This window comes from Dermacentor variabilis, chromosome 7 (genome assembly GCF_050947875.1).
Source record: "Dermacentor variabilis isolate Ectoservices chromosome 7, ASM5094787v1, whole genome shotgun sequence".
In the NCBI taxonomy this organism is placed as follows: domain Eukaryota; kingdom Metazoa; phylum Arthropoda; class Arachnida; order Ixodida; family Ixodidae; genus Dermacentor; species Dermacentor variabilis.
Genome location: NC_134574.1, coordinates 4,392,290 through 4,464,378, shown reverse-complemented (window position 1 = coordinate 4,464,378; position 72,089 = coordinate 4,392,290).

Below are 72,089 nucleotides of genomic sequence, written 5' to 3'. Positions count from 1 at the left end.
GAGCGCACTCCTCGGTGATTATGCGACCCTTGGCGACTGGTGTTTGTCGAATCCTCGATGACGTCGAAAAGCAGCCTTTGTATCATCGGAGCAGACTTCTGAGCTGCTGTTGCTTAATCACGGGGAGATTTGGATTAATCTCGTAGTCTGGTTCGGGAACCGTGGTCATCGGGGTAGATGCGGCCGAATCCGAGAGGACAAACGCATTACTTGTTTTCAGAATTTCCTCGATGTACGCGATCTTCGTGCCCTTGTTGATGTGCTTGAACTCCTGGCTGAAGTTTGTCAGCAACACTTCCGTTTTCCCCCCATGCAGTCGAGGGATCCCTCTTGCGACGCAAATTTCGCGGTCTAGCAGTAGACGTTGGTCGCCTTCGATGTCGCCTTCTACGGGTATTTCGATGCCGACCGTAATAACAATGCTGGAGCGAGGCGGGATGCTTACTTGATCTTCGAGCACACGCAAGGCGTGGTGACTACGAGGGCTCTCCGGCGGTATCGCTTTATCTTCCGACAGCGTTATTGACTTCGACTTCAGGTCGATGATTGCGCCGTGTTGGTTCAGGAAGTCCATACCGAGAATGACGGCTCGTGAACACTGTTGGAGAATAACGAAGGTGGCAGGGTAAGTCCGGTCATGAATGGTTATTCTTGCCGTGCAGATTCCAGTCGGCGTGATGAGGTGTCCTCCAGCGTTCCGAATTTGAGCGCCTTCCCAAGTGGTCATATCTTTCTTCAACTGGGCGGCGATGTGTCCACTCATTACGGAGTAATCAGCCCCTGTGTCCACTAAGGTGGTAACCGCGTGGCCGTCGAGAAGCACGTCGAGGTCGATGATTCTTTGTCTGGCGTTGCACTTGGGTCTTGGCGTCGGATCACGGCTGCGTCGTGTTGAACTGAAGTTGGAACGTCGCGTCGTCAAGTTGTTCTTCGTCGGTGTAGGCTTGGCTTCATGATTTCGTCGGGACGGCGGCGTGTCGTTATTATGTCGTCGAGATGGTCTCTTCGCCGCCTTCGTCGTCGGCGGAGAATCTTCGTCAGTTCGACAAACAGGAACCGCACCTCCATCGGTTGCTGCTTTTAGTTTTCCGGATATGGGCCCGCAGAGCGGCCCCGTGCTGGGCCAGTGCGTTGATGTGAACCCTCGGAAGACAAGGTCGCGGTATGGACATCGACGGTACACATGGCCGGCTTCCCCGCAGTGGTAGCAGAGCGGGCGGTGGTCAGGAGCGCGTCAAACGTCTGTCTTCCTCGGGTAGCTGTGCTGGGCGACGGGTTAGCATGCTGGCGGCGGCGGCGTTGGACGGCGGAATTGTGGCGTTACAGGGCTCTGGCGCGGTCGTGGAGGGGGACCTTGACGGCGGGCGATGGCGGCGTAGGTCATCGGTTCTGGCTGGGGCTGCGATGATTGTGGTTGTACCTCGGGAACTCCGAGCGATCGCTGGACTTCTTCTTTGACAATTTCGGCGTTTGAGGCCACTTCTGGAAGCGATGAAGGGAAAATTCTTTTAAGCTCCTCTCGTACGACTGCCCGGATGGTCTCGCACAGATCGTCCATGGCCAGTGATTGAACTCCGGCGTAGCTTGTTGGCTTGGTGCGTCGGTCGAATTGCCGGTTCCGCGATTCCAGTGTCTTTTCGATGCTCGTCGCCTCACGAAGAAACTCGTCGACGATCTTCGGTGGGCTTCTTATCATTCCGGCGAAGAGTTCCTCCTTTACACCGCGCATCAGTAGTCGGACTTTCTTCTCCTCGGTCATTCCTGGGTCGGCGTGGCGGAACCGACGGCTCATTTCCTCAGTGAAGATCGCGATCGTCTCATTCGGCAGCTGCGCTCTGGTCTCCAGTAGAGCTTGGGCTCGCTCTTTTCGCACTACACTTGTAAATGTTTGCAGGAAGCCGCTTCGGAAGAGGTCCCACGTCGTCAAGGTGGCTTCTCGATTCTCGAACCACGTCCTGGCGGCGTCCTCCAATGCGAAATACACATGTCGCAGCTTGTCGTCGCTTGCCCAGCTGTTGAACGTAGCGACCCTCTCATACGTTTCCAGCCAGCTTTCCGGGTCCTCAAATGTGGAACCACGGAACGTCGCTGGTTCCCTGGGCTGCTGCAGCACAATGGGGGACGCTGGGGCTGCCATTGGGGTTGCCTTGGTCACAATCTTCTTGGTCTTCTCCGGTAGCAGACCGTGCTCCGGGGGCAGCTGTTGAAAATGGCGGCTTGCTCGCTGGTCCGGGACTACGTTGGTGTTCTCCTTGCGGTCCGGGCTTGGATCACGGCTTGTCGGGGGCGTCCGGTACATGAACATAAAGCACCTCCACCAGATGTCACGTGGTGGTGACGTTGAAGAACACAGTAGCAATACTGTGAACGGCAAAACTAACTTTTATTGGGCGAACCTGTGCCCACAAAAACAGGCTACACTTATAGCACAACGATAGCGGCAAACACGGTCGGCGATCGTCGAAAATCTGATCAGCGGGTCCAGCGCGTCGGCTTTTATACAGTAGTCATCGAATGTTGCAGACTAATCGCTGGGACCCGCGTGCCTCCCACAAAGTTCTACACCATTCGCGTCACACGATGAAATCAGGTAACACAAGGTTCGGCGACAACAGACAGCGGATTGAAGCATCGATAACTTTCCAGAAACTTCGGATACATGCAGGCGCGTCCCGCGCTGTGCGATAAGATTTGTTAGGCGGCGAAACGTAGTCGCCCGATAAATATAAGTACACGTGTCAATATATGCGGGGCTGCAAAGTGAGTACATTCTTGGGCTTAGCTTTAGGGCCCCTTACCAGGTCTTGCCGTTTTGAGCTGACAAACGCAGATAATACATTGCGCGATAACGTTCGTGCCTGCAAAATATTACATCGCTACGCGCCGCAGAATAATATGAACTTTCAAACCGAATGCCGTTTTTTCTTCTCGCAGCTGCCGTGCTCCAAGCCGGAGGATGACGTATTCGTGTACCTGCGCCTATGTACTGGTGTCCGCCGTGTGACGTCAGTCGTGGTGACAGGACTTCGAGAATTATTCAAGACAACAATGGTTATCTGGGTAATGTGGTGCTCAAATTAATGAACTGAAGTTTAGAGATATAATAAAACACAAAAACAAAATGTCTGCGTTTTCTATTACTTCGCATCGATTAATTAAAAAATGGTATTTTACATGCCAAAACCACTTTCTGACTACGAGGCACGCCGTAGTGGGGGGACTCCGGAATTTGGACCACCTGGGATTCTTTAACATGCACGTAGATCTAACTACAAGGGTGTTTTCGCCTTTCGCCCCCATCGAAATGTCGCCGCCGTGCGCGGGATTCGATCCCGCGACCTCGTGCTTAGCAGCCCAACACCATAACCAATAAGCAACCACGGAGGGTGTACTTAGTATTGAAGCAAGGGAGATGTACTTCCGCTTCGTCTGCTTGTTGCCATGGTCGTGTGGTCATGTGTGCAGTTACCGAAACTATGCCATTTGCAACTGTGTTCCAGCGCGTGATCATGCTCTGCGATCCACTTGTTCTGCCTCAGTATTCATGTAGCACTGAATTATACTGCTAATTATGTGTGCTTGTGCACAGCGCACTAAATCGTACGCTGCGCGTAAGGATAACAGTTCGCGCGCAACGCCGCCAGCGGAAGTGCGCATAGCCGAACAAAAAGTGAGGAAAAAAATAGGCGGTGCCCCTGCCATATGCGTCATGCTATCCTCGAAGTCCGGCATGGAAGAACTCAGGGAAGTAATTTCACTTGCGGAGGCCTGACGGGGTGAGTGGAGAGAGAGCCTCGCTATACAGTGCAGCTGCCCTCCTGAAATCATGGGTTCGCGGCATTGGAATATTTATATCTCAGCTATTGAAGGAGCCGATTTGAATTTTTTTGCGGCAGAACGCTCCCTAGAGGACACGTAACAACTTGCAGCCTATAATCAAAAATGTACTATGGGGTCTGGCGAGGGGCCCTTTAGGGGCCTCTGTGTAGTGAAGTTTTCGAACGTTGAGCGGACTACTAACACCAGCTCAGGTCGTGCGGATGCCCAGAAGGGGCAACAAGTCACTCAGCATGACTACTTGAGTGACAGGGCATAGGAACCTGGATTTCTTAGTCTTCCACTCCACCCCTTGGGGTACACGCGGAGGAAACAGCAAGCAGTTACCAGCGTCGCAATTTTAGAGTAGAGAACATGTATTCGCGCTGCCCATTCTCACTGCATATCCCGGAGGCACGGCAGACGGCCCAGACTCTCATTCATTCCTTTAGCGTACGTTCCAAATTTATGGATGACAAAAGTTTCTCTCCGCTCCTGTGCACGGGTGTGTTGGAAACCAGAGTGTAAAAGCGCAACGTTCACGCGTTCAAAAGAGTGATCTCGCAGTCGAACGTGCCTGGAGAAAGGTAAATTCGGGAGATTTCTCACATGCGTGCGGTGATTGTTGAACCGCAAGCGGAAAGGGGCCTCTATTTGTCCGATATATTCCTGCTTCACACATCGCATATATTTTTGTACATGACGTCACTAGAATGGCAGTCAAGATTTCCGGTAATTTTATATACAAAGAATGAGTTCGATGCCTCAGCTGTGTCTGTTGTTGCCATTTGACAACATACCTTGCAACGATGTTTCCCACATGGTCGACAACCTTTGGGCGGATTAGGCTTCTGTCTGCCTTAATTTTAATTTATTTTTATATACCACATTAGGCAGCCGCTTGAATATAGCAGCGAGTCGGACTATCTCTTTCATGATGTTAAAATGGCGGTTGAGAATGGCATTGACCCGTGGAGCAGCGGTAGTCTATGTGAGGACCAAGTTCGGATCGAATTGGATATTGGCAGTGCTCACCCTTTCTCCCATTATATATGCTCGATCTAACCTGCGAGAGCGCTCAATGGCATTGTCTAATACTTGTGGAGGATATTTTTGGCGTTGAAGAGCGGATTTCAGTTCCTCCGCGTGTCTCAAAAAATTGTGCAGATTCGCAATAGATTCTTCTATATCTGTGAACGTGGGGCTGGGAATAGGGGGTGCTTGTTCTGTAGTGAGGGGGGTGGCTACTATAGAAATGAAGATATTGCTGGTGATCTGTCGGCTTTCTGTATAGGTACGTGGAAATGCATCCGCCACTGAGTGACAAGGTGACGTCGAGGAAGTGAACACTCTCTTGGATGAAGTTTTGCATAAAGCAAATTGACGGGTGCAAGGAATTGAAATTGGAAATAAAGTGCAAGAGATTTTATTCACTGTCGGCCCACACAAAGAAAACGTCGTCCAGGAATCACTTGTAAAATATTGGTTTTATGGCTGAGTGTGCGAAGAAGCGGATTTCTAACGATTCCGTAAAGATATTTGCTTAATTTAGCGCCATCTTCGTTCCCATGGCGGTTCTGTTGTTTTGCAGATAATGCTGGTTGTCGAAGTCGAAGTGGTTATATTTCAGTACTAAATTTAGAAGCGACTGAATTGTATCTTTTTTCTAAATGGCTTGGTTGGCTTCAGCCAGCAAAAGCGGAAACTGTGGAGGGTATCCCCTCTGCGAGAGGTCTGTTGGTGTACAAAGATGCGACATCGATAGTGACCAAGTAACTCCCCGCCGGTACCGCCAGGTTTGACACCTCGCGAATGAAGTGATTTGTGTCTTTATTGTACGAGGGGAATTACATTGGAATGTCTCTAATGAGAGTATCAATAAAAGAGGATCTTTTCTCAGTTACTGTTCCACTGCTGGAAACGATAGGCCGGCCAGGATAGCTTATTTTGTGAATTTTTTGTAAGAAGTAGATACGGCCAGGGCCAGCCTTTGTCGGTATCAAGGCTTTGAATGCCGCGTCGGTTATCTTCCCTGCCTTGAGCAGAATGTTGAGCACATCCTTTATTTCCATTTCCAATTTATCTTCAGGAATTCTTGGGAGTTCTGTATAAAAATTAGACTTGCCCAGTTAGCGGAAACGTTCTCCTATGTAGATACTCCGGTAAAGTACCCCCACTGCCCCACCGGTCGAAATTGTTGAAATTCAATAATTGTTCTGTTTACCTTATTTTGTTGTAGCGCAAGCTGAGCAAGGACTACACAAAGGCACATCTTACACACACAGCGCTGCGTTTCTGCTCTCCTTATTCAGATTGCGCTAGAACAAAATAAGATATGCCGTACCAACAAGCCCCTATAGCTATCATCATCGAGTTCTGTTTACCTCGTAGCATCGTGCAATTTCTTTACATTGAAAGTTAGCCTGAAGAATTTCTCTATACCCACACACATAGCTATATATATATAAAGGGGGCTTTGGATTTCTCCGAATACTTTCTCCTTTTTTTTTTAATTTCTCAATTGGATTTCTGACATGTTTATAAATACAAAATATTATATATATATATAAACGAGAAGAAAGGGGGTTAACCGAGGGGCCCGATTTTTATTAGTCATATCATAAGAAACCAACAAACGCTGACACCAAGGGTGGGGTGCCTATTCAGTGGAAGAATTGGTCACACGGACAAAAACGTAATTTTTACTGTCTTCGATAGAGTATGAAAATGCAAGAAGTAGGCCACTTTCAACGGCTATAACATTGACACTATCAAATCGCTAATGGCGAATAAATACACGAAATCGCCTCAAGAAACGACTGGTGAAACACATTTTGAACCGTTTACTTTAACCAGCATGCTAAAGAAAGTATTCGGATTGAGCACACGCGGCCTACACAAAGAATATACAGGTGGTCATGATGAATGGCGTATTACAGCAGAGTGTGTGTGTATGGGTGCATGTCGTGTATACAGAAAAATGCGTCAAAAAGACGCCGGCACCACGCTCTTCTTCCGGTTATCGATTTTCATTGCACTGGCTCGGCCCCATAGAATTGCTCTCCACTTGAGCATGCTCCTCGCCTCTTGTCAGCCAACTAGGTGAGACAAGCCGCTCAGTGTAGGAAATGCTATTCGTTTTAAAGCAAACAAAAGTTACCACCTATAAATGAGGAGAGCCTTTGATCCGTCCCTTCAGACAATCCTGCGGGATCACCGCCCAATGCATGCGTCCGCGGCAACGCAAATTCGACGTCAGGAGATTTGAAAAAGAAACATATTGGAATGATGTTACGCCATAGGGCCCCTGATCAGTTGTGTTTCCTTTGCAGTCGCCTCGTGTTCTCAATTGGATTTCTGACATGTATACAAATACAAAATATTATATATATATATATATATATATATATATATATATATATAAACGAGAAGAAAGGGGGTTAACCGAGGGGCCCGATTTTTATTAGTCGTATCATAAGAAGCCAACAAACACTGCCACCATGGTCGACATAGGGGAAATTACTTGTGCTTAATAAGTGAAATAAACGATAAATTAATGAAATTAAAATGGATGCAAAAACAACTTCCCGCAGGTGGGAACCGAACCCACAACATTCACATTTCCCGTGTCATGCTCTACGAATTGAGCCACCGCGGCACCGTTTCCCCATTCAGTTTCTTGGGTATTTATGTGCCTTAGTAGTACCCTGGGAGTGTTAGCCAGCGCCACCGCTCGCAGACCTTGGCGGCGGACGTGGAACGACCTTTTTGCCGCAGGCGTCACGAGAACGTGATCTTTTTGGGTGAAGGCAGCTAGTCAATAAACCCACACATGCTACCTGAAGGCATCAATGTTGCCAATGTTGCCAATGTCGAATCCGGCAACATTGATGTTGGATTCCGCCGCCAAGGTCTGCGAGTGGTGGCGCTGGCTAACACTCCCAGGGTTCTACTATAGGGCAGATAAATACCCAAGAAAATGGATGGGGAAACGGCGCCGCGGTAGCTGAATTAGTAGAGCATGCATGACACGGGAAATGTGAAGGTTGTGGGTTCCCACCTGCAGCAAGTTTTTTTTTTCATCCATTTTAATTTCCATTAATTTATCGTTTATTTCATTTATTAAGCACACGTAATTTCCCCTATGTTGACCTAGGTGTCAGTGTTTGTTGGCTTCTTATGATATGACTATATTGACACGTGTACTTATCTTTATCGGGCGACCACGTTTCGCCACCTAACAAATGTAATCGCACAGCGCGGGACGCGCCAGCATGTATCCGAAGTTTCTGGAAAGTTATAGATACTTCTACCCGGCTATCTGTTGTCGCCGAACGTTGTGTTATCTGATTTCACCGTGTGACGCGAATGGTGTAGAACTTTGTGGAAGGTACGCGGGTCCGAACGATTAGTCTGGAACATTCGACGACTGCTGTATAAAAGCCGACGCGCTTGACTCGCTGATCAGATTTCCGACGATCGCCGACTCTGTTCGCCGCTTTCGTTGTGCTATAAGTGTAGCCTGTTTTGTGGGCACAGGTTCGCCCAATAAAAGCTAGTTTTTGCCTTTCACAGTTTTGCTACTGTGTTCTTTGACGTCACGACCACGTGACATCTGGTGGAGGTGCTTCGCGTTCATGTACCGGACGCCCCCACAAAGCCGTGACCCAAGCCCGCACTCGGAAGACACCAACGTCGCCAAGAACCAGCGAGGTAGCCGCAGGCTGCAAGGACTGCCCTCGGAGCACGGACTTTTGCCTGAGACGACTAGGAAGATGGCCACCAAGTCCACCCCAATGGCAGCCCCAGCGTCACCCGTCGTGCTGCAGCAGCCCAGGGAGCCTCCGACGTTTCGCGGTTCAACTTTCGAGGACCCGGAAAGCTGGCTTGAGACGTACGAGAGAGTCGCTACCTTTAACAACTGGAACAGCGACGACAAACAGCGATATGTCTTCTTCGCTTTGGAAGACGCGGCCAGGACGTGGTTTGAGAACCGAGAAGCCACCTTAACGACCTGGGAACTTTTCCGAAGCGGCTTCCTGCAGACATTCGCAAGCGTCGTACGCCGAGAACGAGCCCAAGCGCTATTAGAAACCCGGGTGCAGCTACCTAATGAGACGACCGCGATCTACACGGAAGAAATGAGCTGTCTCTTCCGCCACGCCGACCCTGAAATGCCCGAGGAGAAGAAAGTCCGCCTGCTGATGCGTGGTGTGAAGGAGGAACTTTTTGCAGGAATGGTACGAAGCCCACCGAAGACCGTCGACGAGTTTCTTCGCGAGGCCACCAGCATCGAGAAGACACTCGAGATGCGAAACCGGCAATTCGACCGCCGCACAAACTCGACAAACTACGCCGGAGTTCAATCACTGGCCACCGACGACCTGCGCGAGACTATCCGAGCGGTCGTGCGGGAGGAGCTACAAAAGCTGTTCCCACCATCACAGCCTCAAGTGGCTTCGATTGCCGACGCCGTGCGTCCAAAAGCCCGTGGGCATCTCCTGTAGTCTTGGTGAAAAAAAAGGACTCAACCCTGCGTTTCTGCGTCGATTATCGTCGTCTGAACAAGATCACGAAGAAGGACGTCTACCCCCTCCCACGGATAGACGACGCACTGGATCGGCTCTGCAACGCTAAATACTTCTCGTCAATGGACCTCAAGTCTGGCTATTGGCAAATAGAAGTCGACGAAAGAGAACGCGAAAAGACGGCCTTCGTCACCCCAGACGGCCTCTACGAGTTCAAGGTTATGCCATTCGGACTGTGCTCGGCGCCTGCAACGTTCCAGCGCGTGATGGACACAGTTTTAGCAGGATTGAAGTGGCAGACCTGTCTCGTTTACTTGGATGACGTCGTCGTCTTCGCCGGAAATTTCGACGATCACCTGAGGCGGCTTGCGACAGTACTAGAGGCCATGAAGTCATCAGGGCTCACTCTGAAGCCAGAAAAGTGTCGATTCGCTTACAATGAGCTTTTGTTCCTAGGCCACGTCATCAGCAAATCAGGAGTACGCCCGGACCCACAGAAGACAGCTGCCATCGCAAAATTCCCGCAGCCAACCGACAAGAAGGCAGTGCGCAGATTACTTGGCATGTGTGCCTACTATAGGCGCTTTGTCAAGGACTTTTCACGCATCGCGGAGCCGCTAACACGTCTAACCAAAGGTGATGTTGAGTTCAAGTGGGAAACGCCGTAGGCCAAGGCATTTCAAGAACTCAAACGACGGATGCAGTCGCCGCCGGTACTTGAACACTTCGACGAGGACGCCGATACCGAAATCCACACTGACGCCAGTAGCCTAGGCCTCGGTGCCGTCCTAGTCCAGAGGAAAGAAGGACTTGAACGGGTGATATCGTATGCTAGCCGGTCGCTGTCCAAAGCGGAAAGCAATTATTCTACAACTGAAAAGGAATGCCTCGCCATCATTTGGGCTACAGCTAAATTCCGCCCTTACCTCTATGGCAGGCCATTCAAAGTCGTCAGCGACCACCATGCGTAGTGTTGGCTAGCTAACTTAAACGACCCTTCAGGACGGCTGGTGCGGTGGAGCCTCAGACTACAAGAATATGACGTCACGGTAATATACAAGTCCGGAAGAAACCACTCCGACGCCGACTGCTTACCACGCGTCCCCATCGATCCCCCGCCGCAAGACGACGAGGACGACGACGCCTTCCTTGGGATAATAAGCGCGGAAGACTTCACTAAACAGCAACGAGCAGACCCAGAGCTAAAAGGCGTCGTCGAGTATTTGGAAGGAAACACCGACGTTGTCCCTAGGGCATTTAAGCGCGGGTTGTCTTCGTTCACGCTACAAAACAACCTGCTCGTGAAGAAGAACTTCTCACCAGTCCGCGCCAGCTACCTTCTTGTTGTACCGTCAGCGCTGCGTCCAGAAATACTGCACGCCCTACACGACGATCCAACCGCTGGGCACCTCGGATTCTCCCGGACGCTGTCGCGAATACAGGAAAGGTATTACTGGCCGCGTCTGACCGCCGACGTCGCCCGTTACGTCAAGACATGCGGAGACTGTGAACGACGCAAGACACCACCGACAAGGCCAGCAGGATTACTACAGCCGATCGAACCTCCTCGCCGACCATTCCAGCAGATTGGGATGGATTTGTTGGGGCCGTTTCCGATGTCAACATCCGGGAATAAGTGGATCGTCGTGGCGACGGACTATCTCACCCGCTTTGCTGAAACTAAAGCTCTACCAAAAGGCAGCGCAGCCGAAGTGGCGAAATTTTTCGTCGAGAACATCCTGCTGCGACATGGTGCTCCAGAAGTCCTCATCACCGACAGAGGAACGGCTTTTACAGCAGAGCTCACCCAGGCCATTCTGCAGTACAGCCAGACAAGCCACAGGAGGACAACTGCCTACTATCCGCAGACGAATGGTCTCACGGAGCGCCTGAACAAGACCCTCGCCGACATGCTAGCAATGTATGTCGACGTCGAGCACAAGACGTGGGACGCGGTCCTGCCGTATGTAACCTTCGCTTACAACACGGCGGTGCAAGAAACAACACAGATCACGCCGTTTAAGCTGGTTTACGGCAGGAACCCGACGACGACGCTCGACGCCATGCTGCCCCACGTCACTGACGAAGAGAATGTTGACGTCGCTAGCTATCTCCAGCGCGCCGAAGAAACCCGACAGCTTGCCCGCCTGCGGATCAAGAACCAACAGAGGACCGACAGCCGACACTACAACCTCCGACGACGCTTCGTCGAGTACCAGCCCGGCGACCGAGTTTGGGTTTGGACACCGATACGCCGACGAGGACTGAGTGAGAAACTATTGCGCCGCTATTTCGGACCCCACAAGGTCATTCGACGTATTGGCGCACTGGACTATGAGGTCGTGCCAGACGGAATTTCGCATTCACAGCGGCGCCGCGCACGATCTGATGTGGTCCACGTGGTGCGTCTGAAACCCTTTTACGGACGCTGACGAACTTCCTTATTTTATTGTTTTCTTTGCTACGGGTGTTTTTCTTTATTACTTTCGTTTGTATGCAGCATCGGGTCGATGCTTTTTTAAGAGGGGGGGTATTGACACGGGTACTTATCTTTATCGGGCGACCACGTTTCGCCACCTAACAAATGTAATCGCACAGCGCGGGACGCGCCTGCATGTATCCGAAGTTTCTGGAAAGTTATAGATACTTCTACCCGGCTATCTGTTGTCGCCGAACGTTGTGTTATCTGATTTCATCGTGTGACGCCAATGGTGTAGAACTTTGTGGAAGGTACGCGGGTCCGAACGATTAGTCTGGAACATTCGACGACTGCTGTATAAAAGCCGACGCGCTTGACTCGCTGATCAGATTTTACGACGATCGCCGACTGTGTTCGCCGCTCTCGTTGTGCTTTAAGTGTAGCCTGTTTTGTGGGCACAGGTTCGCCCAATAAAAGCTAGTTTTTGCCTTTCACAGTTTTGCTACTGTGTTCTTTGACGTCACGACCACGTGACAATATATATATTACCGCGACAACTTGGTCACGTTCAAGTTGCGCGCCCTTCTATTGGACCCTGTGCACGCCGTACCGTGTTGTTGTTCAGCAACAGGTAGCGATCTTCGTAGCACGGGCAGCCGGTTGAACCCGGCTCGCATGTGCCACGCGCACGAGGTGGCATGCGAGAAGGAAGAGGAAGACAGTTCGAGCCCAGTTGGAGAACGCGACTGCCGCGGCTTTCTTCACGACCGCAGAGACATTTATTTGTGGGCACAAGTTCGCCTTTAAAAAATATCGTTGTTTTATTAACATCGTTACATTTCTGGTGGAGGTGCGTGGTATGAGTCGAAGCCCCACGAACGGAAGTCAACGTAGCGCCGACCACCAGCGAGTTCATCCCATGGAATTAACACCTGTACACCAGCGGACCAGCCGTCGTCTTCGAGGTCCTCTTCTCTTCATGCCAAGGAAAACTCAGACCACGGACGCCGCCACAATGACTACCCGGGTAACACCGGCACAGCTGGTCGTAAGTCGACCTCGCAAGCCGCCAACATTCCACGGCGACTCTTTCGAAGACGTGGAAGACTGGTTGGAACTATTCGAGAGAGTGGTCAGCTTCAATCAATCGAATGAGAGACAGAAGCTCCGTAACGTATACTTCGCTTTGGAGGACTTCGCAAAAACGTGGTATGAAAACCACGAACCCTCCTTGTCCTCTTGGAAGGAATTTCGACGACAACTGTTAGCAACGTACGCCAGCACGGATTGGAAAGAAAAGGCGGAAATTGTTAGGAAGCTAGGAACCAACTCACGAACGAGAACGTGGCGATGTACATCGAGGACATGTCCCGCCTGTTCAAGCGTGCTGATCCAAACATGAGTGAAGATAAGAAGCTGCGCCATCTCATGCGTGGAGTAAAGCAGGAACTCTTCGCAGTTCTCGTCCGCAAGCCACCGCGCACGGTCGCCGAGTTCAGACACGAAGCAACGACCATCGAAAAGAGGCTCGAACAGCGGGCTCGGCAATACAACCGTGAGGCAAGCTGTGCACCTGCCCATGTCTTCTCTGGAGGCGTGCTAAACGACTTTGAAGCCCTGCGGCAGCTCGTCCGGTCAGGGAAGAGCTCAACAAGCTGCAGACACCTCAGGCTCCAACTGCGCTATCATCGACGTTGTCCGGGACGAACTGAGGCAGGTCATACGGGATCCAGATCGTGAGCCACAGCCGATGCGGCGCACCCCAACGTACACCGACGTACTCAGGCAACCCGCGGTACACAGTAGTAGAGCAGTTGCGACAACCGTTCCCTACCCTTCGACAGTACGCCGTGCACCTCGTCTGCTGGAACCACCGGCTGCATATCAGCCTTTAGCACGTAGTGCACCTCGTTTTGTGTAACAAAGGGCCCGAAAAAGTGATGTCTGGCATGACCACGAGCGCAGGCCTCAGTGTTTACACTGCGGAGAAGGGGGTCACCTGTATAGGTTCTGCCCGTACCGTCAAGTTGGGTTAAGGGGTTTTCCCTTAAGCGCACCGTGCCCCCGAAATGGTGAACGGCCAGCGGAGATCGAAGAATACTTGTCGACGCGCCAAAGCCCCGCTACTCCTCGCCAACATCAACCATGGTCACCGTCGCCCATGCGCTACCGATCGCCTAGCGCACGCGCGTCTCCAAGATTGCCCAGGCGTCGTTCACCGAGCCCACACCAGGAAAACTGAAGCAAGCGACCTGTGGAGGTGAGGCCGCTGATAACCAGAGTTACGAAGATCCTCCAACGTGGGTCCAGTGCGGTGACGAGATAATTCCAGTATACAGCTGCACGAACGAAACGATTACGTCAGATTTGCGGTTGATAATAGACGGATGCAAACTGAATGCCTTAGTCGACACGGGTGCTGATTATTCGGTAGTAAGCTTCAAGATGGCGAAGCACCTGAAAAAAGTAGTGACGCAGTGGACTGGTCCGCAGATACGCACGGCAGGTGGTCATCTTATTACGCCCCTTGGCCGGTGCGCCGCAAGACTTACGATAAAAGGCTTCACTTACGTTTCTGACTTTATTGTACTGCCAGAATGTTCACGGGAACTTATATTGGGAATGTATTTTCTACAAGCTAACGGCGCCATAATTAACCTACGTAAGTCCAGTGTGTCTTTCTCGACAAAACAAGCTTTTCCTGTGGAAGAATCGGAGGAGCGACATCTCTCTGCACTGCGCGTCGTTGATGATGACGTAACTGTGCCGCCACGCTGCAATATAATGGTTCTTTTGGAGAATGAAAGATTTTCCAACAGCGAAGGCATAGCAGATGGAAACATAGAGCTCCTTTTCAACAAAGGTATTTGCGTGGCTCGGGGCTTTGTTCAGTTAAGCAATGGCCGTGCAAATGTCGCATTTACGAATTTCGGTAATGAATTCCAACACATCGCACAAGGAACAGCTATTGCCTATTTCCACGAGTTTCGTGTAGCGACCGAATTATGCAGCCTAACTACGTCAACTGCCCTGCCAGGGACCTGCAGTGTCGACAGATCAATTACCGTCAACCCGAGACACCCGGAAGCCCAAAAGAAACAGATATATGCCCTGATAAAGGATTTTTCTGACTGCTTCTTCACGTCCTCGAAGGTACGGCGCACGTCTTTTGCGAAGCACAGAATCATAAGAGAGGACGCCACAAGACCGGTATGCCAGCACCCGTATCGAGTTTCACCAAAAGAAAGGGAGATCATCAAGAAGCAAGTAGAGGAGATGCTTTCAGATGACGTTATTCAGCCTTCCAGTAGTCCATGGGCGTCTCCCGTAGTGCTCGTTAAGAAAAAAGAAAACACACTTCGATTCTGCGTCGACTACCGTAAATTGAACAACGTAACTAAGCGGGATGTATATCCCCTTCCGCGTATCGACGATACGTTACATCGGCTCCGATGTTCAAAGTCTTTCTCCTCCCTGGATCTCAAGAGTGGTTATAGGTAAATACAGGTGGATGAGCGGGACCGTGAAAAGACAGCATTCGTAACACCTTATGGCCTCTACGAATTTAATGCGCTTCCATTCGGCCTCTGTTCCGCGCCTGCAGCGTTCCAGCGAATGATGGACAGTGTGCTCGCAGGATTAAAATGGCAGTCGTGCTTGGTGTATTTGGATGATGTGGTCGTATTTTCCACCACATTTGACCAACATCTAGAGCGCCTGCGACTAGTACTAGGAGCTATCCGCGCAGCAGACTTGACAATTACGCCGGAAAAATGTCAATTCGGCTTCGATGAACTTCGGTTTATCGGACACGTTATCAGTGCTGAAGGCGTTCGGCCAGATCCCGAAAAGACAGCAGCTGTTGCGAGGCTCCCGACACCCACAGACAAAAAGTCATTGCGACGTTTTTTGGGTTTATGCGCATACTACAGAAGATTTGTAGCAAACTTGTCAAAGATTGCTGAGCCCCTTAAATACTAACAAGAGAAGATCAACCTTTCATGTGGGAAAAGGAACAACAAGACGCCTTTGACGAGTTAAGGAAACGCCTGCAAGCTTCTCCAATCCTTGCCCATTTTGATGAGACAGCCGACACTGAAGTTCATACCGATGCGAGTAACGTCGGCCTCGGTGCCATACTAGTACAATGGAAGAACGGCCAGGATAAAGTAATAGCTTATGCCAGCCGTAAGCTCTCGAAAGCAGAGACAAGCTACTCAGCAACCGAGAAAGAGTGTCTTGCAGTCATTTGGGCAATATGTAAATTTCGGCCCTACCTCTATGGTAGACCATTCAGAGCAGTCAGCGATCACCATTCGCTCTGCTGGCTGACGAATCTCAAGGATATATCCGGACGACTAGCAAGATGGAGCCTTAGGCTTCAAGAGTATGACATTACTGTCGTATACCGATCCGGGAGGAAAGACAGCGATGCCGACTGCTTGTCACGCGCACCAGTCGAGACTACTGTGTCAGAAGAAGAGGATTTCCCGTTCCTTGGCATTGTTGGCGCGTCACGAATTGCTCAACAACAACGAGATGACCCAGACTTTCTTCCACTTTTACAGCGCCTGGAGGGACTCGACGTTCAACTCCCGCGTATTTTCTCTAGATGACTATCCTCGTTCTGTATGCGAGCAAATGTCCTCTACAAGAGAAACTTTGAGAACAGCGAGACAAAGTTTTTACTTGTACCCACAGCTATGCGAGAAGAAATTTTGCATGCGTGTCACGATGAACCGACATCTGGACACATGGGCTTGAGCCGTACATTCGCCAGGATTCGTTTGAAATACTACTGGCCTACGTTATTAGCATCAGTGCAGCACTACGTCAAGACTTGTCGCGAGTGTCAAAGGCGCAAGACTCCATCCGTAAAACCGGCAGGCCTCCTCCAGCCAATAGAGCCACGAAAAGCCCCATTCCAACAAGTCAGTATGGATCTCCTTGGACCCTTCCCAACATCATCTTTAGGCAAAAATTGGATAGTTGTGGCCACGGACTATGTGACCCGTTACGCAGAAACTGATTCCCTGTACAATGCAACGGCTGTCGAAGTTGCAAAATTCTTTGTCAACAATATCGTGCTCAGGCATGGCGCTCCCACAGTTGTTACTACCGATCGTGGAACAGCCTTTACTGTGGACCTAATGAAGTGCTTGTTGCAAATGACACATACTGATCCTAGGAGAACTACGGCTTACCACCCTCAGACAAACGGTTTAACTGAACGCCTCAACAGAACACTGACTGACATGCTTTCGATGTATGTCGGCGTTGAACATAGGCTGTGGGACGAAATTTTGCCGTACACCACCTTCGCATATAATACGGCCGCTAAAGAAACAGCACGAGTCGCTCACTTTGAACTTGTATTCGGCCGGGCAGTAACCACAACTTTGGATGCTATGTTGCCGTTAGATGAAAATAATAACGCATTTGACCTCGATGATTTCTTGCAAAGAGCCGAGGTGGCACGACAGATGGCAAGGTACCGAATACGCCGCCAACAACGTATAGACTCCAGCCGGTACAACCAGCGCCGTAGTGAAGCTCATTATCAGCCCGGTGACATATATCATATTATATATATATATATATATATATATATATATATATATATATATATATATATATGCTTTAAACTGAAGATGTGGTGTCTCAGCTACGCCATGTCTCTTGCTTCTGACGTTACAAAAGGGGACAGGATCAACCTCATTAACCTGCCGTGGCTACCTCCGCTAAAATTCTGAAGTATGAAGAAACGTCACAAGACGTGTCCCGTCGACAAGTGGCTCCGTCTTTTCGTGATGAAGGCGGCTGAAGTATCCTGGACACAGAGTGATCGGGTCAGTCGCTTCAACAAGTACGTCGAAGGGGAAGCGCTCAGAGGGTACCTGGCAGAGATATTCGGCAACAGCGAATTATGGGAACATATCAAGCGCGGCATGCAGGACCGCTTTGCGACGACCAGGGAGATGCTTTCTGGATTTTCATTCAGTACCGGCTCAAAGAAGGACAGACGATCAAAGAGTGCTACAAGAAACGACGCGTCGGTGCCTGGCCGACCTTAACACCCTAAGGTACATAAACCAATAAGCCGAGAAATTATTGATTAGTTGTATGTTTTCTTTATTTGGGCCTTCGAAAGAACAATGAAACACGTTTAGAAAATATATGTGTGCCTATGCACCTTCAGGGAGTCGCACATTTATATGCACTTAGCTGCTTCCACCATAAAGCTCAATGAAGCAAGTTCCTGCGGTGCGGAAGTACAAGTGAAATTATTGATTAGTTGTATGTTTTCTTTATTTGGGCCTTCGAAAGAACAATGAAACACGTTTAGAAAATATATGTGTGCCTATGCACCTTCAGGGAGTCGCACATTCATATGCACTTAGCTGCTTCCACCATAAAGCTCAATGAAGCAAGTTCCTGCGGTGGGGAAGTACAAGTGAACTTCGCAAATATTGCAGCAGGTAATACGTGGTTTTCGAGCTTTAAGTTTCAACGATCCGAGCACCTCTTTGGAGCGGGCGCTTTTGTGATTCGGTGTGCGTGAGCTTTCAGTCTTGCGCACATTCTTATGCGCATTCTATGCACATTCTAAGAAAATTGCTCCGCTCTCAGCTCAAAACATTCCGATAAGAACCTGTGCGACTGCTTGGCAGAACTGCACCGACGTGAGAGCGAGAACAGTGGGCTCGTTAGCTTGTGGTTTGACATACATGATGCAGACAATGTTTGCTCCAATGTCCAGGAATCCAAAGAACTGTCTAAGGTCGTATTTCATTGTTCACTATCATTTCACTTCATAATTTACCATTGCGCTGATAGGACATGATAGCTCGTCAGAAGGTTGACAACTAGAGAGGCCTTGATATTTTCTGCCGATGTTATAAATATGTTCCCGTTTTGCTCAACATAACAAATTATTTCTTTTGGCAACATTTTTACGAAGCTCTCCAACTTCACAACACTAGAAAATATTTTTAGCATTATAAGATTCGCCGTTGCTTGCACTAAGGAATACACTTCATTTTCCGGCGTTGGACGTGGAAACGAGCTGCGATTAGCTGTTTTTTTTTGGACGTCTTCCATTGGACAACCCGTTGATTACACACATAGTTTTGGGTAACAGTAGTTGCGATAGTTTCGGCTGACAAACCTACTCTCTCACTGTTTTGGCGGCTTTGAATATTCTCGCTTCTTTCGGTGTTCTATGCAACTGCACGAATGTTGTCAAAATCTTCTTTGTCAAGCTGTAAAGTAGACTCATTGTCGGTGTCATCGAACAAAATCAAATGGAATCTTTCCTTCCGATATGAAGAATGTGCCTTGTTTTCCTGGCATAATTTTCGAAACAAACACTTTTATCTAAAAGAAACCAGGCCACACATACAGTTTTCATTTCAAGCGGGCATTAGAAACATAACAGTGCCACTCCCAAGTGAACGCCGCCAATTAGCCTCTATCATTTCGTCACGGTACACTGGTACACATATGTCCAAACGCCTCTTTCTTGGTAAAAAAAAAAGAATATTTTGTACTCGTTTAAATTCAACAATTTTGGATTGTTAAGAACACTAAACTACTGCACTTTAGATTCTACACATTATTTTTCTTCATTGATTAGAAAAATCTGCACCATAAGTGCTTGATTCATCGACAACAAAGCGCCCTATTGTTACGCAACTCCACCAACGCTTTGTCAGTGTTTTGTCATGGAGTTGTCAATCTAAATGAAATAGTAGGTAACGGAAGCTAACTAGTCCGCAAATTGCCCTCAGTAAATTTGTATGTCCATAACATCTTTATTGAGATTTGTTTCAAATTTGGGTACAAATGTGTTCTATCTACGCTCAGGGGATATAGTGCCACATCATCTCTGGTTTGACTGTCGGTGTTCCTCCCTACGTGGGACTAGCGCTAGCCGGACTGTCTTTCAGCTCACCATCAGAGTAGCTCACCGCTGGTCAAATGGTCGAGACATCCACGAAACGGTGAGAGGACTTTCCATTACTCGAACTCTCAGTACAATGCCAAGAGATCCACTTCCCTTCACCAGACCGCAGCACTCAACTTAGACCTATAGCACTCGAGCTCTCCAAAAGAAATGTAGATACGGCTGAGCTGCTGGTTTCCCCGCCAGTTTTATTGGCACAATGAATGTCCGCACCATGTTAAAGGGCCCCTCACCAGGCCACACAACAAACTTCGGTTATACGCTGGAAGTTGGTACGTGTTGTCTAGGGAGCGTTCTGCCGCAAGAAAAAATTTCAAATCGGCTCCATTAATAGCCGAGATAGAAATATTTCAGCGCCGCGAACGCATTTGGAGCTCGCCACCTGATTTCAGGAGGCGAGCACCACTGCCAAGCCCGACACTCTCTCCACTGGCCCCGTCTAGACTCCGCAAGCGAAATTACTTCCCTGCGTTCTCCCTTACCGGACCAAGAGGATCGCGTAACACATGCGTCACGGGCCCCACTTTCATTATTGTTTCTCCTCGCTTTTTTTTTTTTTGTTGCAGTGTTCCGCACCTCGGCTGACGGCGTTGCGCGCGAGCTGTTTTGATGTATCGTTTCGCGCAGCGCATGATTTTCCGCGCTGTGTACGAGGACACCTGACTAGTGATATAAGCCAGTGCTACACGAATACTAAGGCAGACACAAGCGGATCCGCGCTGGAACATGGTAGAGCATGATCCCGCGCTGGAACATGGTAGAAAATGAGATAGTTTCAGCGCCTGCGCGTGCGAATGCACGACATGAGAAAAAGCAGGTGAAACGGAAGGAAGTACACTTCCATTGCCGCAATGCGCAGTGAAGCAAAAACGCGCAGATATTCGGTTTCAGTATTCTATAATTTCTCTAAGCTTTAATTAATCCATCATCATCAGCATCAGCAGCCTGGTTACGCCCACTGAAGGGCAAAGGCCTCTCCCATACTTCTCCAACTACCCCGGTCATGTACTAATTGTGGCCATGTCGTCCCTGCAAACTTCTTAATCTCATCCCCCCACCTAACCTTCTGCCGCCCTCTGCTACGCTTCCCGCCCCTTGGAATCAGGTCCGTAAACCTTAATGACCATCGGTTATCTTCCCTCCTCATTACATGTCCTGCCCATGCCCCCCCCCCATTTCTTTTTCTTGATTTCAACTAAGATATCAATAACTTCAGTTTGTTCCCTCACCCAATCTGCTCTTCTCTTATCCCTTAACGTTACACCCATCAGACTTCTTTCCATAGCTCGTTGCGTCGTCCTCAGTTTAAGTAGAACCCTTTTCGTAAGCCTCTAGGTTTCTGCCCCATACGCGAATACTGGTAAAACACAGCTGTTATACACTTTTCCTTTGAGGGATAATGGCAACCTGCTGTTCATGATCTGAGAATGCCTGCCAAGCGCACGTTTGCCCATTCTTATTCTTCTGATTCTGTCGTCTATTCAAAGATAAATAACAGATGTTGTGTTGAATAATTCTCAAAGTCAGGTGTCACCACGAGCGATGTGACAGCACAAACACCTGTACGTAGCCACACTAGCACGTGTACGTTATCCTCCAGCTTGAAGCGAGGCGGCCGCGAGGAGAAGGGAAAACGCTGTCCGGTTTGAAATTTCACATCTTTCCGCGGCGCGTAGCGATGTAATTCTTTGGAGACACGATGGTCATAGCGTATTGTATGCCTTGCGCTTGTCAGCTCAAGATGGCCAGACCTGGTGAGGGGCCCTTTACGTGTCTCCTCTCCAGACTGCATCGGAAAACGGGAAGAGTAACCTAGAGTTTCACTAATACGCTTTAAAGCTCTCATCAACGGAAAACCGATCACTGCAACTCTCGATACTCGAGCAACGATTACTTGTGTCAGTGAGGCTGTGCAAAGACAGCTCCCACTTTAGTTGATCAGATACTCCAGCATCACAGTTCAACAAGTTATATTAAGCATTAGAACTTTCGGTCGCGTAATCATTTAGTTGCAGATTAGAAACATCACAAAGAAAGCAGATGCACAAGTGCTGCAAGGCATGAGAATACAGTTTATTCTTGGCCGAGACAGAACTTCGTACTTCACTCTTTCTATAAACTTGGAAAGCAAGACAGTTACACAAGCACGTGGCATTTTGAACGCATGCGATCAGAACCACGAGGAAAGCACTAAAGCCTTCATTATTACTACATTATTAATGAACAAACATCGCCCGTGAACTATCGCGTTACTCCCGTAGACGTTTCTTCGGATCTTCGTTATCGTGGTTCGGAGATCGTTCACGTTTCGCGCCTCAAACAATTCGGTCGACGTTTCTCTCCTGGCTAAGTAGCGGCCTGGCTGGCCGCTTGCGCGCGCGGGGAAATTAGTGTGAACATTATTCATACGCTTCGTATTCTCACCTGTACATACTCATCATCACAATTTTGGGCTTGGTGGTGGGGCCCTCAATCGGGAGAATACAGAAGAGACTGGCTACATAAACCTTGTCCCCGTAATATATATATATATATATATATATATATATATATATATATATATTACGGGGACAAGAGAGGTGGACGTTTGCTGGAGGCACGACGAACTTACCCAGCGGGCGCTCTCTAACTGCATCACCAATGGCAGCTCACGGCGAAAATGCTTCGGATACGTCGCCACCTGCGCCCACCGTCATTGTACAGGCCCTCGTGAGCCAGGAACCTTTTCTTGAACGGGTCATACGGATTCCAAACTTTTGCTGATGGCGTAGCCCAAGAACAGAAGGTCATCGTAAGCGAAGCGGCACTTTCACGGCTTCACAGCTTGCCCAGATTACTTGAGGGCCTGTAGCACTCTCCCAAGCCACCTAAGGTCGATCGTCGAAATTGCCGGGGAAGACGACGACGTCATCCAAGCAGACGAGAGAGGTTGGCCAGTTCAACCCTGCTAACACCGTATCTAACACCGTATAACACCGTATGCTAACACCGTATAAGGGAAGCTGAAGAGTCTGTTGAATTCAATAAGATGCTCATATACAGATGCGGGAACCTTATAAACCATGAAGGTAAAATTTTAGGGGGGATTTTTCACTTAGGAGCGACGCAATCGTCGGCTAAAATTGCGCTGTAGCTCCGCCCCCCGTCGAGCGCCGCGCGCTGCTGCTGACGTGGACGATGCGAGCGGAGACCGGAAACCACGGCGTAGTGACGTCAACACTGGTGTTCCGCTCCTTCGCAGTCTCCGCGACCGTGCCTGACCGGGCTTATTTCTGCGTGCGTGCCGTCCTAATCTGCTTCGCTCGACCCTACATTCCTTTGTTTGTGTGTATATAGGAGTGGTAGTTGACGTGCGCAGCATCAATTGAACTTGCAGGCCGATCATGCCGGCGTTCTGTGCAGCCTACGCTAGCACGAACACAAGCGGCCGCGATGATGACGGACGACGGCTTCGAGCGACAAAACGGGCCGTCGCTTGAACAGATCGCTCGGTGTTGTCGCTCGATCGCTCGTTTCTAGAAATCTAGAACTCGTCGCTCGTCGCCCGGAAATGCTATGAGCGACTAGCCAATAGTGCGAAGCCGAAACTGGATGTATGTACATAACTCAAATATTACCGTTTGTCGCACGGAACGAGCAAACTTTTGATTTTTACACATGCAAAAATAAGAACCTAGTGCAAGACCTTCAGAAATATTTTATGCTCCTTCAGCAAAATACATCAACTTAAATTGATAAAGCATGCGTCACGCTAGTTTCGGCGCGTATATTGCTGCCCTCATACCGGGAAGTCGTCGCTCAAAGCCGTCGCTCGCGTGGAGTTCGGCTTGCAGGCGACGAGTGAACGCGACAGACATCGCCTCGCTTGTCGCGCTGTCGCTGTCGCGTGCTGTCACTTGTAAGGGTTTATACTTTACTCCCTACATGTACGAGCCGAGTGCGAAGCGCCGGCCTCTCCAAGAAGCAAAAAATGCTGGTGCAAGCACTGCTTTCCACGTGAACGAAGGCGAAGTGTTAGCATCTCCTTGTGTTGGAAATGTTCTTTGGCGAGTATGTTTTTTGCTAAGCTGCATTCAGTGTTCCAGTGAGTACATTTCCGGGCAAACAACTGTAGTGTTATGTTCCTGCATGCCTCCTCGTAGAACGTAAGCGGTGATGCGATCTTCGGCATTTGTGCGCTGCCCCAAAGCTGTCGGCAATCTACACAGACGGTTTAAACGCGGGAAAAGTTTACCGGCTGTTGTAGCACGTGTAGTATAGAACCTTCATCAGCGTGCCATCCGCACGCTACTACCGGCGAATTCCGTCAGCTACGTGAGATGGTCGGTTTCTCTATGTGAGCGAGAGAAGGGGGAGCGCAGCGTCCTGGCGTGAGCAGGCTTTCCAACACATGCAAACTTTACGCTTGCACTGTGTTATGGTAGCTGCATTCAGGCTGTTTCACAACACACGTGCGAATAGAAAATTCGCGGCGCTTGGCGATGAAACCTGCGTCTAGGGTGGGAGATAAACATGCACCTTCCGTTCAGCGTGCCAATTTTTTTTTTTTAGGGGAACCCAAAGCACGCATTATTGATAAACTCCGGTAGTTTTCATCACGGAAGTGGTTAGAGCACAACACTGTTGTTCTTGAGCGCTTGAAGTTGTTTCGCTTCACAGCAGCCTCCCACTTAGCTGAAAGCTTGTTGTCTTGCAGGAACTAATGGAACATCGAAACATCGCCGCAGCCGCTGGTGTTCGTGCAAGCGTAGGCTGCACAGAACGCCCGCATGATGGGCCTACAAGTTCAATTGATGCTGCGCACGTCAACTACCACTCCTATATACACACAAACAAAGGAATGTAGGGTCGAGCGAAGCAGATTAGGACGGCACGCACGCAGAAATAAGCCCGGTCAGGCACGGTCGCGGAGACTGCGAAGGAGCGGAACACCAGTGTTGACGTCACTACGCCGCGGTTTCCGGTCTCCGCTCGCATCATCAGCGTCAGCAGCAGCGTGCGGCGCTCGACGGGGGGCGGAGCTACAGCGCAATTTTAGCCGACGATTGCGTCGCTCCTAAGTGAAAAATCCCCCCTCCCCGAAAAAAAATTTTACCTTCATGGTTTATAAGATTCCCGCATCCGTATATGAGCGTCTTATTGAATTCGACAGACTCTTCAGCTTCTCTTTAACGCCGAACTCCTCAGAGAAACGCAAGATCTCGAAATGTTCCATGGCCGTCTCAGCAAAACACCGCCAAACTACCTTGAACCGTGCTTCGGGTGTAGCGGCAGCAGTCGGTCCGGACGAACGCCATTGTTAACGTCACGAGGCGCGCGACCAATCACAGGCGAAAACGAGGCGCGCGAGCTGAGCGTGTCTGCTGCTGCACTTTTCGTCGAAATAAAATATGTTTGCGCTTTCTTTCGCTCAATTTCGATGCGATATTCGAATTCATAGGGTTGAAAACCACGACGTACTGCTCTTCACTCATTTTTTCTGGAAAAGCTTTCAGCTTCCCTTTAAGAGGGTAGGTTGACTTGATCTTCGAGCCTACTCGAAGCATGGTGACTCCGAGAGCTCTCCGACAGTATTGCTTGATCTTCGGACAGCGTTCGGACTTCAACTTCAACTTCGGACTTCAACTTCAAGTCGATGATCGCACCGTGTTGCTTGCTGAAGTCCATGATCAGAATGACAGCTCGTGATTACTTTTGGATGATAACGAAGGTGACAGAGTACGTCCGGTCATAAACGATCATTCTTGGCGTGCAGACTCTAGTAGCGTTATTAGGTGTCCTCCAAGCCTACGGATTTGAGAGCCTTCTCATGCAGTCTTAACTTTCTTCAACTGGGCGGTGATGGGTCCACTCATGACGGAGTAGTCCGCTCCTTTCTCCACTAAAGCGTCCTCAGGTTTTCTTTTGTCGCCATATTCTTTGTTTCCAGGCTTCGTCGTGGTGGCAGCATCCCGTCGATACATCGCCGGGATAGTCTTTTCGGCGTCTTTTCAGATCTCCGTCAGTTTATTTATTTATTTATTTGGCATACCCTCAAGGTACATAATTGTACATTGCAGAGGGGAGGGGCGAGAATACATTCGAAGAGTAAAAATTCAGGATTAGTTGAAGGAATTTCCAGGGAACAAAAGCAATATGAAAAAAGTAGTAATGCATTCAAAACAAATAACAGACTTACATAACATGAAAAATACAGAAAGAATGCACTTTAGCAAGCAGACAATGTTCAGGAATAAGTACATAATTGTGCCATTTGCCACCATACATTATTTTAAGTTGATTAGTGCATTCTTAAAAAGAGTGGGGTCACTGATGCTTACCAATGATGTAGATAGATTGTTCCAGTCGACTGCAGTCCTAGGAAGGAATGATTGTGAGCACGCTACGGTGTTATGACGGGGTACGTTAACTTTATGTACGTGATCACGACGAGCCGAATAATAAGGCGCAGGTTGGATCCAAAGAGGGCGAAGAGATGCGTTGTGGTAGTAGATTTTATTAAAAAGGAAATGCGCGATTCTTTTCTGCGAAGAGATAATAATGGAATTTGAAGGGTACTCTTCATTAATCTACCACTAGCAGTGCGATGGTAGTTAGTTAAGATGAAAAGAACCGAGCGATTTCGCACTGATTCAATTTCGTTAGTTAATGTGATCTGATGAGGATCCCAAACGGATGAGGCATATTCTGATCGGGGGCGGACGTATGTTGTGTACAACAGCCGTTTTAATAAAACTGGTGCAAGCGAAAAATTTCTCTTCAAATATCCTAAGGAGCGGTTAGCTTTAGACATTACATACTACATGCTGCTTCCAAGAAAGATCGCTAGTTATATGAATGCCAAGATAACAGTAGCATGTAGATCGTTGTGGCAACCATAACCGCACCTCCATGGATTGCTGCTTTTAATTTTCCGGATATGGGCTTGCAGACCGGCCCCGGGCTGGGCCAGTGTGTGGTCCGTGTGGCGGCGCACGCATCGGTCTGGGGACGGCAAACGAGACGACCGAGAGTTCCACTGAGTGGCCGCGAGGTAGTCGCCAATATCACGTGGCCGTTCCCCTTGCTGTGGCGCGGTGAAGTGATGGCGAACCTTCGTAGTCCCATGTCGAGCTATGGGCATCGGCGGTAGACATGGACGGCTTCTCCACAGTGATAGCAGAGCAGGCTGTGGTGGGGATACACTGAATGTCCGTCTTGTTCGGGTAGCTGCGTTGGGTGACGGGCAGGCGTGCTGGCGGCGGCGATGGACGACGTAATTGCGGCGTTACGGGGCACTGGCGCCGTCACGGAGGGGGACCTTGGAGGAGGGCGACGGCTGCGTAGGTGATCGCTTCCGGCTGGGGCTGCCGCTGATGCGGAACTTCTGGCGCTTCGAGTGACCGCCGAAACTCTTCTTTACCTATGTCATCGATCAAGAGCACCTGGCACTCCGACCTTCGGCAGAACTTCTGCAGCTCTTCCCATGCGACCGTTCTGATCGTCTCGCGCAGGTCGTCGGCGCCTGGCGCTTGAGCTTTGGCCTAGTTTATTGCTAGCACACTGCGAATGCATTGCCTGGTGCGCATTTGAAGAGTGCTATCGATCGTTGTGGCATCCTTAACAAATTCTGTAACAATATTGGGCGCGTTGCCTATAAATCCGGCAAATATTTGTTCTTTCACACCCCGAATCAAGAACCGAACTTTCTTTTCTTCAGACTTGTCGGGGTTGGCGTCGCGGAACAGGCAAGTAATCAACTCCGTGAAGATCGCGATGTCCTCGTTTGGTAGTTGCACTCTGGCTTCTAAGAAAAGTTCGGCCCTTTCTTTTCGTAGGACGCTCGTGAAGGTTTTCACGAAGTTCTCGCGAAGTAGGTCGCACGTTACCAGCGTGGTCTATTTCTTTGTCAAACGACCTCCGGCAGATTCATGCATTGAAAAACTGACAAGGCGCAGCTTGTCGTCACCGCCGCTCCAGTTGTTGTACGCCGCGGTCCGCTGGCATGCCTCCAGCCAGTTTTCATGGTCCTCGGCCGACGATCCAAGAAAGGTCGGTGGCTCCCGAGGTTATTAAAGTAGAATGGGGATCTCTGGGCAAGCTATTGGGGTCGTTGACTTGATCGCTGTGGTCTTCTCGGGAAGAGGTCCTTACTCCAGCTCCGGTAACAGTCCTTGCTGCCTACGGATCGCTCGCTGGTCCTTAGCGGCGTTGGTGTTGTCCTCGGATTCCAGGCTTGGACAGCGGCGTTGCAGTGGTGTTCGGTACTTTAACGCACTAGCACCTCCACCAGTTGTTACGTTGTAGTGACGCTGACGAACACAGTATAGCAAAAATATATATCACGAAACTAACTTTTATTGGGCGAACATGTGTACATAAAAACAGGCTACATGCACAAAACAGGGACAACAATAGTGGCGAACACGGTCGGTGACTGTCAATCTGCAGGTCAAGCACATCGGCTTTTACACATCGCTCGTCGAAGGTTCCTATGTAATTGGAGGTGCCCGAGTGCTTTCCAGAAACTACTACGCAATTCGTGTTGCGCATGTCGTGTTATTAGACAAGGTTCGGCGAGGACACACACAACAGATAAAGCCAATGATAACATTGCGTAAGTTGTAAATGACGTCTTGCGTTGCGCGATAACTTTCGCTTGTTAGCAGGTGAAATGCGGCGCGCCCCATAAGAAGATAAATAGGTAGACGCGTCTACATTTATATATATATATATATATATATATATATATATATATATATATATATATATATATATATATATATATATATATATGTAGCCCCTCAGTTTCCTTTGTTCTGTCTCTAGCATATCTATATATATATATATATATATATATATATGCTAGAGACAGAACAAAGGAAACTGAGGGGCTAGATGTTTTGCTAACCAGAACAAGGGTTTAACATGCGCCACGAGTCTGCTCGCATAACTTCTCGTGTTAGGTGACGCCATCGGGCAAAAACAGCATGTTCCACAACCGCTTACCATGGCTTTGAGTGGAGCTGGCTGACATTCCCAGGGCCTATAGCATAGCTGATAGACAGGCTAGGTGACTATTTGTCACCGCGTCGTTGCAAAGGGGATACCAATATATTATCATTATAAGGGCTACATCTAGTACACATAAATGCCCAAGCTAGTGGCCTGATTGATAGCTGCCATTGTAGCACAATTGGTAGTGCAAACCACGCATAATTCGGCGGTTCTCGGTTTTAATTTCCCTATGCTTTCCTTGGCTCCGCTGCATATGAATGCTTCATTATGCAAGTCAACGCAGAATTAAATAGACTTTCATAAATTGTAGGTGTCTTCTGCAAGTATCGCTACATCCTGCCTCAGAACGTAAAGTTGCTAATTTGTAAATCGCTGTTTTGTCAAAATTATCGTACTGCTACTTAAACCGGGGAACGACAATAATCTGACACTCAGAAACTAAATAAACTTCAGTAGAATCGCCTTCGCAACACTGTTAATGTTGCATACGACGGACACACGGAACCATTCTTTAAGGGCCGAAGTCTATTATCAGTAAATGAACTGTACATGAAATTTTAAAGAAACGCTGTCAACTGGGGCTGAAAAATAATTATTTATTTATTACTTAATTGTCTGGACTAAGGTAGACTGAGCATATTCATCCACTGAGGTTGCGTCAACTCCGGAAAGTGTTAGAACACGAACTACGGCAGTCAGATCATAAAATACCGGATACCAGTGGTGGGTAATAACTCGGAGCTTCACGTATAACACAATACCACACTTACTTGTCGTATTTATTTTTCTGTGCTGCTCCTATATGCTGAATGTTTTCCCTTCCCGAGCGATCGTGCAACTTCATGACGTGTTCATGTACTCATGTAAACCTGTTTCTGTGTGCAAGCGTTCATGCCCAATGCCTTGTTATTATGCTTTATATACTAGTATTTATAGCATTAATAACTGATTGAGGACCTTTTCAATTAGTACACCTGACCTCTGTACACTTTTTCGTTTATCCTGCTCAAGTGCTGTATTTATCACACGTCATGTTTGCCATTGCTCGTGCTGGAGGGTGCATACGCTGAAGTCTGATAGAAAGCTTTTTCTCTGTACCCACCAAATGTCTTTGAAGCCGAAATAAAATGATTGATGCATTTACTGATATATATATATATATATATATATATATATATATATATATATATATATATATATATATATATATATATATATATATATATATATATATATTCTATACTGCTACTGTATACTCCTGTGCTAAAAGAACATATTACGGTAATGAACATGTACCTAAACTCAGCTGCCTAAGGAGAATTTAAATTACTGCAATGATCAATGAGCAACATGAAGCAACGAGCAGAAGAGAACCTGAAGTTTCCTCATAAGTGAGGAGCTCGATGCTTGGCCCGACTTGGACATGGCCATGGCCTGCGACGTGCCTTCCGCCGCGCACGCCACCACGGTGCCCGCGTCCAGCGCTCGCGCCAGCTCGTCCAGGGTGTCTAGGTGATCGGCTGGCCGGGTGACGGTGATCCACGAGGTCAGCTCACCACGGATGTACACCGACAGCGGGAACAGGCCCAGTAGCAGCAACAGGTATACCACCCTGCGGCTACTGGCATGTCGACGATGGCGCGGAATGGGCGACGACTGCGCGAACAGCGTGGCCAACAGGAAAGTGGTCTCGACGCTGGCGCTCTTCGAGAAGCTCCGGCGCCTGTTCATGGCGGCCAGTAAAAGAGCACACAGGGCGATGCAGGACACCGTCAGGGAAACGCCGGGAACAGAGCTCGACAGGATCTCGAAGAAGGATATCACGCGTGTACCGTTAGCCCTGGCGTAAAAGGTCTCAGGAAGAACTTCGGTGTGTGCTAAGTCAAGTAAACAGTCGCTGTTCAGGACCGTGTTGAAGAGCAGCATGTCCACCTCACCGAGAAGCAACTGCTGACAAGCCTGGGCGACATCATAAACGTGCTCGAATGTCACGGACACATTCTTCATTTCTAAAAGTTTGATGAAAAACTTGTACTGACGCCTCTCACAAAAATTTGGTAACTTCACTTCAGACTTGGCGTGGAGGCAACTCAATCTCAACGATTTCCCCGAAAGACCTCGCTGTTGCTCCGTGATCAGAGAAACACTCATAGAGTTAGGGGCACTGTCAGCATTTGAGACAGAATAGTTTCTTGTAAAAGTAAATTTAGGTCCAGCCGTATAGTTATCTGCCTTCTGCACTCGAATCATGGACACCTTCGGCAAGAATCTGATGTTTTCGTACACTTTTCCTTTGGCATCGTGCAAATCATCCTCTTGTATCAACAACCAGTGCATGTCTACGTACAAAAGGAGCCTGAAATTGACGATGTTCTGAAGGACACGAGATGGCTCCTGAACACTAGGAACAGCGGCGATAACTTTTGTCTTTGTTTTCGTGCTTTTGTATAAGTATCGACGAAAGGCTACAGTGTTGAAGACCCACGACTGCTTGGTTCCGAAATTTCGGGCCCACGAATTGTCCCGTTCATCCAAATATTTCTTGAACGACACCGTAATCACATCTGTGTTCTCTGGAATAAAGAATCTGAACGCCTGCTGCTTTTCCGAAATGCAGTCGAGATAACCATTCATGGTGACCATGACAATAGAGAAGACTACAGCAATAAGAGTCATCGCAGCGTTAAATGCGTCCAAAGAAACAGCATCAGAGAGTGAAGAAAATTGATATTTTCAGCTAGGCACTCGAAAAGTGACAAGAAAAGCCAAGCTTAAGGACCGTTTAAATGAGTAGAAGAGGAACCGGCGTATTAGGTGTAAGGCAAACTTGTCGAGCAGTTCAGATACTGTCAAGAACGCAGGATCCGCCAGCTCGTACGAAATCTTCTACCGCAAAGTCATAGCTGCCAATTTTTTTACAGTACAAGTTCATACGTCAAAACGTCGCCTACTAGTTATTTGACAAGCGCTTACGATCCACGCTGCAGGTGTACTCTGCTCGTCCTCGACTGTACGCACACGAACAAGCATTCGACACCCGCATCTAAGGAAAGATAACTGGAACTGGACGTGAAATCCCACGATTTTATGCTTGCCTCTGCGTACAACAAGCGGAGAAAGCAACCAGTATGGCAGCTACCGCCCGAACTTTTGTGATCAGTTTTGGAGCTGTTTACTTAAAATACAACACTCAAACGAAGGTGTGCGGCGCAAGTGGCAATCGATACGTCTTTTATTTTATTCTTAGACGAATTCCATTTCCTTGATTGAAAAACATGAGCACCGAGCGATAGCGGTAGGAGGATGGTCAAATATCGCGCACGGAAGCACGTAATCAAAGCGAGTGTTAGCTACCCTTCGCGGCTTGGTGGGCATATACGAGCTCAGCAGCGTGTCATTCATTCCTGCCGTGTTTCAAGATTTTGCTACTAAAGAATTTATTAAAACCTATTTGCACGCCAACCTGCCTGATTCTTTCACTGTGCCTCGCTATGTCGTCGACATGTGGAAGGAACAAAAAGATTCCGTTGAAAACCAACCTCTTGAAAGCAATCTGTGAAAAACCTCTGAAACTAGGCAACGAGTATTTTTGTGTACGCCAAGCCTTGCCGGAGGACATAGAGGATGAGAAGGAGAAATACAGATCAATCAGAATCGGTTCTCCCTGTTTCGTACACTACTCTAAATAATGAACTGCATCCAATCAATATTATCAAACAGATGATTGTGTAATCCTTGTATTCTGCAGACACGGGTGTCTAGTGAAATTATTATATCAGCCTAGGTATGTCCGCAGCAGAGCAAAGTACAGAGTTTACTGCAAAATTTACTAGAAGGAAGGCGCTGGCACTATATTTCTTTAGCTGCGATAGCGATATGGAGTAGAATATGATTGTTTTCTGATCCTCGTGCTTGCGGCTTCAGACATTCCTGCGACATTACGTTACGCATTCTCTCTATAAGTTTCTCATAAATCATATTTTCCTAAGTTTATATAGCCAACATGGACCTGCACACTTGCATATTTACGGCGAATTCTAGCATTTATAACACCATATTTGATTGAGCGTTCAATCTGCTAAGGCCGAAAGCCGTTTAAGGCCGAAAAGGCGAAGTTTAGGCGAACACCACCTATTGCTTCCGCAATGGCTGAATTGCCAGACTTCCAGCTCCTGCAGTCATTAATGGTGCCGCCAGTGAACGGCAGCACACTTTGGTAAGCGCGATTACCCGGTCAGTGCGCAGAACGCTGGACGCTAAGAAGGCATACAATGGCTCCTCAAACCATTGCTCACTTTCTTTCTTAGAAGGTGTTCAGCGCCACAAATTATGTATCCTCTTTCTCTACAAGATGATAGGGCTCAATAATAGCAGGTAGTTTCCTTGACCGAGGCGCTAAGTTGTATAGACAGTAAGGGAACTTGTCACGGTCCTGTCGTTTGCGCTCTTCGTCTGCCCTGATCTATTGCGCCTTGCTCTTTACACATACAAACATGAACCAACTAGCCCAAGCAAGAGTTTGCTTAAGCATATTTCCTCTACATTGGGCCCTTTCTTTCAACGAAGCTTTCGCACCGATCCTGCCATTTTGTGCGCCAACTTTATTGCCGTCTGAGCTTGCCAGTCTCGAGTGTGGCCGGTACTGTCTTTTGCGTTTTTATTCTGTCCTGGTACATTGCGCCTTGCTCTTTACATATTCAAGTATGAACCAACTAGCCCAAGCAAGAGTTTTATTCAAGCATATTTCTTTTACATTGCGCCCTTTGTGTCAACGAAGCTTTCGCACCGATCGTGTCATACTATGCGTAAATTTATTGCCGTCTCAGCTTGCCAGTCTCGAGTGGCGCCGGCCTTCTCGTTTGTGTTCTTCGGCCCTAGTCTCTAGCTCCTTGTTCTTTACACATTCAAGCATGAACTAACTAGCACAAGCAAGAGTTTTACTTGAACATATTGACACGTGTGCTTGTCATTATCGGGCGACACGTTTTACCCCTAACAAATGTTATCGCACAGCGCAGGACGCGCTTGTATGTGTCGAAAGTTGCTGGAATGTTATCGATGGTTCCATCCACTGTGTAATGTCGCCGAACCTTGTGTAATCTTTTCCTAGGTATACTTTGCGGCTCAAAATACATTTCTTGAAAAGGTCTAGTTTGGCGCTTCACTGTCTTTCTTTCTTCTGTCCATTTTCAAGAAATGTATTTTGCACCACAAAGTATACCTAGAAAATATAAGCACCAACTTGCCCAAGAAGAAGTCCTTTTGGAATATCTTGTGTAATTTGATTGCATGTATGCGCGACACCAATGGCGTAGAACTTTGTGTAAGGCATGCGGGTCGCAGCGATTACTCTGCAGCAATCGACGACTGATCTATAAAAGCAAAGGCGCTTGACCGGCTGATCAGATTTCGACGATCGCCGACTGTGCTCGCCGCTATCGTTGCGCTATAAGTGTAGCCTGTTTTCCTGGGCACAGGTTCGCCCAATAATAGTTAGTTCTGTCTCTCACAGTATTTCTACTGTGTTCTTCAACGTCACCACCACTTGACAATATTTCTTCTACACTGGGACATTTCAACGAAGCTTTCCCACCGATCAGGCCATTTTGTGCGTCAACTTGATCGCCGTCTCAGCTTGCCAGTGTAAATGGCGGCGGTCCTGTCGTTTGTGTTCATCTTCTGTCTTGGTCTATTGCGCCTTGCTCTTTACACATTTAACCATGAACCAACTAGCCCAAGCAACAGAATATTGCTTCTACAATGGGTCCTTTCTTTCAACGAAGCTTTCTCACCGATCCTGCCATATTATGCGTAAACCTTATTGCCGTCTCAGCTTGCCAATCTCGAGTGCCGCCGGCCTTCTCGTTTGAGTTCTTCTTCGGTCCTGGTCTATAGCGCCTTGTTGTCTACACATTCAAGCATGAATCAACTAGCACAAGCAAGAGTTTTACTTGACTATATTGAAACGTTTACTTGTCTTTATCACGCAACACGTTTAACCGCCTAACAAATCTTATGGCACAGCGCAGGACGCGCTTGCATGTGTCGGAAGTTTCTGGAATGTTCTCGATGGTTCCATCCACTGTCTGTTGTCGCCGAACCTTGTGTAATCTGACTGCATGTATGCGCGACGCGAATGGCGTAGAACTTTGTGGAAGGCATGCGGGTAACAGCGATTAATCTGGAACATTCGACGACAGATCTATAAAAGCCAACGCGCTTGAACCGCTGATCACATTTTGACGATCGCCGACTGTGTTCGCCGTTGTCGCCGTTCTTTAAGTGTAACCTGTTTTGTGGGCACAGGTTCGCCCAATAAAAGCTAGTTTTGTCTTTCACAGTACTGCTACTGCGTTCTTTAACGTCACTACCACATGACATCTGGTGGAGGTGCTAGTGCGTTCATGTACCGAACGCCCCCGCAAAGCCGCGATCCAAGCCCGAAGCCCGAGGACAAAACTAACATCGCGCAAGACCAGCGTGCTAGCCGCAGACTGCAAGGACTGCCCCCAGAGCAAGGACTTCTACCTGAGTCGACAAAGAAGATCGTGGTCAAAGCAACCCCAATGGCTGCCCCAGCGTCCCCCGTTATCCTAAAACAACCTCGGGACCCGCCGACCTTCCATGAAGCAGCGACTGAAGACCCGGAATCCTGGCTAGAGACCGATGAACGAATCGAGACTTTCAATAACTGGGAATCCGACGACAAGATGCGGCATGTATACTTTGCCTTAGAAGACTCCGCCATAACGTGGTTTGAGAACCGGGAGTCGACCTTGACAACATGGGACCTGTTCCGTAGCGGCTTCCTTCGCACCTTTACGAGCATTGTCCGTAAGGAAAGGGCTGATGCCATGCTGGACGCCAGAGTGCAGCTACCTAACGAGAACATTTCCATATTCACGGAAGAAATGAACCATCTGTTCCGCCACGCGGACCCGGATTACCCGAAGGCAAGAAAGCCCACATTCTCATGCGTGGTGTGAAGTAAGATCTTTCCGGCGCAATGATACGAAGCCCACCGAAGACCATAGAAGTGTTCCTTCGCGAGGCCACCAGCATCGAGAAGACACTCGAAATGTGGAACGGGCAATTTAACCGCCGCATGACCTGTACCAATTACGCAGGAATTCAATCACTGGCCACCAACAATCTGCGCGAGACTATCAGAGCGGTCTTACGGGAAGAGCTGCAGAGGTTGTACCCCAAGTCGCAGCCTCACGCAGCCTCAATCGCCGAAATTGTGAAAGATGAGCTTGAGCGATAGCTTGGAGTTCCTGAGCTGTAAGCAGAATCACCGCAACCCCAGCCGGAAGCGATGACCTACGACGCCATCGCCCACCATCAAGGCCCCCCTCCACGATCTCGCCAGGGCCCTATAACGCCGCAATTTCGTCGTCCACCGCCGCCACCGCCAACCCGTCGCCCAGCGCCGCTATGCGAGGAAGACGGACATTTGGCACGCTCCTGACCACCGCCCGCTCTGTTACCACTGCGGAGAAGCAAGTCACGTCTAACGCCGATGCCCATACCGGGAGATGGGACTGCGAGGGTTCACCGTGAACGCGCCGCGACCATAGCTTGGTGAACGACCTCGCGATATCGCCGACTACCACGCCGCTACTCAGTGGAGCTCTCGACAACCGTCGCGTTCGCCATCACCAGGACGCTACGTGTGGTTCCTGTTCGTCGAACTGACGAGGATCCTCCTCCGCCGACGAAGACGCAGAAGAGGCTATCTCGACGACATAAGAACGACACTTCATTAAAACTTCTTTCTGGGCGAGTTGGTGCATACTTGACATAAAAATTGTTACAGCCCAAACACATGCAACCACAAAGTATGAAGGACTGAACACAAGCGCTGACTGTCAACTAAATTTTATTTACGGAAGACCGATACCTTATATAAGGGGAAAGGCAGAAGTGAAGGGGGAAGGGAGTGATACAATCGGGGAAAATAACATTGCGCATCGATGAACGAACGTGCCAGCAATCAACGCAATCAGGCGCAGAAAAAACAAGAACACCAGAAAAAACTAGAAAAACACTAGCAAAAGGCGAGGGATACTAACATACGATGAAATAAGTAAGCAGTCGCTTCCAAAAAAATGAAGCTCTGCAGCAAAAAGCGATACAGAAGGGGTGCTGACGCACTTGCTGCCATATTTGTGTATGTGGAACGCTTCCAAACTGACGCGCGCCGTCGCGTCGGCACTCTTGCCGAGAATCTTCGACTCTCCCAATGGAGCCTCGCATCCTGTGCATTCAATTACGTGCGCGACCAAATGTGCGTACTTGTCCGTTAAGTTACTTAAATTTCGGGCATGTTCTCTCTAGTGTTCATTAATGCAGCGGACGCTTTGGCCGACAAAAGCCTTTCCAAACTTCAAGGGCATGGTGTAGAGCACTCCTGTGGAACACTTGATGAACGGCTTCTCATGTTTTAGCTGACAACCTCTTTTTTTAGAGTTGCAGATGCATGGGCATAACCCTGCCAGCTTGTTGGGTGCCGAAAAAACAAACGAAACCCCATGCCTGTTGGCTACCTTCTTGAGACTGTGCGAAGTCTTACGCAGGTACGGCACAACCAAAGGCTGGTCGGTCTTCCGACGGTCATGTTTCCCTCGTGTTCCCAGTTTTAGCTTCTGAAGGAGGGTTTCAGACACAGCAATCAAGATCGAATGGGGGAACCCCGCGACCAAAAGGCCAAACCGGGCGCTGCAATAATGAACGCTTGGGGGAACATGCCCCAAATTTAGGTAACATAAAGGACAAGTACGCACATTTGGTCGCGCACGTAATTGAATGCACAGGATGCGAGGCTCGATTGCGAGAGACTAAGACTCTCGGCAAGAGTGCCAACGCGTCGGCGCGCGTCAGTTTCGAAGCGTTCCCCATACACAAATATGGCAGCAAGTGCGTAAGCACCCCTTTTGTATCGCTTTTTGCTGCAGAGCTTCGTTTTTTGGAAGCGACTGCTTACTGATTTCATCGTATGTTAGTATCCCTCGCCTTTTGCTGGTGTTCTAGTTTTTGCTCGTTTTCTTGTTTTTTCTGCGCCTGATTCCGTTGACTGCTGGCACGTTCGTTCATCGATGCGCAATTTTATTTTCCCCGATTGTATCACTCCCTTCCCCCTTCACTTCTGCCTTTCCCCTTATATAAGGTATCGGTCTTCTGTAAATAAAATTTACTTGACAGTCAGCGCTTGTGTTCCGTCCTTCATACTTTGTGGTTGCATGTGTTTGCGCTGTAACAATTTTTATGTCAAATATGCACCAACTCGCCCAGAAAGAAGTTTTAAGGAAGTACCTTTCTTATTCTGTGGGCCCTTCCTTCTGTGTTCTTCCCTCTTCTCGCATCACTGACCTTTTATTGACCCATATCGTGAACGCTACATGCCGGGCAAGACGCTACGCCTTCTGTATCCGCAAGGGCCTCGTCCCAGATGAAGTAAGTGCTCTCTTTGGCGCTGTAAAACCGTCGTGGGGACACGTTAAAAGAATGCAGATTAATGCGGTCAGAACTGTGGCGGCAAGTTCGTCTTTTTCAACATTGGCTTCGATTGGTTTGCTACGTTGACCACCCCGGATGGCTCACCGCAAGAAAGCTAGCGTCACGGATGAAAACAGCTGCTCAACTCACGGAGTACCATTGGAGGTGCCTTCTGAACCTGTTGCTGTCTTGTTTAGGTAACACGGACATAACACAGGGGAGTAAAGGAAGTATAACCGTCCTTGGCAATGTTCCTCTTCCTGAGAACGTAACACGTCTCCTGCAGACGGGCCCAAAACATGGATTGTAGCCTGGTGTCTCAGCCCATGAGCTGATTGAAATGAACAGGAACTTGGCCATGAAAGCCAGAAATGAAGACGACCGGGACTGCTGCTTTCTTGAGGGTGTAGACTGTCTGCGAAAGTGCTCACCAAACGTTCTTGACGTGCAGAATCATAGAAATATGTTAAATGGTGTGGTTTCTTTGTTTAAAAGAAATAACCTTATGCTTGTTCAAGCAGACAAAGAGACTGGGTTTGTTGTTCTACCAAAGCGAATGTACAACGAAAAGCGCAAGTGGCCATCGATAAGAATTTTGAGCCTGTTAAGAAGAGTGCCGTTAGGGTCAAGAGCAAGTTTATTAACTTCTGTTGGGAATTAAATCTTGACAAACTTGCGAGGGATATTGCTAATAGCAGAGGTAGTAGCCTAAACGCATTTTTTACAGCCAAGACCCACAAACCAGATATACCATTCCGGAACATCGTTAGTGAAGAAGGTTCGTGGCAAATAAATGTTAGTCGGTTTCTTCAAAAGCATGTCAAAACGCTTGCTTTGGATGAACCGGTCGTAACAAAGAAATCTACGGATGTCGCGCTGTTTCTTGAGAGCACAGATAACACTGGCTTTGGTTTTTCCGTAGATCTATAAGACTTGCTTTATTCTGTGCATCAAGATCAGCTTTTGTTGGCTGTTAGAGAATGCGTAGAAGCAAACGGCGAAGCATCATTTCGGAATTCAGCAGGCTTGTCTGTAGATAATTTTATATCGTTATTGCAGTTTTACCTGAAATCTACTTTTATTGTTTATGACAACGTGCCATTTTTGCAGCGCAACGGTATCTGCATTGGGTCCAGCGTGGCTGCAATTCTTTGCGATATTTTTTTAGCAAAAGTAGATAAACTATTAGATAGGTCATTTTTTTTGGGGGGGGGAGGTTCGTTTTAAAGGTATTTAGGTACGTAGATGACTTCTTAGTGCTTTTACAAAAGCAGACGGCCTTCACCTACCTCTCTACAGTAGGTGAAGTTTTAAACGCATTTGACAAGCATGCCCTTGGGCTAAATTTTACCCACGAACTACCTGACGCAGATGTCTTACAGTTTTTGGACCTGAGACTAACCTTTCATGAAAAGCACGTTTGCTGGGGCTACTTCCCTCGCGCAAAAAAGGATTTGTTACCATATGATTCAGCGCATTCCAAAACTGTAAAAAAAGCTATAGCGTCGCACTGTTTGGAATCGTCTCTTCAGAAGTCGTGCCTGCACCTAATGCAGAAAAGTTTTGAGAATCAGATCAGCCGACTTTTGGTCGCGGGGTTCCCCCATTCGGTCTTGATTGCGGTGTCTGAAACCCTCCTTCAGAAGCTAAAACTGGGAACACGAGGGAAACATGACCATCGGAAGACCGACCAGCCTTTGGTTGTGCCGTACCTGCACAAGACTTCGCACAGCCTCAAGAAGGTAGCCAACAGGCATGGGGTTTCCGTTGTTTTTTCGGCAACCAACAAGCAGGCACAGTTATGTCCACGCATCTGCAACTCTAAAAAAAAGAGAGGTTGTCAGCTAAAACATGAGGAGCCGTTCATCAAGTGTTCCACAGGAGTGGTCTACACCATTCCCTTGAAGTGTGGACAGGCTTATGTCGGCCAAACCGGCCGCTGCAATAAAGAACGCTCGGGGGAACATGCCCGAAATTTAAGTAACTTAAAGAACAAGTACGCACATTTGGTCGCGCACGTAATTGAATGCACAGGATGCGAGGCTCGATTGGGAGAGACGAAGATTCTCGGCAAGAGTGCCGACGCGATGGCGCGCGTCAGTTTGGAAGCGTTCCACACACACAAATATGGCAGCAAGTGCGTAATCACTCCTTCTGTATCGCTTTTTGCTGCAGAGCTTCATTTTTTGGAAGCGACTGCTTACTTATTTCATCGTATGTTAGTATCCCTCGCCTTTTGCTAGTGTTTTTCTAGTTTTTTCTGGTGTTCTTGTTTTTTCTGCGCCTGATTGCGTTGATTGCTGGCACGTTCGTTCATCGATGCGCAATGTCATTTTCCCCGATTGTATCACTCCCTTCCCCCTTCACTTCAGCCTTTCCCCTTATATAAGGTATCCGTCTTCTGTCGATAAAATTTAGTTGAGTCAGCGCTTGTGCTCCGTTCTTCATACTTTGTGGTTGCATGTGTTTGCGCTGTAACAATTTTTATGTCAAATAAGAACGACACGCCGCCGTCCCGACGAAGTCTGGAAGCAAAGAATACGTCGACGAAAGACGACCTGACGACGCCATGTATCAGCCACCGGCCAATTCGATGCAGTCGTGATCCGATGCCAAGACCTAACTGCAACGCAAGACAAAGAACCATGGACCTCGACGTGCTTCTCGACAACCATTCATCACCGCCTTAGTAGACACAGGAGCCGATTACTGCGTCATGACTGGAACCATCGCCGCACTGTTCAAGAAAGTTAAGACTGCATGGGAAGGCCCTCAAATTCGCACCGCTGGAGGACGCGTCCCCACGCCGACTGGAATCTGCACGACAAGAATTACTGTTCATGACCGGATTTACCCTGCCACCATCGTTATCCTCCAACAGTGTTCACGAGACGTTATTCTTGGCATGGACTTCCTGAACCAACACGGCGCACTCATCGACCTCAAGTAGAAGTTGTTAAAGCTGTCGGAAGATCGAGCGATACCGCCGGAGAGCTATTGTAGTCACCATGCCTTAAGCGTGCTCAAAAGTCAAGACAGCATCCCGCGTCGCTCCAGCATTGTCATTTCCGTCGGCACCAAAACACCTGCCGACGTAGAAGGCGTCATCGAGGGTGACCAACATCTACTGCTAGACCGTGAAATCTGCGTCGCAAGAGGGATCCCTCGACTGCATGGAGGGAAAACTGAAGTGTTGCGGACAAACTTCAGCCAGGAGTTCAAGCACATCAACAAAGGCACGACGATCGCGTGCATCGAGGAAATTCTGGAAACCAGTAATGCCTTTGTCCTCTCGGATTCCGCCGCATCTACCCCGACGACCATGGTTCCCGAACCAGATTACGACATTAATCCAAGTCTCCCCATGATTAAGCAATAACAGCTCAGAAGTCTGCTCCGACGATACAAAGGCTGCTTTTCGACGTCATCGAGGGTTCGACAAACACCAGTCGCAAAGCGTCGCATAATCACCGAGCAATGCGCTCGACCACTCCGCCATAGCCCTTACCGAGTTTCCCCGCGAAAGCGTGAAGCTATAAGACAACAAGTCGACGAAATGCTGAGCGACGACATCATCCAGCCGTCGAAAAGCCCCCTGGCATCCCCTGTTGTCTTGGTGAAGAAAAACGACGGAACCCTACGTTTCTGCGTCGATTATAATCGTCTGAACAAGTTCACGAAGAAGCACGCATACCCCCTCCCACGAATAGACGACGCATTGGATCGGCTCTGCAGCGCAAAATACTTCTCGTCGATGGATCTCATGTCTGGCTTCTGGCAAATAGAAGTCGACGAGACAGATCGCGAAAAGACCACCTTCATCACCCCAGACGGCCTCTACGAGTTCAAGGTCATGCCATTCGGACTGTGCTCGGCGCCTGCAACGTTCCAGCGCATCATGGACATGGTGTTAGCAGGATTGAAGAGGCAGACCTGTCTTGTTTGTTTGGATGACGTCGTCGTCTTCGACGGACATTCCGACGATCACCTTAGGCGGCTTGCGACAGTACTAGAGGCCATCAAGTCATCAGGGCTCACTCTGAAGACAGAAAAAGGCCGCTTCGCTTACGATGAGCTTCTGTTCCTAGGCCACGTCTTCACCAAGTTTGGAGTCCGCCCCGACCCGCAGAAAACTGCTGCCATCGCAAAGTTCCCACAGCCCGTCAACAAGTAGACAGTGCGTCGATTCCTTGGGATGTGTGCCAACTACAGGTTCTTTGTCAAGGACTTTACACGCATCGCTGAGCCGCTGACACAGCTAACTAAATGAGACGTCGAGTTCAAGTGGGAAAGGCCGCAGGCCGACGCATTTCAAGAACTGAAACGGCGCATTCAGTCGACGCCCGTACTTGCGCACTTCGACGAGGACGCCGATACCGAAATCCGCACTGACGCCAGTAGCCTAGACCTCGGTGCCGTCCTAGTCCAGAGAAAAGATGAGCATGAACACGTGATGGCTTACGCTAGCCACTCGTTGTCAAAGTGGAAGGCAATTATTCTACAACCGAAAAGGAATGCCTCGCCAGCGTTTGGGCTACATCGAAATTGCGCCCTTACCTATGTGGCAGGTCATTCAAAGTTGTCAGCGACCACCACGTCTTGTGCTGGCTGGCGAATTTAAAGGATCCTTCAGGACGGCTTGTGTGGTGGAGCCCAAGACTGCTAGAATATGATATCACTGTAACCTATAAGTCCGGACGAAAACACTCTGATGCCGATTGCCTATCACGCGCCCCCATTGACTCGCTGCCTAAAGATAACGAAGATGACGATGCCTTCCCTGGCATTTTAAGTGCGGAAGACTTCGCTGAACAGCAGCGAACAGACCCGGACTTGAAAAACCTCGTCGAGCATTTGGAAGGGCACACCGACGTTGTCCCTAGGCATTTAAGCGAGGATTGTCTTTGTTCTCGCTTCAAAACAGCCTACTCGTAAAGAGCTTCTAACCAGTGCGCGCCAACTACCTTCTTGTTGTCCCGTCAGGACTGCGTTCAGAAGTACTGCACGCCCTACATGACGATCCGACCGCTGGACATCTCGGATTCTGCCGGACACTATCGAGGATACAGGAAAGGTATTATTGGCCGCGCCTGACCACCGACGTCGCCCGTTCTGTCAGAACATGCCGAGACTGTCAGCGACGCACGACACCACCAAAAAGGCCAGCGGGTTTACTACAGCCAATCAAGCCTACTTGCCGACCATTCCAGCACATATGGATGGACTTGTTGGGACCCTTTCCGACGTCAACAACCGGAAATAAGTGGATTGTCGTGGCGACGGACTACTTCACCCGCTTCGCTAAAACTAAAGCACTGCCGAAAAGTAACACAGCCGAAGTGGCGAAATTCTCTGTCGAAAACCTCCTGCTGCGCCATGGCGCCCAGAAGTCCTCATCACCGACAGAGGAACGTCCTGTACAGCGGAGCTCACCAAAGCCATTCTGCAGTACAATCAGACAAGGCGCAGGAGGACAAGGCACAGGAGTACAAGGCACAGGAGACAACTGCCCACCACCCACAGACGAATGGTCTTACGGAGCGCCTGAATAAGACCCTCGCCGACATGGGAGCAATTTATGTCGACGTCGAACACAAGACTCGGGATGCCGTTCTGCCGTACGTAACTTTCGCTTACAACACGGCGGTACAAGAAACACAGATCACGCCGTTTAAGCTGGCTTACGGCTTGAACCCGACGACGCTCAACGCCATGCTGCCGCACGTCACTGACGAGGAGAATCTTGACGTCGCTACCTATCTCCAGCGCGCCGAAGAAGCCCGACAGCTCGCCCGCCTAGGGATCAAGAACCAGCAGCGTACCGACAGTCGACACTACAACCTCCGACGACGCTTTCACGAGTACCAGCCCGGCGACCGTGTTTGGGTGTGGACCCCGATACGCCGACGAGGACTGAGTGAGAAACTACTGCGGCGCTATTTCGGACCCTACAAGGTCATCCGACGTATTGGCACGCTGAACTATGAAGTCAAGCCAGACGGGATATCGCATTCACAGCGGCGCCGCGCACGATTTGAAGTAGTCCACGTGGTGCGCCTTAAACCCTTTACTGCATTGTTATCGTTGTTTCCATCCGCTGTCGGTTGTCACCGAACCTAGTGTAATCTGATTGCATGTATGCGCGATGCGAATGGCGTAGAACTTTGTGGAAGGCATGAGGATCCAAGCGATTACTCTGAAACATTCGACGACTGATCTATAAAAGACGACGCGCTTCACCAGCTGATCAGATCTTGACGACCGCCGGCTGTGTTCGCCGTTGTCGCTGTTCTTTGCCTGTAACCCGTTTTTGTGGGCACAGGTTCGCCCAATAAAGGTTAGTTTCGGCTTTCACAGTATTGCTACTGTGTTCTTCATACGTCACTCCACGAGACAATATTTCTGCTACATTGGGCTCATTCCGTCAAAGAAGCTTTCGCACCGATCCTGCCATCTTGTGCGTCAACGACATAGCCGTCTCAGCTTGCCAGTGTCGAGGGGCGCCAGACTTCTCGTTTGTGTTCTTCTCTCTTGGTCTATTGCGCCTTCCTCTTTACACATTCAAGCAAGAACCAACTAGCCCAAGCAAGAGTTTTACTTGAGCATATTTCTTCTACATTGAGCCCTTTCTGTCAACGAAGCTTTCGCATCAATCCTTCCATTGTGTGCGTCAACTTGATGACCGTCTCAGCTTGCCAGTCTCGAGTGGCGCCGGTCCTGTCGTTTGTGTTCTTTTTATGTAATGGTCTATTGCGCCTTGCTCTTTACATCCAGGCATGAACCAGCCACAGCAAGCAAGACTTAATTGAGCATATTACTTCTATATTGGGCCCTTTCTTTCACCACTTTCTTTCGCACCGATCCTGCCATTTTGTAGGTCCACTTGATCGACGCCTCAGCTTGCAAGTCTCGAAAGGCGCCGGCCTTCTCGTTTGTGTTCTTCTTCGGTCCTGGTCTATAGCGCCTTACTGTCTGTACATTCCAGCTTGTACCAACAAGTCCAAGCAAGAGTTTTACTTCCACATATCGGTTCTACATTGGGCCCTTTCTTGCTTTCTTTCAGTGAAGCTTTCGCAACGATCCTGCCATTTCTTGCATCAACTTGATTGCCCTCTCAGCTTGACAGTCTCCAGTGGCGCCGGTCCTTTCTTTTGTGTTCTTCTGTACTCGTCTATTGCGCCTTCCCCTTTACACATTCAAGGATGAACCAACAAGCCCAAGCAAGAGTTTTACTTGAGCATCTATCTTCTACAATGGCCACTTTCTTTCGGCGAAGCGTTCGCACTGATCCTGCCAATTTTTGCGTCATCTTGATGGTCGTCTCAGCATGCCAGCCTCGAGTGGCGCCTGTCCTGTCTTCTGTGTTCTTCTGTCCTCGTATATTGCGCCTTGCTCTTTACACATTCAAGTGTGAACCAACAAGCCCAAGCAAGACTTTATTTGAGCATATTTCTTTTCCATTCGGCCCTTTCTTTCAACGAAGCTTTCGTACCGACCTTGCCATTTTGTGGGTCCACTTGATCGACGCCTCAGGTTGCCAGTCTCGAGTGGCGCCAGCCTTCTCGTTTGCGTTCTTCTTCTGTCTTGGTCTATTGCACCTTGCTCTTTAAAGTTTCAAGCATGAACTAAAACGCCTCAGCAAGAGTTTTACTCAAGCATATTTCTTCTACATTGGGCCCTTTCTTTCAACGAAGCACTCGCACCGACCCTGCCATTATGTGGGTCCACTTGATCGACGCCTCAGCTTGCAAGTCTCTAGTGGCGCCGGCCTTCTGGTTTACGTTCCTTTTCGCTCCTGGTCTATAGCGCCTTGCTCTTTACACATTCAAGCATAAAGCAACAAGCCCAAGCAAAAGATTTATTTAAGCATATTTCTTTTAGATTGGGCCCTTTTTATCAAGGAAGCTTTCGCACCGATTCTGCCATTTTGTGCGTGAACTTGATTGCCGTCTCTGCTTGCCAGTCTCGAGTCCGCCGGTGCTCTCTTTCGTGTTCTTTTCCTGTCCTGGTCTGTTGCACCTTGCTCTTTAAACATTCATCATCATCATCATCAGCCTGGTTACGCCCACTGCAGGGCAAAGACCTCTCCCATATTTCTCCAACAACCACGGCCATGTACTAATTGTGGCCATGTCGTCCCTGCAAACTTCTTAATCTCATCCGCCCACCTAATTTACTGCCGCCCCCTGCTCTGCTTCCCTTCTCTTGGAATAAAGTCCGTAACCCTTAATGACCATCGGTTATCTTCCCTCCTCATTACACGTCCTGCCCATGCCCATTTCTTTTTCTTGAATTCAACTAAGATGTCATTACCTCGCGTTTGTTCCCTCACCTAATCTGCTCTTTTCTTATCTCTTAACGTTACACCCATCATTCTTCTTTCCATGGCTCGTTGCGTCGTCCTTAATATAACTAGAACCCCTTTCGTAAGACTCCAGGTTTCTGCCCCGTAGGTTACTACTAGTAAGACACAGCTATTCTACACTTTTCTCTTGAGGGATAATGGCAACATGCTGTTCACGATCTGAGAATGCCTGCCAAACGCACCCCAGCCCATTCTTATTCTTCTGATTATTTCCGTCTCATGATGCGGATCCTCTGTCACTATCTGCCCTAAGTAGATGTATTCCCTTACCACTTCCAGTGCCTCGCTACCTATTGTAAATTGCTGTTCTCTTCCGAGAGTGTTAAACATTACTTTAGTTTTCTGCAGATTAATGTTTAGACCCACTCTTCTGCTTTGCCTCTGAGTTACTAATCCCCTGAGTTACTAATCCCCTGAGTTACTAAGCAAGGCAATATCATCAGCGAATCGCAAGTTACTAAGGTATTCTCCATTAACTCTTATCCCCAATTCTTCCCAGTCCAGGTATCTGAACACCTTCGGTAAACACGCTGTGAATAGCATTGGAGAGATCGTATCTCCTTGCCTGACGCCTTTCTTTATTGGGATTTTGTTGCGTTCTTTACGAAGGACTACGGTGGATGTGGAGCCGCTATAGATATCTTTCAGTATTTTTAGATACGGCTCGTCTACACCCTGATTCCGTAATGCCTCCATGACTGCTAAGGTTTCGACAGAATCAAACGCTTTCTCGTAATCAATGAAAGCTATATATAAGGGTTGGTTATATTGGGCACATTTCTCTATCACCTGATTGATAGTGTGAATATGGTCTATTGTGGAGTAGCCTTTACGGAATCCTGCCTGGTCCTTTGCTTGACAGAAGTCTAAGGTGTTCCTGATTCTATTTGCAATTAGCTTAGTAAATAGTTTGTAGGCAACTGACAGTAACCTGATTGGTTTATAATTTTTCAAGTCTTTGGCGTCCCCTTTCTTATGGATTAGTATTATGTTAGCGTTCTTCCAAGATTCCTGTACGCTCGAAGTCATGAGGCATTGTGTATACAGAATGGCTAGTTTCTCTAGAACAATCTGCCCACCATCCTTCAACAAATTGGCTGTTACCTGATTCTCCCCAGCTGCCTTCCCTTTTTGCATGGCTCCCAAGGCTTTCTTTATTTCTTCCGGCGTTACCTGTGGGATTTCGAATTCCTCTAGTCTATTCTCGCTTCCAATATTATCGTGGGTGCCACTGGTACTGTATAAATCTCTATAGAACTCCTCAGCCACTTGAACTATCTAATCCATATTAGTAATGATATTGCCGGCTTTGTCTCTTAATGCATACATACATCTGATTCTTGCCAATTCCTAGTTACTTCTTCACTGCTTTTAGGCTTCCTCCGTTCCCGAGAGCATGTTCAATTCTATCCGTATCATACTTCCTTATGTCAGCTGTCTTACGCTTGTTGATTAACTTTGAAAGTTCTGCCAGTACTATTCTAGCTGTAGGGTTAGAGGCTTTCATGCATTGGAGTTTCTTGATTAGATTTTCCGTCTCCTGCGATAGCTTACTGGTATCCTGTCTAACGGAGTTACCTTCATTTTGGCTACTAGGCGCGAAAACACACACGACACAAGGAAGGAGACGGGACAGAGCGCCACTTACAACTGCTTTTATTCGGAGGCACACCACACACTTATATACCCTTCTTAGACGCAAGGACCACAATCTTAAGATTGATATGGAAGCGAACTGGTTAAATATTTCTTTTCAGCCATATATTAGGATACTGACGGGTCGCTGACGCACATGCTTCCTTTCTTTCCGATAAAGAAAGCTTCAATTACTTCCCTAGCTTTTTGATCTTTACTTTTTGCCAGAATTCGCGCCCCTGCAAAACATGGCTCACAAGAGCGTGGCGGGCAGGACTTAATGTGCTTGGAAATCTTTCCCCTTCTTTATCTGGTTCTACATTTTTTTCATGTTCCCTAATTCGGTTGTTAACGCAGCACCCAGTTAGCCCTATGTAGGAGCGGCCGCATGAGGGCGAGATTTCGTGCATGACACCTTCGGTGCACTTCATAAACGGTCGCGCATGCTTGGTGCCGCATCCATTTTTATCGTCTCGTATTCTTTCGATACGAGAACAAAGGCTTCCTAGCTTTTGGGGGCTGAAAACACAAGCGGCACCCCATGCCTTCTAGCAATCTTCTATATATTGTAGGCCATCTTGTGTACATAGGGCACGACCACAGGCCTCACCATCTCATCTCGACAGGGATCTTCCCCAGTTCTCACAGCTGCACTCTTCATTTTTTGTAGCAGGCTTTCAGCTACGGCCATCACAATCGAGTCAGGGAATCCAGCTGAAGACAGCCTGGTCAATTGGGTCTAGAAGCTAAGCTGCATCTTGTGAGGGCACGATTTTCCGAGGGCGGATTTCAGGCAAAGCTGTAATGCATGCTAGACAAATTGCTGCAGGCAAGAAATAAGAATACTTACCAAATGAGTGGGGGTGGGTAGGTTGTTGAGGGGGACATTCGCCTACCCGATGAAATGTCATCTGTTCTGGTGAAAAGACACAAGTATGGACTTCAGCCACAAGTGCCACCGCATGAGCTGCTTGCCATCAATCGACGAATCGCCAGCACGGCCGAATCGGAGGAACAAGAGACGTGCCTTCTGATAGGCGTTAACTGCCTTCTCAAGTCCTGCGACCAGGGGCGTTCACGTCAAAAGGATACTTCAACTGGAACCATTGTGACCTACTTCAGAAACAACCACCTAAGGCTCTTACAAGCCGATAAGGAGGGAGGGTTTGTGGTGTTATCTGAAGGTAAATTTTCGGAAAGAACTGCACAGGCACTAGAAAAGAATTTTGCGCCATGGCCGTCCAGAGGGCCCGTGAAAGAGCGGAGAGGCTTGGCCTCCCGATTCCGACATGGGAGCAGCCAGCGGCGAGTTGGGGGCCCCAACGCGCCTCCGCCGGCTAGTCCCTCAGGACCTCAATAAAATTTCATTGTCTGTCTGTTTGCGCCTGTCAAAGTTAAAGCAACTAGAGTTAAGAGCAGAGCTGTTGCACTATGTGAGTAGTTTGGTTTAGACCGTTTTGGCAAAAAGATAGGAAAAAGCAAAATTAATGCTTTGAAAGCCTTCTTTTCAGTAAAAACGCATAAGCAAGGTATGCTGTTTAGAACAATAGTCACGGAAAAGGGTCGTGGCAGAAGGAACTAAGCCAGTTCTTGTTGAAACATTTGAGTACACTTGAAGTAGGCGACCCATTTCGTACAAAGAAATCTGACGAAGTTTGTGACTTCCTAAAATCGCAATGTGATGTTGGGCGTGCCTTTTCCGTCGATGTGGTGGATTTATGCTACTCTATCCCTCACAAGGCCCTCTTTAATGCCGTCCGAGAGTGTATGGAAAAAAACGAACCCATTTCCTTTCAGAACAATGCGGGAATTTCCATTGACGATTTTTAACCCTTTTAGAGTTTTACTTGTAATCCACTTTTATAACATTTGACCAGCAGTTTTTTTCTGCAGAATGCCGGCTTTTGTATAGGATCCTGTGCGGCGCCAGTATTGTGTAATATTTTTCTCTCACAAATGGATCAAGTTTTACAAAAGGTTTTACCGGCTAGGCACGTTCTTTAAGTTTTTAGATACGTGGAAGATTTTTTTTATATTATTTAGCAAAGTCGGAAGTTTGAACTTCGAAGATAATGTGCATGATATTTTATCCATATTCCGACAACATGGAAATGGCTTGGAAGTCACCATTGAAGTGCCTGAGGGGAACCACCTACAGTTTCTACATATAAATATCGAGTTTTCTGCGGATCGCGTTTGTTGGGCATATGCGCCTCGTGCAAAGAATGGGCTTCTGCCATACGACTCCGCCCATTCCAAATTAATAAAACGGGGGATTGCTTCACTTTGCCTGAAATCCGCCCTCGGAAAATCGTGCCCTCGCAAGATGCAGCTTAGCTTCTAGACCCAATTGACCAGGCTGTCTTCAGCTGGATTTCTTTCGATTGTGATGGCAGTCGCTGAAAGCCTGCTACAAAAAAATGAAGAGCGCGGCTGTGAGAGCTTGGGAAGATCCCTGTCGAGATAAGGTGGTGAGGCCTGTGGTGGTGCCCTATGTACGCAAGATGGCCCACAATTTAAAGAAGGTTGCTAGCAGGCACGAGGTTCCGCTTGTGTTTTCAGCCCCCCAAAGGCTAGGAAGCCTTTGTACTCGTATCGAAAGAATACGAGACGATAAAAACGAATGCGGCACCAAGCATGCGCGACCGTTTATGAAGAACACCGAAGGCGTCGTGTACGAAATCTTCCTCTCATGCGGCCGCTCCTACATAGGGCAAACTGGGCGCTGCGTTAACGACCGAATTAGGGAACATGAAAGAAATGTAGAGCAAGATAAAGAAGGGCCAAACATTCCCAAGCACATTAAGTCCTGCCCGTCACGTTCTTGTGAGCCATTTTTTGCAGGGGCGCGAATTCTGGCAAAAAGTAAGGAACAAAAAGCTCGGAAAGTAATTGAAGATTTCTTTATCGGAAAGAAAGGAAGCATGTGCGTCAAAGTCCCGCCAATACCTTTATATATGGCTGAAATGAAATATTTAACCAGTTCGCTTCCACATCAATCTTCATGTGATTGTGGTCCTTGCGTCTAAGACAGGTATGTAAGTGTGTGGTGTGCCTCCGAATAAAAGCAGTTGTAAGTAGTCCTCTGTCCCGTCTCCTTCGTTGTGTCGTGTGTGTTTTCGCGCCTAGTACCCAAGACGAATTGCAACCAACTCGCCCAACAAGACGTCCTTTTAAGCCGAGTTACCATCGAATTCTATTGCACACTCCTTAATGATGCCCACAAGATTGTCGTTCATTGCTTCAACACTAAGGTCCTCTTCCTGAGTTAAAGCCGAATACCTGTTCTGTAGCTTGATCTAGAATTCCTCTATTTTTCCTCTTACCGCAAAATCATTGACCCGCTTATTATGTACAAGTTTCTTCCGTTCCCTCCTTAGGTCTAGGCTAATTCGAGATCTTAGCATCCTATAGTCACTGCAGCGCACCTTGCCGAGCACGTCCACATTTTGTATGATGCCAGGGTTAGCGCACAGTATGAAGTCTATTTTATATGGGAGGTTCTAATATGTAATGAGGAGGGAAGATAACTGATGGTCATTAAGGGTTACGGAATGGATTCCAAGGGAAGGGAAGCATAGCAGAGGGCGGCAGAAAGTTAGGTGGGCGGATGAGATTAAGAAGTTAGCAGGGAGAACATGGCCACAATTAGTACATGACTGGGGCAGTTGAAGGAGTATGGGAGAGGCCTTTGCCCTGCAGTGGGGGTAACCAGGCTGATCATGATGATGGCGAAGTCGATTTCAATTCTAGTCTCGCCGTTCGGGCTCCTCCACGTCCACTTTCGGCTATCCCTCTTGCGGAAGAAGGTATTCATTATCCGCATAATATTCTGTTCCGCAAACTCTACTAATACCTCTCCCCTGCTATTGCTGTGCCCATGCCATATTCCCCCACTGCCTTGTCTCCAGCCTGCTTCTTGCCTACCACGGCATTGAGTCGCCCATCAGTATAGTGTATTTTGTTTTCACTCTACCCATGGCCGATTCCAGGTCTTCATAGAAGCTTTCGACTTCCTTGTCTTCATGAGTGGATGTAAGGGCATAGACCTGTACAACCTCCATTTTGTACATCTTCTTTGGTTTCACAAGACCTGCCACCCTCTCGTTAATGCTATAGAGTTCCTGTATGTTGTCAGCTATATTCTAGCTAATCAGGAATCCGACTCATAGTTCTCGTCTCTCCGCTAAGCGCCGGTAGCACCCGACGTGCCCGCTTTTTAGCACTGTATATGCTTCTTTTGGCCTCCTAACTTCACTGAGGCCTAATATATGCCATTTTCTGCCTTCTATTTTCTCCAATAGCACTGCTAGAATCGCCTCAATAGATAACGTTCTAGCGTTAAACGTTGCCACGTTCATAGTCCAATGGCGCCCTGTACGGAGCCAGGGATTCTTAGCAACCTCTGCTGCGGCTTATCTGACCGCCACCGTGGTCAGTTGCTTCGCAGCTGCTGAAGACTGAGGGCCATTCAAGCATGAACTAACTGCTGGGGACATTCAAACATGATCTAACTAGCCCAAGCAAGAGTTTTACTTGAGCATATCTCTTCTACATTGGGCCCTTTCTTTACAGGAAGCTTTCGCACCGATCCTGCAATTTTGTGCGTCTCCTTGATTGCCGTCTCAGCTTCCCAGTCTCGAGGGGTGCCGCTCCTGTCTTTTGTGTTCTTCTTCCGTCCTGGTCTATAGCGCCTTGTTGTTTACGCACTCAAGCGTGCACCGACTAGCCCAAGCAAGAGTGCTACCTGAGCATATGTCTTCTACATTGCGCCTTTTCTTTCAACGAAGCTTTCGTTCGCACCGATCCTGCAATTTTGTGCGTCCACTTGATTGCCGTCTCAGCTTGCCAGTCTCGAGTGGCCCCGGCTTTCTCGTTTCTGTTCTTCTTCGTTCCTGGTCTATAGCGCCTTGGCCTTTACGCATACAATCATGAACCAATTAGCCCAACCAAGAGTTTTACTTGAGCATATTTCTTCTACATTGGGCCCTCCCTTTCAACAGAGCTTTCGCACAGACCCTGCAATTTTGTGGGTCCATTTGATCGACGCTTCAGCTTGCCAGTCTCGAGTTGCGCTGGCCCTCTCGTTTGTGTTCTTATTTGCTCCAGCTCTATAGCGCTTTGCTCTTTTCGCATTCAAGCATGAACCGACTAGCCCAAGCAAAAGCTTTACTTCAGCATACTTCTACATTGGCCCTTTCATTACACGAAGCTTTCGCACCGGTCCTGCACTTTAGTGCGTCTACTTTATTGCCGTCTCAGCTTGCCAGTCTCGAGTGCGCCCGTCCTCTCTTTTGTGTTCTTCTTCTCTCCCGGTCTATTCTAACTTGCTCTTTAAACATTAAAGCATGAACCAACCAGCCCAAGCAAGATTTAATTGAGCATATTTCTACTACATTGGGCCCTTTCTTCCTTTCTTAAAACGAAGCTTTCGGACCAATCCTGCCATTTTTTGCGTCAACTTTATGGCCGTCTCAGCATGCCAGTCGCGAGCGGCGCCAGTCCTGTCGTTTTCGTTCTTCTGTCCTGGTCTATTGCGCCTTGCTTTTTACAAATTCAAGCAAGAAGCAACTAGCCCAAGCAAGAGAATACTTTGAGCATACTTCTTTTACATGGGGCCCTTTCTTTCAACAAAGCTTTCGCAGGAATCCTGCCATCTTGTGCGTCAACATTATAGCCGTCACAGCTTGCCAGTCTCGTGTGGCGCCGGCCTTCACTTTTGTGTTCTTCTGTCCTCGTCTATTGTGCCTTACTCTTTACACATTCAAGCATGAACCAACTAGACAAGGCAAAATTTTTACTTGAGCGTAGTTCTTCTACTTGGGCCCTTTCTTTCAAACAAGCTTTCGCACCGATCCCGCCATTTCTTGCGTCAACTTGATCGCCGTCTCAGCTTGCCAGTTTCGAGTGGCGGCGGTCCTGTCATTTGTGTTCTTCTTTAGTCTTGGCCTACTACGCCTTCTTCTTCACATATTCAAACACGAACCAACTAGCCCAAGCAAGAGTTTTCCTGGAGAATATTTCTTCTACATTGGGCCCTTTCTTTCAACGATGCGTACGCGCCGATCCTGCCATATTGTGTGTCTCCTTGATCGACGTCTGAGCTTGCCAATCTCAAGTGGCGCCGGCCCTGCGGTTTCTGTTCTTTTTGTGTCCTGGTCTATTGCGGCCTATTTTTTACACATTCAAGCATGAACTAACTCGCCCAAGCAAGAGTTTAACATGAACATACTTCTACAATGGGCTCTTTCCGTCAGCGAAGCTTTCGCACCCATCCTGCCATTTTTTTGCGTCAACGTGATTACCGTCTCAGCTTGCCAGTTTCAAGTGGTGCCGGCCCTGCCGTTTATGTTCTTTTTCTGTGCTGATCTATTGCGCCTTGCTCTTTCACATGCAAGCATCAACCAACCAGCCCAAGCAAGAGCTTTGTGTCAGCATATTTCTTCTACATTCCGACTTTCGTTCAACGAAGCTTTTGCATCCAACCTGCCATTTTGTGCATCGACTTGATCACCCTCTTAGCTTGCCCGTCTCGAGTGGCGCTGGCCTTCTCGTTTGTGTTCTTCGTCGGTCCTGGTCTATAGAGCCTTGTTGTTTACACATTCAGGCATGAGCCAACCAGCCCAAGCAAGACTTACTTGATCATATTTCTTCTACATTGGTGGATGTCGTCTTTGCTTTCAGCGAAGCTTTCGCACCGATCCTGCCCCTTTTTTGCGTCAACTTGATTGCCGTCTCAGCTTGCCAGTCTCGAGGGGCGCCGGTCCTGTCTTTTGTGTTCTTCTTCTGTCCTGTTCTTTAGCGCCTTGTTGTTCACGCACGCAAGCATGAACCGACTAGCCAGAGCAGGAGATTTACTTGAGCATATTTCTTCTACATTGGGCCCTTTCATTAGACGAAGGTTTTGCAGCGACCCTCCAATTTTGTGGGTCCACTTGGTCGACACCTCAACTGGCCAGTCTCAAATGGCGCCGGCCTTCTCGTTTGTGTTCTTCATCGCTCCTGGTCTATAGCGCCTTGTTTACGCACTCAAGCATGAACCTACAAGCCCAAGGAAGAAACTTACTTGAGCATATTTCTTCTACATTGGGCCCTTTCTTTAGACGAAGCATTCGCACCGACCCTGCTATTTGGTGGGTCCACTTTGTCGAGGCCTCAGCTTGCCAGTCTCGAGTGGCGTCGGCCTTCTCCTCTGGGTTCTTCTTCGCTCCTGGTCTATAGCGCCTTGCTCTTTACACATTCAAGCACAAACCAACTCGCCCAAGCAAGAGCTTTATTTGAGCATATTTCGTTTACAATGGGCCCTTTCTCTCAACGAAGCTATCCAACCGATTCTGCCATATTGTGCGTGAAATTGATTGCCGTCTCAGCTTGCCATTCTCGACTGCGCAGGTCCTCTCTTTTGCGTTCTTCTTCTATCCTGGTCTACTCACCCTTGCTCTTTAAACATTCAAGCATGAACTAACTAGCCCCAGCAAAATTTTTAGTTGAGCATATTTGTTCTACGTCGAGCCCTTTCTTTAAACGAAGCTTTCGCACTCATCCTGCACTTTTGTGCGTACACTTGACTGCCGTCTCGGCTTGCCAGTCTCGAAGGGCGCCGGTCCTGTCTTTTCTGTTCTTCTTCGCTCCTGGTCTATAGCGCCTTGTTGTTTGCGCACTCAAGCATGAACTGACTAGCAGATGCAAGACGTTTGTTTGAGCATAATACTTCCACATTGGGCCCTTTCTTTCAAACAAGCTTTCGCACCCATCCCGCCATTTTGTGCGTCAACTTGATCGCCGTCTGAGCTTGCCAGTTTCGAGTGGCGGCGGTCCTGTCGTTTGTGTTCTGCTTCTGTCTTGGTCTATTGCGCCTTCTTCTTCACATATTCCAACATGAACCAACTAGCCCAAACAAGAAATTCGCTTTAACATATTTCCTCTACAATGGGCTCTTTCCTTCAACGAAACTTTCGCGTCAATCCTGTCGTTCTGTGCGTCAACTTGACTGCCGCCTCAGCTTGCCAACCTCGAGTGACGCTAGTCCTTTTGTGTATGTTCTTCTTCTGTCCTGGTCTGTTGCGCTTTGGACTTTACACAATCAAGCTTGAAAGAACCAGCCCAAGCAAGAGTTTTACTTGTGCATAAATCTTCTACATTGGGCGTTTTCTTTCAAAGAAGCTTTCACACCAACCCTGCCATTTTGTGCGCTAAATTGATGCCATCTCAGCTTGCTAGTTTGGAGTGGCGCCAGTCCTGCCGTTTGTTTCTTTTGTCCTGGTCTGTTGCGCTTTGCCCTTAACACATTGAAACATGAACTAACCAGCCCAAGCAAGCGTTTTATTTAAGCATATATCTTCACATTTGGGCCCTTTCATTCCACGAAGCTTTTGCACCGATCTTGCAATTTTGTGCGTGTACTTCATCGACGTCTCCGCTTGCCAGACTCAAGTGGCGCCGGCCCTGCCGTTTTTGTTCTTCTTATGTCCTTGTCTATTGCGGCTTGTTTTTTACACATTCAAGCGCCAACCAACAAGCCCAACCAGGAGTTTTACTTCAGCATATTTCTTCTACATTGGGTCCTTTTTTCAACGAAGCTTTCGCACTGATCCTTCCATTTTTTGCATCAGCTTGATTGCCCTCTTAGCTTGACAGCCTCGAGTGGTGCCGGTCCTTTCTTTTGTGTTCTTCTGTCCACGTCCATTGCGCCTTGCTCTTTACACATAGAAGGATGAACCAGTAACCCCAAACAAGAGATTTACTTGAGCATCTATCTTCTACAATTGCCACTACCTTTAAACGACGCTTTCGCACCCATCCTGCCAATTTTTGCTTAAGCTTGATGGTCGTCTCAGCATGCCAGGATCGCGTGGCGCCTGTACTATCTTTTCTGTTCTTCTGTGCTCGTCGGTTGCGCCTTGTCTTTACATATTCAAGGATGAACCAACAAGTCCAAGCAAGAGTTTATTCGAGCATATTTCTTTTACATTGGGCCCGTTCTTTCAACGAAGCTATCGCACCGGCCCTGCCATTTTCTGTGTCCACTTGATCGACGCCTCAGGTTGCCAGTCTGGGGTAGCGCCGGCCTTCTCGTTTGTGTTCTTTTTCGGTCCTGGTCCATGGCGCCTTGAACTTTTCACATTCAAGCATAAAACAACTAGCACAAGCGAAAGATTTATTTAAGCATATTTATTTTACATTGAGCTTTCTCTCTGCGAAGCTTTCCCACCGATTCTGCCATTTTGTGCGTGAACTTGATTAATGTCTCAGCTTGCCAGTCTCGAATGCACCGGCCCTCTCTTTTGTGTTCTTCTTCTGCCCTGCTCAATTGCACCTTCCTCTTTAAACATTCAAGCATGAACTAACCAGCCCAAGAAAGACTTACTTCTCCATATTTCGTCTACTTTGCGCCATTTTTTCCATTCTCTCAGCGAAGCTTCCGCACCGATCCTGCCATTTTTTGCGTCACCTTGATTTCCCTCTCAGCTTGGCAGTCTCACACGCGCCGGTCCTTTTTCTTGTGTTCTGCTTGTCTCCTAGTCTATTGCACCTTGCTCTTTAAACATTCAAGCATGAACTATCTAGCCCGAGCAAGAGTTTTACTTGAGCATATTTCTTCTACATTGGGCCCTTTCTTTCAACGAAGCTTTCGCACCAATCCTCCTATTTTGTGCGTCCACATGATTATCGTCTCAGCTTGCCAGTCTCGAGTGGCGCCGGCCTTCTCGTTTGTGTTCTTCTTCGCTGCTGGTCTATAGCGCCTTGCTCTTTAAGCATTCAAGCATGAACGAGCTAGCCCCAGCATAATCTTTACTTGAACATATTTCTTCTACAATGGGCCCTTTCGTTAACGAAGCTTTCACACCAATCCTGCGCTTTTGTGCGTCCACTTGATTGCCGTCTTAGCTTGCCAGTCGCCAATGGCGCAAGTCCTGTCTTTTGTGTTCTTCTGTCCTCGTCTATTGCGCTTTGGTCGTTACACATTAAAGCAAGAACATACTAGCCCAAGCAAGAGATTTACTTGAGCATATTTCTTCTACATGGTTCTTTCGTTACAGGAAGCTTTCACACCGTTCGTGCAATTTTGTGCGCCCACTTGATTGCCGTCTCAGCTTGCCAGTCTCGAGGGGCGCCGGGCCTGCCTTTTGTGTTCTTCTTCAGTCCTGGTCTATAGCGCCTTGTTGTTTACGCACTCAAGCGGGAACCGACTAGCCCAAGCAAGGGTTTTACTTCAGCATATTTCTTCTACATTGGGCCCTTTCTTTAGACGAAGCTTTCGCACAGACCCTACTGTTTTGTGGGTCCACTTGGTCGACTCCTCAGCTTGCCAGTCTAGAGTGGCGCCGGCCTTCTCGTTTGTGTTCTTCACTCCTGGTCTATAGCAGCTTGCTCTTTACACATTCTAGCATAAACCGACTAGCACAAGCAAGAGCTTTATTTGAGCATATTTCTTTAACATTGGGCCCTTGCTCTCTACGAAGCTCTCGAACCGATTCCGCCATCTCCTGCGTGAACTTGATTGCTGTCTCAGCTTGCCCTTCTCGAATGCGCCTGCCCTCTCTTTTGTGTTCTTCTATCCTGGTCTACTCCACCTTGCTCTTTAAACATTCAAGCATGAACTAACTAGCCCCAGGAAAATTTTTACTTGAGCATATTTCTTCTACACTGGTTCTTTAGTTACAGGAAGCTTTCACACCGTTCGTGCAATTTTGTGCGTCCACTTGATTGCCGTCTCAGTTTGCCAGTCTCGAGGGGCGCCGGGCCTGCCTTTTGTGTTATTCTTCGGTCCTGGTCTATAGCGCCTTGTCGTTTACGCACTCAAGCACGAACCGATTAGCCCAAGGAAAAGTTTTACTTGAGCATATTTCTTCTACATTGGGCGCTTTCTTTCAGCGAACCTTTCACGCCAACCTTGCCATTTTGTGCGTCAACTTGAATGCCATCTCAGCTTGCTAGTCTAGTCGCGAGTGGCGCCAGTCCTGTCGTTTGTGTTCTTCTTTTGTCCTCGTCTGTAGCACTTTGCCCTTAACACATTCAAGCATGAACCAACCAGCCCAAGCAAGTTCTACTTGAGCATATATATTCACAATTGCGCCCTTTCTTTCAACGAAGCTTTCGCAGCGATCTTGCCATTTTGTGCGTGTACTTCTTCTTCTTTACACATTCAAGCATGAGCCAAGCAGCCCAAGCAGCCCAAGCAAGACTTACTCGAGCATATTTCGTCTGCAGTGGGCCCTTTCTTCCTTTCTTGCAGTGAAGCATTCGGACCGATCCTTACATTTTTCGCCAACTTGATAGCCGTCTCAGCTTGCCAGTCTCGAGTGGCGCCGGTCCTTTCTTTCGTGTTCTTTTTCTATCCTCGTCTATTGCGCCTTGCCCTTTACATCTTCAAGCTTGAACCAACTAGCCCAAGCAAGAGTTTTGCTTGAGCATCTATCTTCTACAACTGGCCCTTTCATTAAACGACGCTTTCGCACCGATCCTGCCATTTTGTGCGTTAACTTGATCGCCGTCTCAACTTGTCAGTCCCCAGTGCCGCCTGACCTTTCGTTTGTGTTCTTCTGTCCTGATCTATTGCTCCTGGCTCTTTACACATTCAAACATGAACCAACTAGCTCAAGCATTGGGCGCTTTCTTTCAACGAAGCTCTCACATGAACCCCGCCATTTTGTGCGTCAACTTGATCGCCATCTCAGCTACCTTGTGTCGAGTGACGCTAGTCCTGTCGTTTGTGTCCTTCTTCTGTCCTGTCTGTTGCGCTTTGGCCTTTACACATTCAAGCAGGAAACAACCAGCCCAAGCAAGAGATTTACTTGAGCATATTTATTCTACATTGGGCCCTTTCTTTGAACGAAGCTTTCGCACCGACCCTGCCACTTTGTGCGTAAACTTGATGGCTGTCTCAGCAAGCTAGCCTTGAATGGGACCGTTCTTATCGCTTGTGTTCTTCTGTCCTGGTCTATTGCGCCTTGCTTTTTACAAATTCAAGCATGACGCAACTAGCCCAAGCTAGTTTTACTTCAGCATGCTTCTTCCACCTTGGGCTCTTTCTTCCTTTCATTCAGCGAAGCTTTCGCACCAATCCTTCAATTTCTTGCATCAACTTGATTGCCTTCTCAGCTTGCCAATCTCGAGTGGCGCCGGGCTAGTCGTTTTTGTTCTTCTGTCCAGGTCTATTGCGCCTTGCTCTTTACACATACCAGCATGAACCAACTAGCCGAAGCAAGAGCTTTCTTTGGGCATATTTCTTCTACATTGGGCCCTTTCTTCCTTTCTATCAGCGAATCTTTCGCACCGATCCTGCCATTCGTTTGCATCAACTTGATTGCAGTCGAAGGATCGACATTTGGGCGAGTTGGTACCGGTTGAACATCTTGAAGGGGCAGCGCGAAAAAACGACGACAGAAGGCAGGAACACACAGGACAGCGCTGTCCTGTGTGTTCCTGCCTTCTGTCGTCGTTTTTTCGCGCTGCCCCTTCAAGATGTTGATTGCAGTCTCAGCTTGGAAGTCTCGAATGGCGCAGGTGCTTTATTTTGTGTTCTTATGTCCTCGTCTTTTTCTCCTTGCTCTTTACACATTCAAGGATGAACCAACCAGCCCAAGCAAGAGTTTTATTTCAGCATCTAACTTCTACAATCTGCACATGTTTAAACGAAGGTTTCGCACCTATCCTGCCATATTATGCGACAACTTGATGGCCGCCTCAGCATGCAAGTGTCGAGTGGCGCCGGTCTAGTCGTTTGTCTTCTTCTGTCCTGGTCTATTGCGCCTTGCTTTTTACGCATTCAAGCATAAACCAACAACCGCAGGAGTTTTACTTGAGCATATTTCCTCTACATTGGGTCCTTTCTTTGAACGAAGCTTTCCCACAGACTCTGCTATATTGTGCGTCAACTTGAATGCCATCTCAGCTTGCTCGGCTCGAGTGGCGCCAGTCCTGTCGTTTGTGTTCTTTTGTCGCGGTCTGTTGTGCTTTGCCCTTAACACATTCAAGCTTGAACCAACCAGCCCAAGCAAGAGTTTTACTTGAGCATATATCTTCACAATTGTGTCCTTCCTTTCAACAAAGCTTTTGCACTGATCTTGCCATTTTGTGCATCAAATTTGTTACCGTCTCAGCTTGCGAGTCTAAAGTGGTGCAGGTCCTGTCGTTTGTGTTCTTCTTTTGTCCTGGTCTATTGCGCTTGCTCTTTACACATTCAAGCATGAACTAACCAGCCCACGCAAGGCTTACTTGAGCAGGTTTCTTCTCCATTGGGCCCTTTCTTTCAATGAAGCTTTCGCCATTTCTTGCGTCATCTTGATTTCCGTCTCAGCTTGCCAATCTCGAGTGGCGCCGGTCCTGTCTTTTGTGTTCTTCTGTCCACGTCTATGGCGCCTCGTTCTCCAAACATGCAAGCAAGAACTAAGTAGGCCAAGCAAGAGCTTTTTTTCGCGTATTACTTCTACATGGGGCCCTTTCTTTCAACGAAGCTTTCGCACCGATCCTGCCATTTTATGGGTCCACTTCATCGACGTCTCCGCTTGCCAGCCTAAAGCGGCGCCGGCCCTGCCGTTTTTGTTCTTATGTCCTGGTCTATAGCGCCTTGCTCTTTACACATTCAAGATAAACCATCTAGCCCAAGCAAAGGATTTATTTAAGCATATATTTTTTACATTGGGCCTTTTCTCTCAATGAAGCTTTCGCACCGATCCTGCCATGTTGTACATGGACTTGATTGCCGTCTCAGGCTGCCAGTCTCGAGTGGCGCCGGTTCTCTTTTGTGTTCTTCTTCAGTCTTCGTCTATTGCGCCTTGCGCTTTCACATTCAAGCATGAAGCAACTAGCCCAAGAAAGATTTACTTGAGCATATTCCTACTACATTGGACCCTTTCTTCCTTTCTTTAAACGAAGCTTTCGGACCAATTCTGCCTTTTCTTGTGTCAACTTGATGGCAGTCTCAGCATGCCAGTCTCGAGCGGTGCCGGTTCTGTCGTTTTTGTTCTCCTGTCCTGGTCTATCGCTCCTTGCTTTTTACACATTCAAGCAAGAAGCAACTAGCGCAAGAAAGAGAATAACTTGAGCATACTTCTTTACATTTGGCCTTTTGTTTCAACGAAGCTTTCGCAGCGATCCTGCCATCTTGAGCGTCAACATTACAGCCGTCTCAGCTTGCCAGTGTCGTGTGGCGCCGGCCTTCTCTTTTGTGTTCGTCTATCTTGGTCTATTCCGCCTTGCTCTTTACACATTCCAGCATGAACCAACGAGCCCAAGCAAGAGTTTAACTTGAACATATTTCCTCTACAATGGGCTCTTTCCTGCAGCGAAGCTTTCGCACCCATCCTGCCATTTTTTGCATCAACTTGATCACCGCCTACGCTTGCCAGTTTCAAGTGGCGCCGGCCCTGCCGTTTGTGTTCTTTTTCTGTCCTGGTCTATTTCGCCTTGCTCTCCAAACATTCAAGCATGAACTAAGTAGGCCAAGCAAGAATTCATTTAGCGCATTTCTTCTACATTAGGCCCTTTCTTTCAACGAAGCTTTCGCACCGATCCTGCCATTTTGTGGGTCCACTTGATCGACGCCTCAGCTTGCCCGTCTCGAGTGGCGGCGGCCTACTCGTTTGTGTTCTTCTTCGGTCCCGGTCTATAGCACCTTGTTGTTTACACACTGAAGCATGAACCGACTAGCCCAAGCAAGAGTTTTACTTGAGCATATTTCTTCTTCAGTGGGCCCTTTCTTTTAACGAATGTTTCGCAACGATCCTGCCATTTTGTGCGTACAATTCGACGTCTCAGCTTGCCAGTTTCTAGTGAGGCCGGCCCTGTCGTTTGTGTTCTTCTTCTGTCCTAGACTATTGCGTCCTGCGCTCTACACATTCATGCATGAACCAACCAGACCAAGCAAGACTTACTTGAGCATATTTCTTCTATATTGGGCGCTTTCTTCCTTGTTTTCATCCAAGCTTTCGCAGCGATCCTGCCATTTTTTGCGTCAACTTGATTGCTGTCTCAGCTTGACAGTCTCGAATGGCCCCGGTCCTGTCTTTTGTGTTCTTCTTCTTTCCGCGTCTATTGCGCCTTGCTCTTTACACATTCAAGCATGAACTAGCTAGCCCCAGCGAGAGTTTTTCTTGAGCATATTTCTTCTACATGGGTCCTTTCTTTACACCTAGCTTTCACACCGATCCTGCAATTTTGTGCGTCCATTTGATTGCCGTCTCAGCTTGCCAGTCTCGTGTGGCGCCGGCGTTGTCGTTTGTGCTCTTCGCTCCTGGTCTTCAACACCTTGCTCTTTACAAATTCAAGCATAAACCAACTAGCCTGAGCAAGAGCTTTATTTGAGTGTATTTATTTTACATTGGGCCCTTTCTCTCAACGAAGCTTTCGAACCGATTGTGCCATATTGTGCGTGAACTTGATTGCCGTCTCAGCTTGCCAGTCTCGAGTGCGCCGGTCCTCTCTTTTGTGTTCTTCTGCGGTCCTGGTCTATAGCGCCTATTGTTTGCGCACTCAAGCATGAACCGACTAGCCGAAGCAAGAGATTTACTTGAGCATATTTCTTCTCCATTGGGCCCTTCCTTTCACACAAGCTTTCGCACCGATCCCGCTATTTTGTGCTCCAACTTGATCGCCGTCTCAGCTTGCCAGTTTCGAGTGACGGCGGTCCTGTTGTTTGTGTTCTTCTGTCTTGGTCCATTGCGCCTTCTTCACATATTCAAATATGAACCAATTAGCCCAAGCAAGTGTTTTAGTGAAACATATTTCCTCTGCAATGGGCTCCTTCTTTCAACGAAACTTTCGCACCGATCCTGCCGTTTTGTGCGTCAACTTGATTGCCCTCTCTGCTTGCCAGTCTCGAGTGGCGCTAGTCCTTTCCTGTATGTTCTTCTTCTGTCCTGGTCTGTTGCGCTTTGGCCTTTACACATTCAAGCATGAAAAAACTAGCTCAAGCAAGAGTTTTACTTGAGCATAATCCTTCTACATTGGGCGCTTTCTTTCAACGAAGCTTTCACACCAACCCTGCCATTTCGTGCGTCAACTTGAATGCCATCTCAACTTGCTAGTCGCGAGTGGCGCCAGTCCTGTCGTTCATGTTCTTCTTTTGTCCTCGTCTGTTCCGCTTTGCCCTTAACACATTCAAGCATGAACCAACCAGCCCAAGCAAAAGTTTTACTTGAGCACATATCTTCACAATTGGGCCCTTTCTTTCAACGAAGCTTTTGCACCGATCTTGCCATTGTGTGCGTGTACTTCATCGACGTCTCCACTTGCCAGTCTCAAGTGGCACCGACCCTACCGTTTTTGTTCTTCTTATGTCCTGGTCTATAGCACCTTCCTTTTTACACATTCAAGCATGAAGCAACCAGCCCAAGCAAGTTCTACTTGAGCATATTTCTTCTACATTGGGCTCTTTCTTCCTTTCTTTGAACGAAGCTTTCACACCGATGCTGCCATTTTGTGCGTCAACTTGATCGCTGTCTCAACTTGGCAGTCCCCAGTGCCACTGGACCTTTTGTTTGTGTTCTTCTTCTGCCTTAAACTATCGCGCCTGGCTCTTTTCACACTCAAACATGAACCAACTAGCTCAAGCAAGAGTTTTAATTACATGAGCATGTTTCCTCTACATTGGGCGTTTTCTTTCAACGAAGCTTTCACATCAACCCTGCCATTTTGTGCGTCAACTTGATCGCCATCTCAGCTTGCTAGTCTCGAGTGACGCTAGTCCTGTCGTTTGTGTTCTTCTTGTGCCCTGGTCTTTTGCGCTTTGGCCTTTACACATTCAAGCATGAATAAACCAGCCCAGGTAAGAGTTTTACTTGAGCATATTTCTTCTACATTGGATTCTTTCTTTCAACGATTCCTTGTGCAAATTTTTCTTGTGGCCTTGCTCGGCCATGGTTTGGCGCCAACAGAGACTAGCATAAATGATTACATGGTTCTAAGCGTATGCAGCTGATATCCACATGTATGAAAAGACCTAAAAAATGGCGATTCCCACAAAAGAGACCATGCCTATATCGAGAGCAGGTGGTCCAGCAAGTGTGAGCGAAAGATCAGAGGCCACCGAAAGAACAAAAAGAAATGTGCAAGTTGGAAAGAGGTAACGCTTAAATGCCGGATAGTTCATGTCGCTGTGTTGGCTACGGCAGCAGGTGCCTCCGTGTTCCTGCAGAAAAAGAATGAATCATTTCTAATAGCTTCATGTCTTTCATGAATTTGCTTGTGAAGCCAGCAGTGTGATCCCTTCTTGCTTATAATGAGTGCACAAATGTTCTGAATTGTGATCCTTTAGTAATACTTAAGCTGTTGACATGCATTGTAGTTAGGCAGATATTAATTTTGTAGAGGTTAGCATTATTTATTTACCATGCTGCTAAGCACCCTAGAACAAACAGTGTACGTTTGCATCTGTTCAGTCGTCACAAACCATTAGAATGTATATGTCACACCTTTTCTCATTTTATATTGCAAATTGTGCCTGTGCAATTTCTGATGCAGCCAAAATTTCTGTTCCAGACATGCAGTAATGAGGATGGCAGCAGTATAAAGCAACACACTCCACGCACTAAATAGAAGCAGCACTAAATGGCAGCAGTATAAAGCAACACACTCCACGCACTAAATAGAAGCTGCTGCCTGCTACACCAAGGTCATTGTCTGGACTTTGGCTGCTACTGCAAAGCAAAAATAGACCTGGTTCAGAAAAAAATATGCCTGATATGTGCTGTATTGGCTTGCTCGTCTTGAGATACATGTCATTTGTTTGTAGCAGATGTAGAAGGATCGACATTTTGGCGAGTTGGTACTGGTTGAACAACTTGAAGGGGCAGCGCAAAAGGACGATGACAGAAGGCAGGAACCCACAGGACAGCGCTGAACTCACAAGTAACTTTATTCGAAGGCATACACACACTTATCTACATAACCCATAGCCACGTGCTCTCCCATCTATGGTGTCATTACCAGTGCGCGGGTAAAAAACACGCAAAACCATTTAATCTAATGCTACGCTATGAAGCGGCTTAAAAATTGAAATTCACTATCATGCAAATTTAACGATGGCATGCTTACACAACGCGACCCTTTTTTTCTCATATAGAAGGCCTCAATAATCTCCCTCGTAGTCTGATTTTTATGCGCGGAAAGTATTGTGGTGTTTTGATATATTGGAGTGCACTAATTAATGCTCAGAGCAATGCCGCGCGACATGCGAGTAGGCAGGCATTACCCGTTAGTGAGCGCCTATGTTCAGACAATCTAATATTGACGCAACGACCTGTTTGACCGATGTATACGTGACCGCAGGAAAATGGGAGCTCGTAAACAACTCCCATTCTACAGTGCACAAACGGGGAAGTGTGCTTAATCGTACAGCCTTTCCCTGCATGAGTGGAAGCAGCCTGGACCAATTTCCTATCGATCTTACCACAAATTTTGATCAACTTGTTAGGGGCAGAAAAAACAACCTTTATATCAAATCTGCCTGCTACATTCCTGAGATTGTGTGATAGTTTATGCACATATGGAATTACAACCAGTTTTTTGTTCTTGTCGGCAGGCTCTGGATTGTTCATTCTTGTGGGTGCTCCTAATTTTACACGCTTAATAAGCTTCTGTACTGTCATGCGGATAGCATCCTCTCGAAAACCTGCCGCTCTAAAACGATCCAGTTGTGTTAAGAAACTCTCGTGTTTTCCCAAGACGTCTGAGAGTTTCTTAAAACAACTGGAGCGTTTGAGAGCGGCAGGTTTTCGAGAGGATGCTATCCGCATGACAGTACAGAGGCTTGTTAAGCCTGTACAATTAGGAGCACCCACAAGAATTAACAATCCAGAGCCTGCCGACAAGAACAAAAAACTGGTTGTAATTCCATATGTGCATAAACTATCACACAATCTCAGGAATGTAGCAGGCAGATTTGATATAAAGGTTGTTTTCTCTGCCCCTAACAAGTTGATCAAAATTTGTGGTAATATCGATAGGAAATTGGCCCAGGCTGCCTCCACTCATGCTGGGAAAGGCTGTACGATTAAGCACACTTCCCCGTTTGTGCACTGTAGAATGGGAGTTGTTTACGAGCTCCCATTTTCCTGCGGTCCCGTATACATCGGTCAATGAGGTCGTTGCGTCAATATTAGATTGTCTGAACATAGGCGTTCACTAACGGGTAATGCCTACTCGCATGTCGCGCGGGATCGCTCTGAGCGTGCGTGCACTCCCAATATATAAAAACACCACAATACTTTCCGCACATAAAAATCAGACTACGAGGGAGATTACTGAGGCGTTCTATATCATTAAAAAATGGTCGCGTTGTGCAAGCATGCCATCATTAAATTTGCATGATAGTGAATTTGAATTTTTAAGCCGCTTCATAGCGTAGCATTAGATTAAATGGTTTTGCGTGTTTTTTGCCTGCGCACTGATAATGACGCCATAGATGGGAGAGCACGTGGCCATGGGTTATGTACATAAGTGTGTGTATGCCTTCGAATAAAGTTAGTTGTGAGTTCAGCGCTGTCCTGTGTGTTACTGCCTTCTGTCATCGTCTTCTTGCGCTGCCCCTTGAAGTTGTAGCAGATGATATGAACGTTTGTTCGTATATACAATTCGGCATAATTCGTTCCAACATAAAAGAAAACGTTACCTGTGTTTGGATAATCTCAGCTGTATTTTATGTGTCACTGTTCGGCCCCAACAGAGCATGCGCCTAGCACAACTTGGTTATCACGGCAGCCCCCATCTACGCCAACAGGAAGGGGCTGGAGCCGATTTCGCAAGGCTTTACACCACGACCAAAGAAGCCATACAGGAATTATATTTGGATGAGATATCAAGTCTACGGACACCTGTATAAAAGGTGAAAAGAGCCTTCGCCATCATTCCAGCATCACGGATATTGGCCGAGTCATCCCGGTACCTCAAAACAAAAATTCTGCCTTGAAATGTACCTGCAACCTCTGAACAAGCACAGACTACGCTGACCAAAAGAGTTCCGTCAGCTTGCCCTTCCTTAATGAGCTTCCTGGCCTTGCCAAATTCCACTTGCGCAAACTACAATTTTTTCTTCAATGAATGCAAGCTTTTTCATTCCACATTCTTGTTAGAGATAATTACTCTTCCTCATCCAAGCATTAAAAGTCAACCGATTATTTCCTCATACTTAATGCGAGTCACCGTCTAGAAGCACCACATATCTCTACCAGTATTTTCTAGAGTACGTTGCCATGTACAATTCGTCTCCTGAAATAGCTAATGCGGCATTCGCCTGTGTCTTGCATTAACCTTTGCACAGTGTGCTATGTAGCACTAAACTTTTCTTAATGTTTTTGGCTTTCGGTGCTTGCAAGGTAGAGTGGCTTCTGTCTTGAATGCAAGCTTTCTCATTCCTATATTTAATTCCTAGTCTCGTTCAGAATTGCTATTCTTGCTCGACAGCCTGTGTTTTTGCGCAAGCTACATTGAAGTGATCTATTGGGGAATCTTGTTTCACTGCTGCCCGACTTGGTACTCGTCACCATGATAGGTTTCTCGTATGTGGGAGCCTGGTCAGTTGCATTGGGCAACAGTCTCTCGAGGCAAGAACCTGCTTCTACAGTCCGCACAGTGACATAGACTGCGAATTTACACGCACCGTGGTTGGTGCTCCCCATTCCGTCTTTTTCTGTTTCTGTCGTGTGCAAATTTTATTTGTGGCTGATTTGGCATCAACTGAGACTCTCATGCATGATTCTCAGCTCAGTACGGCTTTCAAAAAAACAAATCAACACAGTTAGCACTACTACACCAGAAAGACCATATACTGCAAAATTTTGAAAGGAAGCAACTGTATATTTATAGACTTTACTCAGGCCTTCGATCTTATTAACAATAACCTATTATTAACAAAGCTTGATACGTATGGTATCAGGGGCCTCCCACTGCAGTTAATTAAGTCATATTTAGAAAAAAGACGGCAATATGTGCACAAAAATAACTTTAAATAGTTTTCTGGAGAAATAAAAACAGGAGTCCCACAAGGAAGCATTCTTGGACCGCTGCTTTTTAACTTATATATAAACGATATTGTTCTGATCTATCCCAAGGCAAAATTTATCATATATGCGGACCATACTAGTGTGTTTATTTCATCGACATCTTATACTAGTTTAATAAACAGCGCAAACGAGTTTTTGCACAACATATCCTCATGGTCTATAGAAATTACCTAAAATTAAATTCAAGTAAGACAAAAGCCGTAATCTTTTATGCGAAAGGCACAAAGATTCCACAAAGCCACACTTTAGAGTTGAACAATGGGAGCATAGAAATAGTAAATGAAATAAAGTATTAGGTACATACTTCTCTAGTACGCTAAACTGGGATCGACAAGTAGACCCTGTAGTACAAAAGCTTAGCCGTATCACAGGAATGCTAAACAAGAACAAATATCGTCTACCAATATCCGTGAAAATATTATTTACCACTCACTATTTGCATCACACATTAATTATACACACCTTGTGTGGGGCACAACAACTGAAACTAACCTCAGGAAAATACAATTACTACAAAAAAAGATCGTGCGTATCGTTGCAAACGTGCCATATCACTGTCACAGTGAGCACCTCTTTAAACAATACACCATACCTACAAACTACTCTTTATACAACCGCTCTCTCCTTCGTATATGGCACTCAAACTCAAACTCTGAAAACAGCGTATTTAATGAAATTGCATGTCTGCAAAGAAATACAGCTACCTATATTACCCGTCACGGAGAATATTGGTCTATACCCCCTTCAAAAACCAACTACGGTTTGCAAATGACAAAAAATAAATTACCCAGACTGCTTAATTCATTACATGACGCTGGCATCGACATCATTAACATAACATGGTCAGAACTGTCGTTACTTATCAGAACCTTCTCCTAAAGAATGAATCAAGCGTAATTTCTTTTTCACCTGTATTCACATGTGTGTCTTGTTAAATGTTTGTAATGACATAATTTTCACTGGTCCTTTTCTTTCTCTTAATAATTCCAATATTAATCAACCATCGTATCTTTTCACCTTTAATTATGCATCGTCAATTGTACGCGACTTTCACTTTTATTTACGTATTGCCAAGTGTATGTAATGTGGTGGTGCGTACCATCCGCATTGCTTTTATTTGTCCTTATCCCATTTCTTTGCCCCTTTTTTTGTTTGTTCCGTTATAGAAAATTCGCTTGAATTGATTGATGATTGTAATTAATATTTATATGTAATGTTCTTTGAGTACGGTTGATTGCGCTACTCACTTCCACCGTGTAACACGGGGGCTAAGGGCACCTCAAGCTGCCTCATTGCAGCTTTTATCTTAGCCCCCGTCATTGTATTTTAGCAATGGAAAGAAATAATTAAAGAAAGAAAGAATGAAATTCTAAGTGCATGAAGTTGATATCCACATGTATGGAAAGGCCTGCAAAAGTAGCTGCGATGTGATGATGTCCACAAAACCGACCATGCCCATATTTAGAGAATGTGGGGCACCAAGTGTAGTTTACACATTCGTGGCATGCGAAAGAACAAAAAGAAACATGCAGGTTTGGAAGGAGGTAACGCTAAAATGCGAGGTAGTTCATGTAGCTGTGTTCGCTATGGCAGCAGGTGCCTCCGTCACCCGATTGATTGGCAGTGCAAGTTACGGCAACTGTCAATGCAAACAGGGGGGGCTATGTCCAATCTGCTTGCGCTGCTGGTCCTCACTATCTACTAGACCACAATGTGCGACATAGGCAAGCACTGTTCCTGAAGTCGGATAGCTAAATGTGCTGTTAGCGATATGTAGTGCGTGAATGCCCACTGTTATATGGATCTCAGCCAATGTACAGTATGAACCTCATGCAGTGATTGAATGCCGAGTCTCATTTGATAATAGTCGCTGTGTTATGTTTCTTGGATGTGGCGGCCTGGTCAGGTGCATGGGCAACAGTCTCTCGAGGTAAACCATCTGCTCCTGCAGTCCACACAGCGACAAAGACTCCCAATTTACATGCACCGCAATTGGTGCTCTCCCCGTTCGACCTTTCCTGCTGCAGCCGCGGACAAATTATGCTTGTGGGCCTTCATCGGCCGCGATGTGGCGTGAACGGAGACCATCACACGTGATTACATGGTCCGAAGTGTATGAAGTTGATAGCCACGTGGGTGGAAAGGCCTGCAAAAGTGGCTGCAAAATGGTGATGCCCATATTCAGAATGTGGGGCACACAGTATGAGTTGCACATTAGCGGCTCCCGAAAGAACAAACCGAAACGTGCAGGTTGGAAAGGAGGTAACGCTAAAATGCTGGGCAGTCTATGTCGCTGTGTTGGTTGCGGCAGCAGATGCCTTGCGTCACCCGATTGCTTCGGAATGCAAGTTACGGCGACTGTCGATGCAAACAGGTGAGATAGCGCCCAATTTGCTTGTGCTGCTGATTTTCGCTCCTTACCAGACCGCCATGTGCGACAACGAAAATGAGCAGTTTACGAGCTCGCGTTAATGGTTTCAGTGCATCTCGACATGTAAATTTTATTTCCGATCTTGTCCTAGAAGGTGCACTGCTTTTCTTCTGCCAATAAAGTCGCACGTCCTGTTCACTCACTTGTGGCTTGCTTGTATGGGGGTCAGTAGAGGTTCTTTAGTCTCCTGGCAATTAAAACGCGGCAGCTGAGGCATGCCGCAAAGCCAGCAAAGCAATCACGGCGCGTATCACGAGCACATCATAATTGGATTTCTCCGTTATTTCTGTGCATGCGCGAGGAGCAGTAGTCGCGAGAGAGAAAGCTGGGGACTTTCGGTCCTTGAGATTTCCCTTCGCCTAGGTACTACGGAGAAGAAAGTTGTTAGCTCCGTTCGTTTCTAGCCGAGCTGGCAATGCAATCGACAGAATG